This window comes from Canis lupus, chromosome 35 (genome assembly GCF_011100685.1).
Source record: "Canis lupus familiaris isolate Mischka breed German Shepherd chromosome 35, alternate assembly UU_Cfam_GSD_1.0, whole genome shotgun sequence".
In the NCBI taxonomy this organism is placed as follows: Eukaryota; Metazoa; Chordata; class Mammalia; order Carnivora; family Canidae; genus Canis; species Canis lupus.
In genome coordinates this window covers 8,077,917-8,149,820 of record NC_049256.1, presented here as the reverse complement: position 1 = coordinate 8,149,820, position 71,904 = coordinate 8,077,917, and the positions used below count along the sequence as shown (strand labels likewise).

Here is a 71,904-nt window from a genome sequence, read left to right as displayed (position 1 = left end):
GCTGCCTTTCTGTATCCGGCGAGGGCTCCAGATTGCAATGACATGGTTCTCATTGATTCCCCATCAGTCAGCAGCAGCTTCTGGGTAGAGGATGGAAATCCAAAGAAAGGCTTCTGTGCCTGGCACCCACGTGTTCCTAATTAAGGACCCCCGCCCCCAGGGTCCCGTTCAGCCATCATCCAAGTGCCTCTTTTGCAGAATCCTGGAAAAATCTTTGAGACCTCATATCTCTGATTTACTCCCCTCACGCCAGGTTGTGTCGGGATTCCAGCAAACCCCCATCCGCATCTCGGTCATTGAGTTTGGAAGAGCTTATTCTGACTTAGCCTCAGGGTGAATATTTTGCTTTCCCAGTGCACAGCCTGTACAACACAACCTAACGGGGTCCGGACCCGGATCACAGCCCCCACTTTTAGGCTCTTGGTTTCCTTATGTGCATGGGGAGTTCATAAGCCTAATAGACAGATGAAGACTGACAACAGTGAACATTTACCGAGCACTTGCTATGCATCAGGCATTCGATTGAATGTTTTATGTTCATTTTCTTCTTTCAACTCCATGACAATCCCACTAAGAAAGCACAGCTTCTATGCCCATTATGGATGAAGAAGTCAGGCATAGCCATAAGTTCTTTGTCACCCTCACACAACTGAGAATTTATCAGATTAAGACCCAAAACATCATTTAAAAAATTATTTATTTGAAAGAGAGAGAGAGAGAGAGAGAGAGAGAAACACAAGTAGGTAGAGGGTCAGAGGCAGAAGGAAAAGCAGACTCCCCGTTGAGCAAGGAGCCGGATGAGGGGCTCAATCCCAGGATCTCAAGATCATGAACTGAGCCGATGGTAGACAACCAACTGACTCAGCTATCCAGCTGCACCCAAAACATAAAATTGTTTTTGGATTCTCTGTAATAACCTCACTATTCTATCCTTAGAATTGACCTAAGGTCTGTCTATCTATCTATCTATCTATCTATCTATCTATCATCTATCTTTTTTTTTTTTTTTTTTTTTTGAGAAGGATCCACTTTCTACTTCTTTGAAGCCTTGAGGTCACCTGGGACTGAAGATACAGGGGTTACTTCCAGAGCCAGTAGGGCAGAGGGGTTGTGGGCAGCCTGGGTCCTCTTCTTGCCAGAAATCCCTACATAACTTAATCTGGGGTGAGGTTATCTCTTTCCTGATCTACCAGTTAAGACCCTAAGTCTTAAGGACCCTAAGTCCTACCAATACAGTCATATCTACCCAGCGGGGCACCTGACATACTTTGCTCATGGGCCTCCCCCCATCCTCTAGTCTTTACACCAGCTCTCCCTGCATCCCACCACCACCACCTGAGTGCTCTCCCTGTCTCCAACCCTTCTCTGGTCTCACCTGACCTCACCTGGGGCCACATCTGGATGATCTCTCCCAAGGTCTTCCATCAGCACAGAGAGCAGAGTTCTCTGATGGTACCTCCTTGTCAACCTGCATGCGCGCGCGCGCGCGCGTGTATGTGTCTGAGAGTTTGTCAGAGTGTAGAGTGTATGTGTGTGTATGTGTGTGAAATAGCTTTACTGAGATGATTAACATGCCACAGAATTCACCTATTTAAAGTCTACAAATCAATAGTTTTTAGTATATTTGGAGTTGTTCAACCATTATTACAATCCATTTTAGAACATTTTTATGATTTAAGAAGAAAATCATTCAATTATTATTCTCTTTAGCTGTCCCCTTCCTGTCCCTGGGCATCAATGGGCAACTGCTAATCTACTTTCTCTTTTTCATTCTGTTTTAATTTACCAAGCAGACAAGGAGAGGAGCTAATTGAAGGCCTCCTCTCTTGCAGTTAAAAGTATGATCATTTTCATGCGATCGTGAACTGCCAATAGTATAAGAGTCAGAATCACTCCCCAAAGATTGGACTCGACAAGACAGGAGGTCAGAGCTCATGTGGCCATTCTCCACCCACGGCTAAATCTCCTGCTCCCTTCCTCTGCCCATTGTACTGAAGGATCTGGGAGCTACCTTTTCCCCAAACAACCCACCCCCACTCCATTAATAATGTGAAGGGCTGGTGCCAGAAAGCTGATTATAGTGCAGACACAGGGGCCTCCAGGCAGAATTAGAACTTAAATTGTGCAATGTGAAAGCTGGAAGGAAACTTAGAACTCCTTAGTGCCCATTTAGGGCCAGTTTATGGATCTGGGAACTGAGGCTCAGTCCTTAAGGCAGGACTGGCATGCAAGTCCCTGGAAATCCTGGGCTTCACGTTCTTGCAGCATCAATTAAAGTGCACAGCAGGTCAAATGGGGCTGGAAACATTCAAAGGGAATCTGCAGGAGGTGTGGACTGAGCATGGTGAAAAGGTACGAGTATCTTGTGATTGGACAGCAAAGCATTCTCTGGGAGGATCTCTGTACAAAGCTCTATCAGCTACAGACTGAAAGTGGGGGCAGATTTTGGGTGGGAGAAACCTGGTGGCTCACCCTACCAGAGGACCAAGAGGGACAATACCCCAAGTAGGATGTAGAGGCCCAGGGTGTCCCAGAGGTGCTGCTCCAGGACAGCCGGCATCACTCCTGAGGTTGGCCAAGAAGAAAGATTGGTCTGGCTCCACTGGGAGTCAACCACGGAAGGAAAGGTCATGCTCTTAAGATTGTTGAGGACAGAGGAGGCAAGGAAAAGCTGTGGGGCTTCCGTACTGATGACGACTAAATATAAGGCATGATCCTAGATTGGGCTTTGAACCAGAAAGGAAAAGGTGACATGGTTGGAGCCCATGGTGAAATTGGGATGGGGTTTCTCGTCTGGGTGGTGGTGCTGTACCAGAGTCCATTTCTGGCTGGAGATGATCGTACTGTGGTTATATAGGAGACTGTCTTTGTTTTTGGGAAATACACAGCAGTATGTAGGAGTGTGATGGGGCATCGGGTTTACAGCTTGCTTCCAAATAGTTCAGAAGGGGAACTAATGGAGATGGGGGAGGAGAGAGGGAGGAAGATAGAGAAAGAGGGAGCAAATGGAGAAATCTGGGTGAAGGGCATAGAGTAGTTCTTTGTACTATTCTCGCAACTTTTCTGTAAATGTGGAATTATTTCAAAATTTAAAAAAAAAAAAACCAGAGTCCCCTCCCAATACCCTAATCCAAACCAAGCCAAGAAAAGAAAAGAAAAAAAAAAAAGAAAAGAAAAGAAAAGAAAAGAAAAAGAAATTCTCAGGAAGTCATTTAGAAAATTTTCCAGAGAGATTTTTTTAAAAGTTCTTTTTATTTCCTTTTTTGTTTTTAAAGATTTATTTATTTATTTGAGAGAGAGCATGCGTGCAAGTAGGGGTAGGGGTGAGGAGGAGGGGGGAGAGAATCGCAAGCAGACTCCCTGCAGAGCTCAGAGCCCATCGGTGGTCGTGGGGATCAGTGTCACAGCCCTGAGATCATGACCTGAGCTGAAATCAGGAGTCGAAATGCTGAACCAGCTGAGCCTCTCAGGTGCAAAGTTCTTATTATTTCTTATTTTCAAAGTATATTTCTTATTCATATTACTTAAAAGTTCTCAGTATTTAAAAATGTATCATGGGGCACCTAGGTGGCTCAGTTGATTGAGTGTCTGTCTTCAGCTCTGGTCGTGGTCTCGGGGTCCTGGGATCGAGTCCCGCATTGGGCTCCCTGCTCAGTGGGGAGCCTGCTTCTCCCTCTCCCTCTGCCCCTCCCCCTGCTCGTGCCTTCTCTCTCTCTCAAATAAATAAATAAAATCTTTTAAAAAATGTATCTTAATGTAAAGTCTCCGGAGAAGAAATTTCTCTTGAATAATGCCAGGATCAAAAGTGTTTTGGGAATTTTATTCCCTTGAGCACACCATAATTCAGTTTGTTTTTAATATTGAAAATCCTCTGAGAACTGGGAGTGATGAATTGCGTATTTACTCCATGTGAGCGTAGGGAGGCCTCATGCTTGCTCCACCACGAGCTGTCGAAAGGCCTCGGAGGGACCAGCCTGCCCATGGGAGTTGTGCTAATGAGTGGTGATCACTAGACTGAGGCAACACATCTCTCCCTGGGTGGTTAGGATGCTATTATTTAGCCCAACGACATAACTGAAGCAGTTGTTTTGAGACATGTCTAGACTGAACAGGGAGCGTGTTAATTTAATAATAATCCCTTGCTTCTCAGACACAGGTGTGTGTGCTCACCTTTACCTATACCTGCATACACATTTCACACACACATTTACATCGGTTGTATAGAACCTGGATATCCCCACACTGCAGGTGTGCCCTGGACCTATCCCACCTCTCTCTGTCCCCACACTTTCGTGCTCTCTTCTGTAGTGGAAGGAACTAGAAGTGTGCCAACTACATGGTCCAGACTCCCTTTTCTTTTCAGTGTCTGTTGGTGTCTTCCAATGGCAGGCATTGTCTGGCGATTGGAGGGAGGCATGTCTTTTTGTCATATTTCCTTTGAAGGTGGCAGTGGCTGCAAATTTGGAGGGGGGGGGGGGTGGTCCTTGTACTGACAGTGCTCTTTCAATAATGTGCAGCCTCAGGAAGAGAGCATGGGGTCCCGGCTCCCCCTGCATCAGCTGAATGTGGGGTCCTGGCCTGCTGCAGGGTGGCGGCAGTGAGGGGCAGGTGCTCCAGCAGCCCTAGAGGATGCCCTTGTGGGCTCAAGGTGATTCTATTTTTTGTTCTTTGACTTCAGCCTTAGACTTCGTAGCAGATTCCTCATGTTATTTATCTCTGGATAACTTTATCTTTCCCCCGCATGGTCCCAGCCCTTCCAGTATTTTGTAATCTATTCCCTATACTAAATTCCTTCTGTTTGAAACTTCTGGGGTCATTTCTGATCCTGCCGGTTTTGAGGAATAGATGGAAAATTCTTGTCTTGCCACCAAATGGTTTGTAGCTATGGAGCAAGATGGCTTGGTTGAGGACTGTCCTGTTTTTGTGCTTATTTCTGACAGTTAGGATTTAATGGGGTTGGAGAGAAGGTCTGCAGTATTTATCTCTGGTTTTTGCTTGTCATTGTGACAGCTGATGCAATTAAGCGCTTTTTATTTCCATTGTTACCCAAGTACCTATTTCCAGCCGGTCTCACAGCAGCATTTTCTACCTTCTTATATGTGAGCAGAGCCTCCATCACACTTCAAAGCCTCCTTTCGGTGGCACCTGAGTGGCCCAGTCAGTTGCACATCTGACTCTTGATTTTGGCTCAGGGTTGTGAGATCGAGCCCGGAATTGGTCTCCATGCTGATCGTGGGGCCTGCTTAAGATTCTTTCCCTCTGCCTCTCTGCAACGGTTGGCACACATGAGCTCTCTCTCAAAAAAAAAAAAAAAAAGGCTCCTTTTGGTTTATAATTTGAGTTTCAATCCTTTATTTCATTTTAACTTTGTTCATCCACTGTACTCATCCTTACATATTTAACCATCTCATTAAAAAAAAAAGTTATTACTATAAACAGACGCTACCATGAGCATCTACTATACCCAGTATGAATCCGGAAACACAGGGAGCTGTCTGGACACACTTGCCATCCTCATGAGCCTACTTTTGGATGTGTTTCACTGGCCAGTAGACAGGCAATTAGTAGGTGGTGTGAGGGGTCCTTCAGAGGGGGCACACTAAGTCTTCATCTATCTTTTCCTTGAAAGGCATGTGCTTGATATTCCCCCACTAAATGCACGTGAGTTTCCATGATCCACTGTACCTCACCCACAAAGAACCACCGATTTGGCTTGACACAGAACATAATTAAAAAAAAAAAGATTAATATAGTTAAAATAAAAATAAATAAAATCTGGATGCAGTAGTTTTCCAAACAGGGTATGAAGGTCTGAGACTAACAGGCAACCCAAGAGTGGAAGAGCTCTTGGCGGCCTTTCAGCAGCCATGATGGTCTGTAGACCAGGGTGCCCACCCTCCTGCCCCCAAACTGAGGGGACAGGAAGTTTGCATGTCCCGTTTTCCTCTAGTGCCCAGAATTCCTGGCACTGTGTAAGTCACGTCCATCTCTTTTTATGGCCAAACCCAGTTAGACAACTCAACTGTGCATTGACATAAATCCACGGAATACATTTGATGATAATTCTTTTTCCCTTTTTCCTGTTTTTTGTATTGTGGTGTCTCATGACACATGTTTTTAACTTGCTGAAAATTAACTTTACTTGTGAGCCTTCGGCTCTTCATCCCTCCAATATTCCTTTTCCTCAAAGAAGGAGGCAAGGATGAAAGTGGGGCAGGGCGCAGGCAACTGGATGTGTACGCCGGGTGAATGTGGGCTATGAGCTGTGTAGGGAGGAATGTAGGTGAGGAAGCAGGCCGCCCTGGTGCAGCGTGCTAACCTGTGAAGAGGGGTCTGTCTTGGAGGCTCAAGGGAGGCAGCTGATTTCTAAATGGAGACAGAGTGGAAGAGAAGAGAGCCTGAGAATTGCATTCCAGGCTGAGGAAAGTAGGAAGTATAAGGACTCCAGGTCAGAGAGCCCAGGGCATCTTCCAAAGTGCTGTAATAAGTCTTGGCCTACGGAGAGGGGAAGGTGGGAGATGGGGTTGGAGCAGGTGATGAGGGTCTCATAGACCACACTAAGGAGTTTGATAGCATTGAAAGATTTTAAGGAAGGGCCTTAGTCACTGAGATTTGTATTATAGAACAGATACTGCAGCAGCTAGCTCTCCTCAGTAGGAAACAGGGGTAGCCCTGTCAGGCAGGTCACAAACCAAGGATCTCTCACAATAACCCAGTTGAGAGATGACAGACAATAGTGGCTCAGGACAGAAGCAGTGGAACTCTGTGTGGGATTTTCTTTCAGAGATTTTCTAAATTTTGGTCAGCTTTGATGCTTTTAGCCTTGGAAAGATCTTTCCATTTTTAATCAGACATTCAGATGAGCTTGCAAAAAACAGCCTCATTGTCAAAGGCTCAGATGCATATGGGTCATTTCCCCAAAAGAAATGGGTTTAGGATTTAAAAAAAAAAATTTTTTTTTTTTTTTGAGAACTGGTGTTTGGCAGAGAAAAATACCCCGAAAAAAAAAATTCTGCAAAGAGTAGGTTGTCAGTGCTTTGACCCTTTAACATTTATTCTAAAAGGTTATGAATAGAAAGCAGCCTTGGGTTCAGCCTCCATGGGAAACGAAGCAGAACGAGTACCTGTTGAATGACTATTATGCCTCCAGCAAAATCTTTGTGGGGAAGAGAGCATGGAAATAAGAGAAAACGAGGCTTGATTCCTGCCCTGCATGATTAACAATGAGGTTGGACAATGGCATGACACATGTGGGACTATTAGTTATATAATTGAGTGTTAAGAGATTTTGTGGCCAGGAGAGAGCTAAGTGACTGGGAGCTGCATGCAAGAGGTGGGCTTGCGCAGTCCTGAGGGGCTGCAGAGATAGATAGGAGGGGGTGTGCAGACCATGAGAAAGTGGCACACAGAGGCTGGACATGAGGACGTCCACCTGGGGACTCTAGGCTGGTCTGGGGTTAGCTCCAAATAGAGCTGTGGTCACAAAGCTTTCACAAAGATCACAAACTCAAAAGAAGCAACCATCTTCTTGTTTGGATGATGATGAGTCCATGTCCTTTCACTGTGTTTTAATTCTCCTGGGCCAAAGGTTTGGACAGAAAATGCAATCATGGTCTTGTCAAGGCTTCACCAAGAAGGGGCAGGCTTTGTTGGGGTTGTCTTGCCCCTCTCCCCCCATGGAGGCAAATTCCTTCTTCTCATCCTGAGATACGTCCATGGGCACTGGAAAGGGAATCAGTGGATCTTTTTCCTGGGAGCTGTGCTGGTTCCAGACAGGAGGAACAGAGTTATTTCCCTCTTTACCATCTCTCTCCACCAAGGGGCAGAATGGCCAGGGAGCTGATGGGGTTCAGTGGAGAGGGGTTTCTTTACAGAGTTGGAGGAGAATTATGGAGCCGTGCTTATTGCCCTTGCTGTTCTTGTCTCTTCTCAAGAATAAAACTATAAAGTCCTTGCATGATACAAAAATATTTGTTAAAAAACCAATTTGGGTGGGTCAGAAGGTTTCATCTGACTGTCAGTTATGTCAGGGGAGCAGTTGCGTTTGATGGCAGGAGCCTGGAAACCACTCTGTTTGGCCCGGGCCTGTGCTGAAATGGAAGCACATCCTTGGCTTTCATCTCCAGGGTTTTCCAGAACTCTTGCTGTGAATGCTTCAACTAACAGACACACCCTTCCTGAGGATCTCAGGGTTGTTGGAATTTGAGAAGATCTTTGATATTTTAATAGTACTGGCTTTGATTTGTCCCCTCTAAAAACAAATCAAAATAAGCTCGAATCTCTGGACGGGACCTGCCCCTTTCGTGCATGTATTAGGTCGGGCTGGGTTACGGTGCAGTAAACAAGCACCCTCAAATCTCAGTGGCTTAAAACTCAAAAGGTTTGCTTCTCTTTCTCATTACATGGCCATTAGGAGGAGGCTGGGGCCCTTCTCCGTACCTGGGGGTGGTCAGGGCAAGGGCCATCCCCGGCTCTACTGGTCCCCAGGCCAGTTGTAAGAAAATGCCCAGTGGTCCCCACTGCTTCCTAGAGCTTCTGTCTGCAGCGCGCCACCTCTGTATGAATTGCTTTGGCCTCAGGCAGACACGAGGCCACTTCTAACTTCAAGGGAGGCAGGAAAGGTGGTCCATGGTGTGCCTGCAAGGAGAACCGGAAATCTGCTGACTCCCTAACTGTGTGACCTCTGAAGGGTGGGGATGAAATGATGGTGCAGTCTGGTTTAATGGCCTGGAAGCCAGAGGCCAGGGATTTTCTCTTACTGGTTCTTGCCCTCAGGCAAACCATATATTTCCAAGAGATCTCACTTCCTTTTCATTTTAGGAGGGAGTTGGGTGGGAACCGTGGTGAATAGAGAGGAATAATTACACCTGTTCGGCCTGCCTTATAGGAGTGTTGTATGGCTCAGAATAAGTCAATGCCAGTGACACTGAAATATGAAGAGAAAGGGATACAAATATTTTAATGATGGGCTGGGCAGCGCAGAAGTGGTTCTCCTGAGCAGCTGCATGTATTAGGGCAAGGTTGCAAGTGACAAAAAAAAAAAAAAAAAAAAAGCCAAAATAGTTGTAGCTTAAATGTGATAGACATTTGTTTCTCAGATTAAAAAAAAACAAACAAAGAGCATGCAGCCAGGAAGGGGGTGAGGAAGTCCCCTGGGCTTGGGCTCCCTCTGCACGGCTTCTGTGCCCTCCCCCAAGTGTCTCCCTATTTCAGCCCAGGAGCCCCAGAAACCAGAGCGTGATGCAAAAGCAAATGCATCTTTATTGGAGAGCACAACCCCAGAAAACAAGGCGGGGGGGGCGGGAGGAAAGCAAGCCAGGCAAAGGAGAGAGGGTGTAATGCAAAGGGTTGTGTCATGAAGCTGCTCACAGCTTTTAGCAAATGCAGCCAGTGTTCAGTCTCGTGGGATGTTTCCAGAAAGGCCTGTGGGCCTTGTGGGAAGGATTTGCCCGTCAGTCAGTTACATCTCCCATTGGTCAAAGTTGACTTCACAGGACATCAGGATCCCTGCGCTTCCAGGCGGCGCTGTCCGGCCTCTCCTGCAAGGAGAGTCAGGTCTCAAAGAGCAGCAGAACCAGGGCACACGGAGCCGCCTGGTGAGTGTGTGAGTCAGCGCGGCTCTCCACCTCCCAGCTCATCCACAGCCCCACGGGCCTGGCCTGGAGGACAGTGTACCTGTTCGGGTGAGCAGGTCCCCCAGTGTCTTGCTCCTCGGCATCCCTGGGGAAGCCCTAAGGCAGGAGGTGAAAGGGATGTGATGGGAGGCATGAAGCAATGTGCTATTGGGTTGGACCTGCAAGCAACGTGAGCAATCAGGAACACCTACCACAATGGGCCCAGCCTGGCCAACCAGGTGAAATGTCATGGCACCCTAACAAGATGGCATGGAACTCAGTCAGCCTCCCTTTAGAAAATCCAAACCCTCCGCTGGCTGACGAGACTAAGGTTGGTGTCAGGTGGTCCTCTCAGAGAGGAGATTATTAGTGGCCTTGACAGAGAAAGCTGTTTGAACAAATCCTGGGAGGTGTATAAACTGCCTGTGGTATATTCCATAGGGCAAATGGCTGCATGAGCTCCAGCCATCCTGTCCATATACCTCCCAACAAGGAAGATGGAAAGGAAAGTTAGCACATGGCAGACTTGCTGCTGACCTCACTTTGGCCAGAAGTTAGTCCTAGCGTCACACTTAGATATAAAATGTGGTCTTTATTCTTGGTGGTCTTATGCCCAGTTAAAAATTGGCTGAAAGAACAGAATACTGGCAATTTGTGCAACAGCAGGCAAAGTTGCAGGGCCCTGAGTTAGCATAGCAGAGTGTCCCCGACACGTGTCCTCATTTTAAGTAGGCATGAGCAGGGAGGGCAGGCAAAGGTGGGTGTTCCAGCGGAAGACAGAGATGTGGAGGAAAGGAAGGAGGGAGCAGGGAGATGAGAGAGATGAGGGGACGAATGCAGAAAGAGAAAGAGGGGCAAGAGGATCCCCAACCTTCAGACCGGGCTCTTTTAGTTTCTATGGATGCCACAGGCTCTTCAATGGCAGCAGATGAAGATGAGCAAGAAGGGGGAGGGGTTCTTGTTGGCATCAGCCCTTCTATCCAGCCAGGGCCACGCAGACCTCATGCTGACCTTGACCTGTAGCTCATCATCCCTTGCTCTTTGCCCTAAAAACCTGGCCAGCTAGATACCCCCGCCCCATTCTGCTTCCTTCCTCTCACACATTCTTAGATAAGTCAATTGTTAGATTAAGAATTCCTTCTAGGATTGCCCGCTCCAGATTCACCCCATCACTCTGGCATCGAACTCGGGACCTTCTGTGGCTCCCCTCCAGCCTGAAATGGCCCCTCTTGTGTCTGAGATGCTTCTGGGGAAATAAAAATAGGATCCAGTCTGCAGGATATTAAAGGCCAAACAAACCAAGAATCTGCCCTCCCCCTGGGGCATTTTGGTCTCTCCCACAGGGGCAGACCCTTTAGAGACATGTGGTCAGGATGGGCTGGTCTGGCCTCCTCCACGTGCCTCATAGCTGAGCCAAACCATGGAGAGAGGCTCCCTCCCCACCTCACTAGTCCTGAACTGAAACTAGTCGGTGCCTCCCCAAACCTGTGTGAACTGAAACCACCAGGTTTCCTCAGACAGCCCAGCCATGTGCGTCATCTTGCTGCATCTGCCTTCTGCCCCGAAGGAGGAGCCTGGTTCCACCGTGTGTCTTGGCACCGTGAGACACTCGGGTCTCGCCTTAGCCTCGGTGCTGTCACAACAGAAGCATCCACTCGGCCCCGGGATGTGTCCTGGGTGTGTCCTGGGTGTGTGCAGCACCAGGGCAGGATTCTGTGCTCTCTGGGTTTCCCTCGCCCAAGGCAGGGTGAGACCACAGCAGGGGCTCTACGTGGAAGGTGGCTTCGGCCTTCCTTCCCACCTTCTTCCCATAATTATGGCAGGGCTGCCTGCTGAGCTCCCTGGAGGGCGGCACGGGCAATGCCAAGAGACGAGGTTCAAATCCCAGCTCCCCCGGGCTACTGTGCAAAGTTGGCCTGTGACAGCTGCTCAGAGCCTCAGCTTTCTCATCTGTAAAATGAGGGTATGACACAGACCTGCCTGGGGACCAGTGAAAGGCCTTGGCATGTCCTGAGTCAGTGTTTGGTTCTTCCCACCCCCCTCGGCCCCAGCTCCTGGGGGGCACAGAGAGCAGCTCACCTCGCCTCCTGTATGAAGACTGGCACCTGTGGGCACCTGCATCGTTATTTAACACCTGCAAGGCCCAGTGCTTGCTTCCTCCGTGAGCTCCAGTCCAGCGCCGTGCTTGTGCATCCCGGCAGGCCCGAGGTGGTGGCAGCGGGAGGGGCAGCCTGCAGTTTCCTTTCTTCCTGCCAGTGTTTGCCAGTGGTAACATCTGGCAGTGTGGAGAAGATGTGCTGGGGAGGGGGGCACCAAAGGCCCCAGCTCCAGGGAGGAAAGAGAAGAGGGCTCGAGAAAGAACTAGAAAGAAGCGCCACCAGGAATCAGGGACCCACAGGGCAAGGGAGAGTTGGATCTGGGTGTGAACGAAGGACCAAGCAGGTGCTTACAGCGCCCTGGCTTCCTTCCTCTCCTTTCCACTCGGAGGGGCTCCAGCCTCAGTTTCTCCATGTGAAAACTGCCAAGGCTGCAGCCCAGAGGGTGGGAAGGCTGAGGAAGCTGAGGGAGGGGACCCTCTCAGGTGGGCAGCCTCACTTGCACCGAAAGAGCTGCTGCTGCGGAGCCCAGGCCCGCCTGGCAAAGGCCTCCTGGCCACGTCAGCCCTCTGCCCCTCCTTCTCCCAGCCGGCCGGCTCTTCTCGTGCAGACTGACTCACTGCAGCCTAATCCTCCAACTCCCACCTGACATGCTTCTCCCAAGACATACCTGGGAGGGCGATGACCTCACTACCTCTCTTCACCAAAATCACTGCCTTCTGTAACCACGTCTGTGCTCAGACCAGCCCCCGGCGTGGGCCTGCTGTGGCTCAGCTCCGCCTGTGCGCGCAGGGGAAAACCCAGGAACCCACCACCTTTCACCTTCTTCTCCACCAGGAGTCATCCCTTCATCCGTGTGGGTGCTGGGCCCCTCAGGAGGCCACCTGTCCTGCAGAACATGCCACCCTCCTGGCAGCTCCTGCGATCAATGCAGAACCTGCACGGTTGGGGGTGGGGAGGGACTTCTCCTCGGGTTCCTCGGGGTCACCTGGAGCTTGTCACAGCCTGGGTGCTCAAGATGCCCTTTTAATACTTAGCTATGACCTGTTCTCTGTTGGGTGGAAGAAAAATCAAAAGATAGCATCCTTCAATATAATGTTTAAAGGGAAAAGGTGTGAGGGATGCCCAGGGATGCTGGCGGAGTGGGGAGGGAAGGGAGGTGGAAATGAATGAGGCCGTGGGGGCAGCTTTTAACTAAGGTGTCATTCGGAGAGGGCGGTGCGGGAGGGCCTGCTTAGAGACAGCCAGCAGGCCGGCCTGGGCACAGTGGCCTGCCTCCCATGGCATCCCCAGCACCGGGCTCCCCGTGGGAGCTGAAGCACAGGGAGCACCTTGCACAGAAGGTGAGCGTGGCGCCCACAATGCAGCCGGATGTGCGTCAGGCTTGCTGCTTTCACTCTCACGTCCAGCCGAGCACCCACCCGGCAGGATAGGACTGCTGGCAGCGGGCGCCCCGCAGGCCCCGGGGTGGGGGAGAGGCCGCCCAAGCAGGCTGCAGCAGGCCCTGGCTCTCAGGCTTAGCAAGGAGAGCAGTGCCTCCCTTCCAACCTCTTTTCTCTATTTCATTAGTTGCATCTTGAGGCCTGACAATGCCCTCAAATTTGACATCTTCAATTCTGCTTTTGGGGAGGCCACCTGATGTGACGAGCACTGGGTGTTACGCTATATGTTGGCAAATTGAATTTAAATTAAAAAAAAAAAAAGAAAAAGAAAATGGAAACCCAAACAAGAACCATGCAATGAACTACCAATCAGAGAGCAGAGCACTCCGTGGAGCCAGGGGCCTGGCCCAAGGTCTGGCCGGGCCACCAGCTTGCTGAGTGATCACAGGCAGGTCATGTCATCCCTTATGGACTCGGTTTCCACACTGGTAAATTGGCAAGGGTGGTTGATAGTTCTCCAAGGCTTCTCTGGTATATAATATATATATATATATATATATATATATTTTTTTTTTTTTTTTTGGTATATAATATATTATGGAGCTGAGTCCTCAGATCGTTACTGTGAGCAAATAATATATGGTCATAAAGAAAGTTACAAAAAGAAAAAGTATAGCTCTGATTTTTTATTACTTTATTATTTTAAAAAATTTATTGATGCATATTTTAAATATTTTATTTATTTATTCATGAGAGACACAGTGAGAGAGAGGCAGAGACATAGGCAGAGGGAGAAGCAGGCTCCATGCAGGGAGCCCCCGATGCAGGGCTCAATCCCAGGACCCCAGGATCATGCCCTGAGCAGAAGGCAGATGCTCAACCGCTGAGGCACCCAGGTGCCCAACAACTCGGATTTTTTTAATGTGTGTTGTTTTCAAAGGTAACTTGGAAAATGCAGCTGTCCCAAAGAGGAGGAATATTTTCCTGTGCCATAAAAGGGGTCAGAACTGGTGTGGCTGAAACTCAGTATTTGTATTTCAGATAGAATTGGAAACCCGCTTCTCCCATTTAAGCAGTGGAGGGAATTAGTCAGATTTCCCGGTGGAAGTGGAGGAGCGATTCTCTGCGCTGCTCAAAAGGCTCTTTCAAAAAGTCTTGAGCACTGCTCTGTGTGTGTGTGTGTGTGTGTGTGTGTGTGTGAGAGAGAGAGAGAGAGAGTGAGAGAGACAGAGACAGGGAGACAGAGTAACAGAGATGGAGAGGCAGAGAGAGGGGCACAGAGAGAGAGATTGGGGAAGAAGGTATGTGGAGGGAATGAAATGATTAAGCTACAGTCAATGACCTGAAGGGTTTGCTGTCAACAGGAGGACCTAACACAGCAGCAAATACAACAACATACACAGCATATGGGGCTATACACAAAGGGTCCTAGGCAAAGCGATGGAAAGGGTGGTTGGCTCTGGCTGGAAGGACCCATGGAAGACTTTCTGGAGGAAGTGGTATCTGCACAGAATTTTCCTTTTTTAAAAGGGTGAACTGAATGTCTGGGGGGTGAAGAAACTATTGGGGGGCATCTGAACAGAGGAACCAGAGCTGTGGAGGTAGGCCCGCTAGCAGCTCTCTCTCGCTAAGCCTTGGGGCTCCTGGCCCGGACCATCTTCACACCCATTTCTCCCCTGCGAAGGGCAGGAGGCATGGCAAGTCAGCATCCTGGTGCTCAGCTGGGCTTCCTCGTCTGTCCCGAGGTGGCACAGGGGAAGTTGCCAGCAGTCTGCAGGCAGCCATGGGAGGGCTTTCACTTCGCTTAGCAAAATCTTTTCTTAGAACCACAGTTGATTCTTGCAAAATTTTCCGGTCACATAAAGACCAAGAAGCCAGTTTTTGAAAGGGTTTACACAGCAGAAAAGGATTGCCCAAGGAAGGCTGGTGTATCATTGACGAGACTCCTTCCATCTCTCCGTCCCTGTACAGTCAAAATGGGGAGAAAGAGGTGAAGACAAGAACACAGGATGTCTGTGAGGGAAGCCTCAGCCTGGAGAGGACAAACCGTTTCACCAATGGTGAACCCTCCACCCTCCCTCCATCCCTCCATCCCTCATGGGTTCATTCAACTTCCAGGAATGATGGAAGTTCTCCAGCCACCTGCAGGGTTGAGTTTTGAAGGAGTGGATGGGGAAAGGGTGAGGATTCCAAGGATGAATAAAGCAAATTCTCTTCCCTATAAAGTTGCTAATGAACAATTAGACTACGAACGAGGCGACTACAAGATGCCTTGAGAAGTGGCTGTGTCTTGGGGAGTGGAACAGGCTCTCTTTGTGCTTGGTGTGGAGGACAAGTGGTTTACCCCTAGACACAGATGAGAAGAATGTCCGAAATAGCCAAGTAGTAGAAGCCCCAAGTCTCAGGGTGTTGCTAACACGAAGGGTCACCCCAACTGCTGGTGCTTCCAGTCAGCAGTGATGATTGTTTTTGAAGTGCTGTGTGAGCATTTTGGGGGAGAAAGAGTTCTGCATGAGAAATCTCTCAGCATCCAACCAAACATCATGTCAGCTCATTTCCCTGGAGCCTCAGCCCAGCACCCAGAGCACATTAGAAATCTAATCACTGTTTATTGTCATGGAAGCAGAGAGATGGAATCCTGGGGCACAGGTCCCACAGCTATATTTTATCAGGTAGGACAGTACACATTCTGTTACCTTGACAATAATTAGAATGGAATACTCTAAATCTATTGCTACTGTGTTTGTGAGATTTTATTTCCCTAATAAATGAAGATGTGTTCGAGACCTCTTCACCAGAATGTTTATGAGGCTTAAATGTATGGACCATGAACACATCTTTTGAAATTGGGCACAGTCACTACAATTTTAGTGGCTGTTTATTGAGGAGGGATATGGGGTTTTGCACTTTTCCCCCGAACTCTTGTCAGTTATTTTGATCTTTCTTCTCTCCCTCTCTGTGTCATCTCCAGAGGATGTCCAGGGGTGGAATGCATCAAGTGAAGCAAGCATCTACAAGAGTGTGCTTGAGGGAGGAGGAGGCTTCAGGCCCATGTACGGTGGTGAGAAGGAATGTGTGAAGCCTTGGGTTCCAAAGGAGCAGAAGTGGGGAGGCCGTGGGCCTGGTGGAGCTGGGGCCTGAGCAGGGAGGAAGCCAGGGTTCACAGAGGGGTGTGGCCTGGATACTGTGGGGAGGACTTGAGTCATGGACCAGACACCCTTGAGTTTCAGGCTAGCCTTCATCACCCGCCTCCTCCCAAAAGTGAGCCCAAAAGGGAAGATTGTGTGGACCTTTCCAGGCCAGATTGGTCCCCAAATAATGGCACCTGGAGGGACCTTCCTTCTGTTACCGGTGGTAAAGTAGGTGGACTCTAGAGCCTGCCTGCCTGGGAGAAAATCTCACCAGTCCATTTGATGGCTGTGTAACATTAGCAAATGATTTAACCTCTCAGCACTTTTCTTGCTTATAAATGGCTAAGTAAGGCCACCTCTCTCCTAGGGATGCTGTGAGGTGCATGGGAAGGTAGGCACTTACAGAATTTAGAGTCATGCCTAATGCAGCACCGTAGGGCTCAACACACAACAGTGAGGTCCGCTGAGGTTCCTCTCCCTAATCTTTCTGCCCACAGACATCCCGAAACACCTCTGGGCTCTCAGCCTGATTTCTGGATATGAAAGAACAGGGTAAGATGGTTTCTCGACTTTGTGTTTGCTAGGATGTCTTTAGCAGCAAGGAACAAAAAGTGACTTCTCTCACAAAGATGTTTATTTTTACTTAACAGGAAGTTCAGCAGTAGATGGTCCATCCAGATGTTTCCATATGTCCCAATCTTTTGTCTGATTTTGAGTCATTTAGGTGGTCATTAGCCAGTTTACCAAGGTTGAGCAGAGAACAGAGAGATGATCAAAAGCAAATAGGTCCATTTATGGGGTATGGCCAGTCACCAAGGAGAGCAGTCACATTTAAGAAAAAGAAAGAAAGAAAGAAAGAAAGAAAGAAAGGAAGGAAGGAAGGAAGGAAGGAAGGAAGGAAGGAAGGAAGGAAGGAAGGAAGGAAGGAAGGAAGGAAGGAAGAAAGAGAAAGAAACAGGCCAACATGTGTGTTTGCACCTGAGCATCATCCTTTGAGGTGGTCCCTTTGGGAAGTGAGGTACTTCTTCCAATGTGTTGTGTTGCTCAAATGTTTTTGAACTCTTTTACTGGACTCTTCCCCAGTAATCACCTACAAAGATTAATATTAATTTTATAGTGAGATCGCCTATTGGACCCCAGGTAAGCCTCCTTTTTTGCAGTATTCATTCATTCATGAGGTTCTTAAGTTGGACAAATATTTTATGACTGTCCACTGTATGCAAGCAAGAAAAAAAATCACTTTTTTAAAAAAAATCTGTGATTACAACCCACCACCTTTTTATGGGTGACCTCACTCACCACACGATGACTCTGAGCAGTTATCCTCTCCAGTTTAAGATGAGTGAGTGGAGGTTCATACTAGTTGAGTGACATTTTTAAAATCACACAGAACAGAGCCATACTCTGAATCCTGTGTTCTATGCCTCCACCTTCACCACCTTCACCACACTTGGTCCATAGGCATGGTAGCTGCCCCCAAGGGTTTACAATTAGTGAGGATGTATAGGAAATGCACAAATACCACACGATGACACAGACTGTAATAAGTGTTCTAAGAATGTAGAAGTATTTTAATAAAGGAATGCAGAGTCAGGAAAGATTCAGTTTAGCTGAGAGGATCAGAGGATTTCTTGGAGGTAGTTTGGAAAGCAGGGTGGTGGGAAAGGGCAGGGGTAGGAAGGATAAGAAGGAGCCTTGTCTGGAACACATGGCAGGTGTGGATGGGAGCAGTGGGAAAGGGCTGGGGATTTGGGTTGCAGTTAGTTTCTAGAGGTCAAGGACTTTCTATTTTATTTCATAATAATTGCAAAGCCCTTGAAGACTTCAACAAGGAAATAGACTTACAAAATTTTTAGAGAGATTAACTTGCTAGTGATGTCTCAGGTAGATGGGAAAGAGATCTTGAAAGCAGAGCGACCGTGTAGAAAGCTATTCAAATAATCAAGGCATAGTATAATGTTTCTTTCTTTTTTTTAAAATTTTTATTTATTTATGATAGTCACAGAGAGAGAGAGAGATACACACACACAGGCAGAGGGAGAAGCCGGCTCCATGCACCGGGAGCCCGACGTGGGATTCAATCCCGGGTCTCCAGGATCGGGCCCTGGGCCAAAGGCAGGCGCTAAACCGCTGCGCCACCCAGGGATCCCAGTATAATGTTTCTAAGACACTCCAAGACATTCATGGACCAGCCAAGTTTCCCCCCAAATTTAAGTAAATGACCGAGGCATCCCAACATTTTATTTTGCTAAATAAAGGCACAAACAGCCATGTAAGCCACTACCATTTCATAAGTGCAAAGACATGTCGACCTCCATAAGCAGAAAGGACATTATCTCTGAATAAAGGACAGTCTTTCTCAAAAAGGACATCTGAAATCTTATATAACATATGGTCCCTCCTTCTAACACACACGCACACACACACACGTACATAAACACATGCACATGCACACATACACAATTGTTATTTTTCTCATTTCATAACAGAAAGGTAAAATCTTGGTTCTGGACATGCCACTAGTTTGTAACTCAGCTTCCCGGAGCCACTATAGTAGAATTTTGTGGGGTACATTTTATTTTTTTTTTAAGATTTTTTAATTTATCTATCCGATAGAGAGAGAGAGAGAGAGAGAGAGAGAGAGAGAGAAACAGGATCCATGCAGGAAGCCTGACATGGGACTCGATCCCGGGACTCCAGAATCATGCCCTGGGCTGAAGGTGGCGCTAAACCACTGAGCCACCTGGGCTGCCCTTGTGGGGTACATTTTAAACATCCTCTTTGTCTAGGAAATAATCCTCATCAGTAGATGCTGCTGATCTGTCTTAACACCCATAATTCTACCTGGACTAATCCAGATGCTGGAATCAAAGCTGGCTTCATGGCAAATCTGGCTGTCTGCAGGCTGGCCAGTGGTCCATCAAACCTCTCTTTCCAAAATTTGGACTAAATGAAAGAGACAGTTTAGTCTAAGAGCACATGAGAGATTGGGACAATCACTTGGGGACATAAACAGTCTAGGTGGAGAAAAGCAGGACAATGAGACAAATCTACAGAAAGGGATCCAGGCAGAAGAACCAGATGGGCCAAGTGGGGAAAAGGAGCTGGAAGCAGCAGCAACCTTATCCCCAAAGCCTTCCAGATCCAACCTGTTTCCCATGAGGTCCAGCTACATTTCCAATTCTGTGTCCTGAGATGCCCTTGTGCCTTTTAATAATCTCCTTGGGTTGACCAGTCATTTCTTTCTGGAAACCAAGGAACCTTGACTAGGTTTGAGGTCAAGACATAAACAAAGCCTGTATTGTAAATGAAAGGGACATACAGAGAGAAACAGGAAAGGAGAAGTGAGTAAAAAAATGGTAAAGGATTGAATATGGGGCCAAGAGGGAATGTCAAAGATCATGCAAGGTCTTGAACCAGGGAAGGTCAGTGTATTAGAAACAGGAAACAGGAACATAGGTGAGGGGTGACTTGAGTTTTCGTGTGTGGGGTTTGGAAGTACCGGTGAGCAGATGGTTGGCGTAGAGGCAGACCAGCAGACTAGCAGAGAGACTTAGGAGTCTGCCACAGCAAGGAGATATCTGGAACTGTGGGATCAGATTGGCCACAGAGGTAAAGCATGTGGACAAGAAGGGAGAGGGAGTGGAGAAAGATGAGCATGGGGCTTGGGTTTGGGTTGGATACCTGATGAGAAGCCTATGAGGGTGTAGGATGCTCCTGAGGTGGGGCATGAGATGGTGAAGGTGAATGGAGTCAAGAGAAGCAGATGAGGGGCTGGGAGAACAGAAAGGATTGAGCCACCACTGGTTTCCTTGCCCCTGAAAAATGCTCAGTAGATGTTGCGAGCTTATCTGAGGAAGAGCACGTGTACTTCGTAGAGACTTTTGGAGGCCTACATTCTGGTATGCTAAAGTGACTCTCAGAGCGAGGTCACATTTGGAGATGGAAGTGGTGCAGGAATATGAGAGAGGGAGGAAGGCGAGGGTTGATGGACGAAATTAGGACATGAAGGAAGGAGAAGGTGGACCTCTGGGTGGTTCAGTGGTTTGGCACCTGCCTTCGGCCCAGGGCGTGATTCTGGGGTCATGTCGGGCTCCCTGCATGGAGCCTGCTGCGCCCTCTGCCTGTGTCTCTGCCCCTCTCTCTCTCTATGTCTCTCATGAATAAATAAATGCAATCTTTTAAAAAAATGAAAAACAAAATGAAGGAAGGAGAAGGGATGAGGCAAAGATCATTGCCAAAAATGGAACTTTTTGGATAATCTGTGGATTTCAATTATTTGTAATTAATTTTTCAAAGGGTCTGATGATCTCCTACTGAGTGCCACGTGGGTATATTTTGAAAGGAGATTCTAGGGCCCAGGCCCAGACTTCCAGAATCAAAACTCTAGAGTGGAGGGCTACTAGAATCAGTATTTTATTTTTAAAATTTTTTAATTTTTAAATTAAATTAAATTAAAAAAATTTTATTTTATACTTTTATTAAGTTTTTAATTTTAATTCCAGTATAGTTAACATACAGTGTTATATTAGTTTCAGGTGTACAATGTAGAGATTTTATTTATTTATTTATTTATTTATTTGGGGGAGAGAGAGAGAGAGAGAGTGCATGTGAGCAAATGAGAGGAGGAACAGAGGGGGAGGGAGGAGAGGAGGGAGGGGGAGATAACCTCAAGCAGACTCTGCTCTAAACAAGGGGTGAGATGCAGCACTGGATTCCAGGACTCCAAGATCATGACCTGAGTGGAAACCAAGAATTGGATGCTTAACTGACTGAGCCACTCAGGCACCCCAGTGGTTCAACACTTCTGAACATCACCCAGCGCTTATCACAACATGTGCACACCTTAATCCCCATCACCTGTTTCACCCACCCCCCCTACCCCACCTTGCTGGGAACCATCAGTTTGTTCTCTATCATTAAGACTCTGTTTCTTGGTTTCTCTCTCTCTCTTTTCCCCCCTTTGTTTGTACGTTTCGTTTCTTAAATTCCATATATGAGTAAAATCATATGCATTTGTCTTTCTCTGACTGACTTATTTCATTTGGCATAATACTCTCTAACTCCATCCATGTCATTGCAAAAGGCAAGATTTTGTTCTTTTGGTATATACACACCGCATCTTCTTTATCCATTCATCTGTCAGTGGACACTGAGGCTGCTTCCATGTCCTGGCTATTGTAGGCAATGTTGCTATAAACACAGGGGTGCGTGTGTCCCTTTGAATTAGTGTTTTTGTATTCTTTGGGCAAATATCTAGTAGTGTGATTACTGGATTGTAGGGTAGTTCTATTTTTAACTTTTTGAGGAATTTCCATACTGTTTGCCATGGTGGCTGCACCAATTTGCATTTGCACCTATAGTGCTTGTGGGTTCCATTTGTTCCACATCCTCACTGACACTTGTTTCTTGTGTTGCTGATTTAGTCATTCTGACAGGTGTGAGGTGATATCTCTTTGTGGTTTTGATTTGCATTTCCCTGATGATGAGTGACGATGTTGAGCATCTTTTCATGTATCTGTTGGCCATCTGGATGTCTTTTTTGGAGAAATGTCTGTTCACGTCTTCTGTCCATTTTTAACTTGGTTTATTTGTTTTTGGGGTGTCAATTTGTATAAGTTCTTTTTATATTTTGGACACTAATTTTTTTTCAGATATGTCATTTGCAAATATTTTCTCCCATTCCACAGACTTTTAATTTTGTTGGTTGTTTCCTTTGCTGCACAGAAGTTTTTTATTTTGATGTAGTCCCAGTAGTTTATTTTTGCTTTTGTTTCCCTTTCCTTGAGAGACATATCTAGAAAGATGTTGCTGCAGCTGATGCCAGAGAAATTACTGCCAGTGCTCTCTCTTCTAGGATTTTTATGGTTTCATGTCTCACATTTAGATCTTTAATTTATTTGAGTTTTTTTTTTGTGTGTGTGTGTATGATAGAATGCTTTATACTAGAGCAATGAATAAATAAATAAATAAATAAATATTCATTCAGCATTCATGCTGTGAAATATACAGCTATTGAAAAGGGTGAATTAATGCTGTACTAATTGTGAAAAAAGTTAAGTTCAATAAGCAAGATATATATATATATATATGTATATATATATATAAATAACATGGTCACATCTTTTTATTTTTAATTTCTTAAAAAGATTTATTTATTTGAGCATATGAGTGGTGGGAAGGGCACAAGGAAACAGTGAGGGAGAGAAGCAGACTCCCCACTGAGCGTGGAGCTTGACACAGGGCTCGATCTCATGACCCTGAGATCACAACCTGAACTGAAACTAAGAGTCCACCACTTAACCAAGGAGGCCATCCAGGTGCCCATGGTCACATTTTTATGTAAAAATAATGGCAAAAATAATTTTGTATATCTTCCAGTGTTTTCATGTGGGATTCTATCAATAAGTGAAAAGAATGGAAGGTCATATACCAGAATATTAACATTGATTTTCTGGGGAAGGAAAGGCAAAATGAACACAGAAAAAATTTTTTAAAAAGGCATCTTGGATAATAGCCACTTCTGCCAACTTTTTGTAAACTAACATTGGGTGCGTATAAATGCATGGAAAACAGATGGAGGGACAAGCACCAACATTATAATGGTGAATTCTCTCAGAGTAGGGGCATTTCAGGTTTTTAATTGTCTTTCTTTTTCTTTTTAGCACATTTACATTTTGAATGTTAATAATGTGATCAACCTTATTTTCTTCATTGTGAGGGAGAAAAGTGGTGTGTGGGGGTTCAGAATCAGCATTTTGAACACACTCTCTGAGTCACTTTTGTGCCCATTGACATTTGAGAACTTGTCTCCATTATCGTTAGAGGATAGGCTGTGTTGTTTCACATTATCTCCTCTTCTGGAAGACATAGGTGTGTTCTATTACCCACCTATTATGAAGAAAAGCAACAATTCCAAAGCATGCTGCAAATCTTCTAGAGCCTCCCAGGGCACCACTCATGCTTCCTTACAAAGATGGAATCCAGACAGTATCTCTCTATAAACACGGGCCAAGATGGCATCTGGGAGGGTTTCTGCTTTTCTCCAAAAGAGGCCCATCAGTAGGATCTGCGGTGTGTGTGCTGTGTTGGCATTGTGGCAGGTAAGAGACCTATCTCTCTTTTTCCAGACAGCTTCAGAAAGCCTCTCTAGAAGACTTTTCCCAGTGTCATAAGAAGCAATGTGACTCACAATTGTACAACTTTGTGTAGTATTGCGTCCGTTGGCCCTAGAAGGAAGGTAAGTGGCACTGATCCTGTGGTCTATCAAAATTGGCAGTATCTGGACTGTGAATGAGAAGTATGACCATGTCAGTTCTTTCTTGATGGTAAAAGATTTTGATACCACTCATAGACATCATAGTTGTCATTGCAAGAAAGTCCCAAGTACCAGTGTAGAGTCGTTTTTTTTTTTTTAAGATTTTATTTATTCATGAGAGACACAGAGAGAGGCAGAGACACAGGCAGAGGGAGAAGCAGGCTCCCTGCAGGGAGGCTGATGGGGAACTCGATTCCAGGACCCCAGGATCATGACCTGAGTTGAAGGCAGACGCTGAACCACTGAGCCACCCAGGTGCCCCTGGAGTTGAGTTTCGAACAAAAGGACACCCATGTCCTCTTAGACAATATGAAACAGACAAAACTGACTCTCATATTGCTATTAATGGCATTCACATTGCATCATTTAGGATTGTTTTGACTCCAAGCTGCAGAAAATCCAATAATACCTTACTTAGACCATTAAGGTGGGCCGAGGAATGGTTATGTGACTCAGTGATGTCTGAGGGTCTGACCCTTTTGCTCTTGCTCCTTTACATCGTCAGTGGGTCAGCAACACCTCACTTTCTAATCAGAGATGACTGTATCAGCTGGAGGATCGATTGTCCCACACACCTTGGAATCCAGGCAGGAAGCAAGGAGGGCCTTGACAAAGGGCCTCCTCCTGCACCTCTCTCATGAGGGAAAGAGATCTTTTTTGGAGGCAGGCCCTGAACACATGTACGTCCCTGGGCCCATGACTATAAAGAGGAGACGGCTATTGACAAGGAGCAGTCGCTTCCATATTAAGGGCTTTGTTAGCAGTGAGAAAGGGCTGCTCACTGAAAGGCCATAAAAAAATGTGTCCTACATGGTGAACAAAAATTTTTTAAGATTTATTTATTTATTGGAGAGAGGGAGTGAAAGAGGAGGGTGGAGGGGCAGAGGCAGAGAGAGGGAATCTCAAGCAGACTCCCCACTGAGCCTGAACTGGCATGACCCCAGAAGTATGACCTAAGCTGAAATCAAGAACCGGACACTTAACTGACTGACCCAGGTTTCCCTAAACAAATATTAACACATACTAATTTCAAAGGATTTAGTTTTCTCTAACCAGAACGTTGCATCTTACGGAGAAGCCAGAGAACAGGACGAAGGTGGAATTAGAACCTTTCTTTGGAGCATTTCCCCAAGTGTGAACAGATGAAGCCAGGACTGCCTGACACTGAGAGAGCTACAAGAGCCTCTTTTCCACATCATTTGTGGAGCTTCAATCCTTCCATAACTGTGTTAGAGAGCACCCCTGGGCCTCAGTTCCCTGCTGTGAAGCCACTGATAGAGCATCCTCCGCGATGTCAGTCTAATGGACCTTCCTGCACTCAAGGGTTAGTTGCTTCACAATCTTCACAGAAGAGACTCCAGAGTACAGAGTGCAGAGAACTTGGTGTTTAGGCTGGAGAGAGGCTTCAGGGATGGAGTATGTGTTTGAGAAGCTTCACATACAAAATAGGATTAAGATGGCAGAGGAGCCTAGCTGTAGAGGGTTAGATAAGGGCTGTAAGGAGATGTGGGGGTTGCAGAGAGGTAGGCTTGTGGCTATAGAAGGGTAGGTAGCGGTTGTAGGGAGATGGGTGGGGGCTGCAGGAGTGTAGGTGCGGGCTGCAGGGGGCTAGGCTGGGGGCCTACAGGGGGTGGCTGGGGGCTGCAGAGAAGTAGTCTGGAAAGATCAGAGAAATGAGACTGACTGCAAGGTCAAAGTCAAGGCGAAACCTACAGAATCAGATCACAAGGCCCTTGAATTTGTCCCATTACATCAAATCAAGGAGAGGGGCAGAAAGTGCACTGGCAGTGCTGTGATGGAACACTTCCACTCTTTCAACCAACAAATTTTTACTGAGCATTTGACATTAGCCAGACTCTTTTAGATACTGAGGTTTCAAGAGAAGCTGTAAAAGAAGTCAATCAATTATAAAGGCATTGTCTTTTAGTGACTTTAAGATTTTTGCTCCCTTTCTTTAGAGCTCTGTGAAGCCCTTTCTCATTAGCTAAGGGCTTATCCTGTGTCAAATGTTTTATATATATGATGTCATTCAAATTTCTCCACCACTCTCTGAGATAGGGGCTATTATTTTTGCATTATAAGTGAGAAAATTGAGGCCCAGGGAGGTGACAGGATTACCAGAGCTAGATTCAAAAGACAAAATTGGTACAATTTTCTTCCCCTTATGTCTACTTTCTCCTCTCCTCTCTTTCTCTCCCCTCCTCTCCTCTCCTCTCCCCTCTTCTCTTCTCTCTCTCTCTCTCTCTGTTTTTTTTTTACCATTTTTCACCAAATGGTGAAAAAAATTAAACATTTTAAAATTTTAAAAATTAAACATTTAAAAAAAATTAAACATTTTATTAATTTTTATTTCGAATCAAGTGATTTAAGCAAATATTTAAAAACTCTAATAGTTCTAAGCTTTACCATGAAAAACAGTGTTTTCTTGCATACCTTCTCTCAACTCTTTCTACTTTCCAGAGGCAACTACTTTTGAGGGTTGGCCAGTTCAATTCTAAATAACAGGTTAGTGGTATTATTTTTTGACGTGTTAATTTTTGACATTATTCTTTTGTGGTCGTGAAGTTTTAGCTCTCTGCTGGTCATTGTCTACCTCTTCCAGGTGTATTCGTTTATCCAGCCTATCCCCAGGGAGGCTGCCCTTTGTGGATAAAGTGCACAGGCTCCCGAATCCTTAGGCTTTGGGTTGCATCTGGTTAATGGAGGCATCAGCAGGAGATTGGATTGGAGGGGGCATGAAGGATAAGACTCCTTCTCCTCTTCTGGCAGCCAGCCTTATCTATACAGTTGCTCTCTGAGGTTCTGATAACTGTCCCTCCCCTTGCGCTTGAACATTCAGGCCTAGAAATGGCAATGACCTCCTGCTATTGTTAGCTCAGGGTACTTCCCTATCTTTGTTTTCCTAAGACCTGTCCACACTTTGAAAATAGTTTTTGTATTACAGGTTGATGCCATGTACCCCTACCCCACCCTCCCATGGTATGTTGTTTACTTCATTAGTACAATGTTTACATTTTTAAACTATGTAAATATTGCTTTCTACACAGCCAAGTAGTGAGTTATAAATTAGGATTACATTTCTTTACTGAACAAATTTTTGTTTTTACTGTACTTAAGCATACTCTTAAAAAATGCCTTAGCTTTTGTATATCTGGCTTTAATTCTTTCCACATCTTCATTGGGTCTGTTAAATGTCCTTAAGTGTTGTTTTCCAAAGGCTCAAACATGATCAGTTTTTAATGTTTTTCTTGGGGGGAAGGGTATATCGAGTAAACCGGCCTTCATAATAAACAGAACTTGATCCATGCATTCTGAAATCAAGATTGCTACTAACCTACTGACAAAGTGATGAATGCAATTCAGGATTGTTTCATTGATCTTAAAAGTTTTACTCTCCTTGTCAAGTATTGTGATCACTTACAGGTAGTAAATATTTTACTGAACAAATAACTGAGACCTCTTTCAGGTGTGTCTTATCATCACCCTTTTTGAATAGTGCATTTCAAGTTTGCTAACCTTTAGTTATAAGATGTGTCCTCTCCTCATCTGCTGAGGACCATTGGGTTTCATCTCTGCTGCCCAATCATCTCAAGACCTAGCTGAGCACAAAGCGATTTTCAAATGTACTTTTCCATAAACGAAAGTTAGGAGATTTTATCTGTTCAAGAATTGTTGTGCAACAGGCTCCAGCTGCTGGCTGATGAAAATCTTCTTATAATTCTTTTAAACTTAAGATCTCTATTTAAAATTCTGAAACCATGATTTTATTTGTCACAACCTTTTCATAGAGACCCTTCCCTGGAGCCCTCTGTTAGCTGGCCAACATGCTGGGAATTTAACATCATCTGGTATTTCCCTTTTGCCCTCCTGTGCTGGATTTCCTGTTTCCTGGAGTGTCTACTTTCCTATTTCTTGACCTACTCCCTTGTTTTGCTGGAACACATCCTTTAGTAGCTTCATAAGAAAGAATACATGGAAGGTAAATTTTCTTGTGTTCTTACATGTCTAAAAATGAGTCCTACTCTTTACTTGATTTCTAGTTAGACAAGCATAAGATTTTAGGCTAAAAATGATTTTCCCTCAGGTTTAAGATGGTGTCATGGGAAGATCCTGGATCTACTTCCTTCCATGGACATGACAAATCTGCAGCTACATATGGAAAAATTCCCTCCAGAAAAGACATTAAAGCCAGCTGAAGAGCTCTTCCACAACAATAGATAAAATGACTATGGGTGGGAGAGGCAGAGACGTGATCCTGCAAAAACCCTACTTCTAGTGCCACAACCCACGACTGAAATGGATCTCACAAATAAGAAGCTTCTCCTTCATTAGTTATCAGTTTGCACTCCATGTCGGCCACCTCAACCTTTGGAATCTGCACTGGAGATCCCACAAGGCCCTAAAATGTCTGGCTTTGAAAACCAACAAAGCTTATGTTCAGGAGATTCATAGAAAACATGGGTTCCATTCATTAAGGGCTTATGCACAAACTCACTTGCTCTAGGACACAGCTCATAACAACAGTTTGAAAAATGCCTACACCATATGTGAAGGAGATTTATTTGCTAGTCTTAAAGTATATAGAGGGGCAGGAGCCTGTTGGGACTTTTTCTGAGGACAGAGGTGTTGACAAGCACCATTTATGCACTATCCCTCTACCTTCCTAGTGCTGGTATTGATGGGTGCCATTTTTGTACTCTCCCTCTAATATGCTTGTGCTGGTGGACATGCACACCCCCTGTACTGCTTCTTTGATCTCACCAAAGCCACTGGGTGAGTGCCCCCTCCTGTGCTACTCCCACAGCCCTGCCAAAGCCACCAGGCAAGCATCTTGCCTCTGCACCACTCCCGTAATACTGTCGAAGCTAGTGAGCATGTGCAGCCCACACAGGGGATGCCATGGTGTCCTATGGTGGCCAGGCGGGATTGTGTTTCTGGGCCCCATGTGTGTGAAATAATCAGAGAGACAGTTCTTGGCAGACTACCACACCCAGAGCACCACACATAGTAGAATGAGACACACCCCGAGGCTTCATGTGGAAAAGGCCTATTTTCTTGTCCTAGACTCCAGCCTGAGCAGCAGGCTTCAGATTTGTCACACATCTAGGGCTTATGGAGATGGTCTCAGTGAATGTATACACTGCCCGCAAGGCACTCACTTTAGATGTTAAGGATTTATTCCAGAGATGTGATAGATCATATTAACAAAAGAAAGGGAAAAAAAAATCATATGATCACCTCAATAGATGCAGAAAAAGCATTTGACAATATTTAACATCCACCTATGATAACTCTCAAAAAAGTGGGTATAAACAGAACATACCTCAGGATAGTAAGGTCCCTTTATGACAAGCCTATAGTTAACATCAAGCTCAATGGTGAAGAGCTTTTCTTCTAAGATCAAGAACAAAACAAGGGAGTGCCTACTCTCACCATGTTTATTCAACATAGCATTGGAAGTCCTACTCAGAGCAATTAGACAGCAAAAAGAAATAAAAGGTATCCGAATTGGAAAGTAAAAGGCAAAACCATCACTATTTGCAGGCAACGTGATTTTATATATAAAAAATCCTGAAGGCCCCACCAGAAAGTGTTAGAACCAGTAAACAAATTTGGTAAAGCTGTGGGGTGCAAAATCAGTATACAAAAATCTGTTGCATTTTTATGCACTAATAATGAATTATCAGAAGAGAAATTAAGAAAACAATCCCATTTAAAATTACATTAAAAAGAATAAAATATCTAGGAATAAAATTTTTTTTAAAGAATATTTTATTTATTGGGATTCCTGGGTGGCTCAGTGGTTGAGCACCTGCCTTTGGCTCAGATAGTGATCCTGGGTTCCTGGCGTTGAGTCCTATATCAGGCTCCCTTCAGGGAGCCTGCTTCTCCCTCTGCCTGTGTCTCTGTCTGCCTCTCTCTCTGTGTCTCTCATGAATAAATAAAATCTTTTAAAAAATAGATACATAAAAAATAAAAATAAAGATCTTACTTATTTGTTTGGCAGAGAGACAGAGATAGAGCCCACAAGCAGGCAGAGGGAGAGGGAGAGGCAGGCTCCCTGCTGAACAGAAAGCCCTATGAGGGTCTCAATCCCAGGACCCTGAGATCATGACCTGAGCCAGAGGCAGATGCTTGAATGGCTGAGCCACCCAGGCACCCCACCTAGGAATAAATTTAATCAAAGAAGTGAAAGACTTGTACACTGAAAACTATAAGATGAAAGAAATTGAAGATGACACAAAAAGTAGAAAGATATTCCATGGTCATGGACTGGAAGCCTTAATAGGAAAAATATCCATACTCCCCAAAGCACTTACAGATTCAATGCAATCCCAGGCATAATTTCAATGATCTTTTCTTCACAAAAATAGAAAAGAAATTCTAAAAAAAAGAAAAGAAATTCTAAAATTTTTTTGGAACCACGAAAGATCTACAACAGTGAAAGCAATCTTGAGAAAGAAGAACAAAGCTGGAAGTATCACGCTGCCGATTTCAAACTATTTTACAAAGCTATAGTAATCAAAACAATATGGTATTGGCATAAAAACAGACACAAAGGTCAGTGGAATAGAGAGCCCAGAAATAAACCTACATATGTATGGTCAATTCATGGCAAAGGAGGCAGGAATATACAATGGGTAAAGGAGGCAGTCTTCAGCAAATGGTGTTGGGAAGACTGGAAAGCCACAGACACATGGAAACGAATGACACTGGACCACTTTCTTACACCATACACACAAATTAACTCCAAATGGATTAAAGATTTGGGTAAGACCCCAATCTCTCATTTTCATTTATCCATACCTCATGTCCCCAAATTCTGGAGAATCCCAGGTTAATTTTCTCCAGAGCACCATCTCCCATTCTTGACTGAAGCGTGGGTGAGAATGCAGTAGTGTGTATGGGGTAGGGGCAGTTGTTGGCAGAAAGGGGCAGGAAAGGGCACATGGAGCCCACAAGGAGCCCGTCTTCAGGGTTTTGACCTGCTCTCCTGTCCAGACCTGGGACTCACACCTGTCTTTCTGGGTGTCCAGTGCCTCAAAGGCTTACAGCACTGTGGGTTCTTTTTTTTTTTTTTTTCAAGATTTTATTTATTTATTCGAGAGAGAGAGAGGGAGGCAGAGGGAGAAGCAGGCTCCCTGCAGGGAGCCCAACGTGGGACTCGATCCCGGGACTCCAGGAACATGCCCTGGGCTGAAGGCAGGCGCTAAACCCCTGGGCCACCCAGGGATCCCCGCACTGCGGGTTCTGCAAGAGGACTGGCCACCTCTCGTGCCCTTGTACCCTGGCTTGCAGCTAATTACTAAATCTTTACCATTTTTCTGTTTCCCAGAAAGTCTTTTATTTGCTGAAGTCTCCTCTTCTGATCCTTAATTCCTTTCCTGTCATTTTAGGGAAGCCTCTGGATGTCGGAGGTTTGGGTAAAAGTCCCACGGGCCATGCTTTGAGCTGTTGGTAGTTCTGCCTGCTGGGAGATCATCTCAGTGTCTGTTTTGAGGGTTTCTTTTCCATTAGTAATAAAAAAAAATGTCCATCTTTCTGTTGACTACCGATAGTCAACAGATGAAAAGGACTCTCTCCTTAGTCAGGTTCCTCTGAGCTCTCTTCAGGGCTTTGACCTTGGATCCCATGCTGTCCTTAGCTTCCGTGGCCAGCTCTGAGCAAGAATTCTGTTAGGTCAGGTTACAGGAATCCCCTCCTCTTCATGCTCCTCATGCTGGTTTTCCATCCACTGATCCCCTCACTCCGTTCCTTGGCTATAAATCCCCACTCATTCTTTTGTACTTGGGGTTGAGTTCCATCTCTCTGCTCTACTCAACAGTCTTCAATAAAGTCTTCCTTACCATTTTGACAAATGCCATAAGAAGTTTTTTCTCGAACCCTGGCGATGGAGAAGCAGTGTTCAATCAGGGACTGAAATGGGAACTGAAACATTGGTCTTTGTCTCATGAGCACTTTTCTTGACCTGTGTGGCACAGGAGGTGATTTTCTAGGGCTTGGTTTTTCAAACTGTGAACTGCAACCCATTAGCATAGTGAAATCAGTTACTAAGTCACCACCAACATTTCAAAAATGAAATCAAGCAGAGTTGGCCAACACCACTGAGTGCTGCCTGCAGTTGGGGGAGGTGTTGACTCATGAAACCTTTGTTTCAGTTCGCGTGCCTGGGTACTGGGTCAAGGTGGAAATATATTTCTTACTGTAGAAACTGGTAAACTCTGCAAGCCATTGGTTCTAGGAACTGGATTTGAGCTGTTTGCTTTGTTTTTCTAAGAACAGCACTGCCAGTCAGACCTACACTAACTATCACCTCTATCTTAGTAGGGATGGAGTTGGTAAGGTAAATTCTCAGCCACCGAGTGCTACTGTATTGACTTCTTGGTCTTTTACTGTAACTTTTTTTTAGCATTCTCTTTTGGTGAAAGCATTGTCTTAACTTTGTTTTGCTTAAGGAAGCCAGGATACATAAGAAGAACTTCCCTCTGAAAGTGATGAGTAGATGGCCAGAAAAGCACACCGAATCAGTATCAAACAGATTAAAAGCAACACCCAAACTGACCCTCACATTTCTGTTTGGAGTAAAACTAAGCCTTTGTGAATAATCTGTATTTTCAATTATCAGCTCTTGGGAACCTAAGGAAGGAGTATCTGATTCAACTTTCTGTTACCTCTTGGTGGGTGGTAGGAATTGTGCAGTAAGGGATTAGTGGCAAGATTTAATGCTTAGAATCACAATATAAGTAAAACCAATTCTACAGGTGATCCTACAGGAGAGTGATAGACCACTGGAGGCTCTGTGGCTAGCATTTCTGCTCATTTCTGCTGTGCCTTTGGTAGTTGGGACTTGAACTCGTCCACACCCCAGACCCTTTAGTTTTGTTGTGTAGGGAGAGACTGCAACTACAGGATACCTAGAGCTGTGGGAGGACATAAACATGACAAGTAGGTCACCCAAAGTTCAGGTGAGCCCTATCTGGAAAGTTAGCAGCTCTTAGGGAAATTTTGGGAACCCTGAGACAAAGCTTTATGACTGGTGAAGAAATGAGGATTCACAATTAGCTTGGCTCTCTACCAAGAGTTAAAAGTAGTCGATTTTGCTACTGAATAGGAGTTATTTGGGGGGATTTGTATTAACCTCATCCTTTTGTTTGATGCCAACTAGTCTTTTGGTGAACTTATACAGATAAAAAGATTCAGGGCTGCCTGGGTGGCTGCGTTGATTGAGCGTCTGACTCTTGATTAAGGTTCAGGTCATGATCTCATGGTCCTGGGATGGAGCCTTGTGCTGGGAGGACAGCATCCTCCTCCATGCTCAGACGGGAGACTGCCTGAGGGTTGTCTCTCCCTCTCCCTTTGCCCCTCCCCCTGCTCACACACATTCTCTCTCTCTCTCTCTCTCTCAGAATAAATAAATAAATAATCTTTGAAAAAGGATCAAATCTTGAAGTCGACTTGCTTCATCTATGGAGAAAAAGCATATCAAGCCCACCACTATAACTTGGAACACTACCTAAGAAAACAAACACCTGAAAAAACAAATAAATACAAACAATCTAGTACATGGAACAGGCAAATTGAAGTAAGAATTGGCTCAGTGCATTTATTTTTAATATATGAATGCTCCCTGCTTTCTGAGTAGCCATCAAGTCCCTTCGTTCTTTCCTTCGTTCCCTTCCTTCAACTGAGTTAAATTTGGATACTAAGGAAACCATGTGATAACTTTATTTTTGCATTCTTCTGTTTGGTTAAAATGGTGGGAAAAACTCTTAAAAATCTAGCTGCCAGGGGAAACATTCATCCATTAGAAGAAGCCAGTCTTGCTCTGTGGTTGCCCATTGTGTAAATGTCTACATTCCTTTTTTAATTGTTATTTAATTATTTATTATCCAGTATTTGTTTTGCAGCCAAAGTTCCCTGGAAGAGGAAATGCCTTTCCTACAGAGCTCTCCAGGAGAAGCAGAGAAAGATCTCAGTGCTCACAGATTAGCTGGGATCGCTGGGGAGGGATGTGGTGATGATCATAATAGCAGCAGTAATGACACACTGTTGATTTGCTCTCAGGCACTGTGCCAAACACTTGACCCGGATTGTTTCACTTCATCTACACAACAACCTTGAGATAGATGTTTTAGTTGTCTCCATTTTATAGATGAGCAAACTGAGGTAGAGTGACATTACACCACTTGTCAGGGTCAACACCAGCATCGAATCCTGGCGGCTCCAGCTGCGGTCTTGGTTCTCTCCAACTTTGTGATGTTGCCTCCTCCTGAAAGTTCTTACTGATCAGTTGTAAGCAGCTTTGGGGTTTCTTTGTGGCAAAGGTATAAACAAAAGAACATGCAGATAGTCCTTTTTCTCTTAACCTTCAAAAAAAAGTAGGCAAGTTAGAGGCAGAAGCAGAAGTAAAAAAAAAAAAAAGATTTAGATCAAGCAGTAATTATTCAATAACTCAAGTTTAGAAAGATATTAGATTGTATGTTTTTGTATTTCTTTCTATCTTCCTTTAAAAGACTTGTAAATTCTCTCCTCTAGTAATTAGACTTTAAGCATTCACATCATTTATGCTAATATTTATAATTTTTAAAAAGATCTTATTTATTTATTTGTTTATTCATGAGAGACACGTACACACACACACAGAGAGAGAGAGAGAGAGAGAGGCAGAGACACAGGCAGAGGGAGAAGCAGGCTCCTTGTGGGGAGCTTGATGTCGGACTTGATCCCAGGACCCCGGGATCAAGACCTGAGCCGAAGGCAGATGCTCAACAACTGAGCCACCCAAGTTTCCCTAATATTTATAATTCTTATAGTGGTTGCACGGTGTTTGGTTGCACTTGCCCTCTCTTTTGTCAGAATATCTTACAAGGCCAACCTGCACAACATCACACCTGTCCATGCTTCTTCTAATGACAAGGATGGGACTAGGGTAGAACTAACAGAGAGCCATCAGATGAAGGCCAACATCGCTGCCTTGCTGTTTGGTTGTCTTCAATCTGGCCCCTCTCTTGGGCCATTCTCTTCCTAATTGCTTTTTTAAAAACATTTTACTTATTTATTCATGAGAGACACAGAGACATAGGCAGAGGGAGAAGCAGGCTCCCTGCAGGGAGCCCGAAGTGGGACTCCATCCCCAGACCCCGAGATCACAACCTGAGCTAAAGGCAGACGCTCAAACACTGAGCCACCCAGGCGTCCCAGGTATAGACCTTCAAGCAGAATTTTCCATCCCTAAGATAAAGGAAGTTTTTCTAGGCCTAAACTTTTTAAACAAGAGAATGATGTTGTCTTCTTTCAATAGCAGAAACAGTATTATTAGGTATGTGCTAGAAAAAAAAAATCACACACACAATTTTACCATGTTTCAGGATCATGGGGGTGACATCTTTCTCCCTGCATTTTATTTTTAAAGTCAGAATTTGCTTCCAATATCTAAAGTCTCCACTGCTGATATGGATAATGAGATTGTATAATTGGCAGTAAATTTCTCACATTATGAGTTTCTTGTCAGCTCCTTTTGGAGTAGTTGGAATGTTTTGTTTAGTGGAGTTTTTCTGAGCCCGGTAAAGTCAGAGTCTGGCAAATTTGCAGTTACTTCTGAAGGAGAGAGATGTAAGGCTTGTGTGAAATTAGTTTGCTGGTGATGGGTAGTGTACAGAACATGACACAAAAGATGGTTAGGGACCCGGGAAGCTGGAAGGCAGGGGTGGGGTGAAATCACTGACAAGAGACACTAAAGTCCTTTATTAAAAAAAAAAAAAAAAAAAGCATCTGAAGAATTTGTCTATTCATCATTTATCTAGCATCTGCTGTCTGGAGCAGTGATTCCAAATTCCCGACCCATTAGGAGCTGGAGCACCCTGTTGCTGTTTGCTTGAAAACATAATTCCTTCCTCTCCCTCTTTTTAAAAATCATGCATACATTAAATTAAACTAAAGTGAATCTGAATTTTTGTCCTTTTCAAATACATTAAAAAAAAAAAAACAAAACAAACTATAAGGCCTAAAAAAAAATTTCTCCTTGAAATAATTATAGTGCTCTCCAGGGAGTCATGAAACCATAACTTGTCTAGAGCAGCATACGTTCAGACTTTCATAATTACCTGGTGAGTCAGCACTGGCTGACGTCCCGGGAGTCTGTTCCTACTGTGGGGAATAATTTTCCATTCCTGGGGGAGCCCCCAGGGAGACACCTTCTCTGATTCCTCAACTCAGAGAAGTGATGTGCACGGCTGTCTTCCTCACAGCCTTTTACCCATTTCTGACTGCATCTCACGCTCTCTTGTGGGCTGTAGAATTTCTGTAGGACTTACCTCTCTTATGGGATTTTACGCTCTTTGCCAGAGGGTCTACGCTTGCTCCTTATGTTTATTGAAGTAAACTTTAAGTTCCTTTTGGGGGGTTTGGTTCTTGCTTGTCATAACTAGAATCTGAGGGCCTCAGAACGGGAACAAAGTTTTCAGTATTGGGTGTCTTTAAAAAGACGTGTGCTTTGAGATCGCGTGAAGTGATTTAAAGATATGAGTCGATGTGAAATATTCTTTGATGTGGGCATTCAGTAAACCCTTTATGGGGACAGACTTAATTTCCTAAACTCTGAAAGAGAGCAATTTACCTAAGACAATGCATGTATTCATTGTCAACAAAGTGACCACTTGTTTCTTTCAAAGAAACCTGTTTTTGGACAGTGTGGCTAGTACTATTTGGAAAGAAGTAAAGATTTGGAACTGAGAGTTCTGGATAAATGGCTATTGTTGAGTGTGTTCTGTAGACCAGCCCTGTAGGAAGAGATCCAGATTGCCTGGCCTGGCGCTACCTCCTCCTGGTCATATAGGAAATCCACAGTCCAAATACCCGGTTTGTGGCATGGTGTCACACCTCCCCCTGACTTGTTAGCTCTTTCTGGGCTACAGCTGGGGATGAAGGTCAGAACAAAATGTCGATGCCTAGACTCGCTGAAATGCATTCACTTCTTCCTAAAGTGACAGAGTCGAGCTTCTGGCTTTCCTTGCTCATTGCTTCAGGCCAGCATTTCCTTAAAGGACCCATGACTCTGAAAACAGTTATATGTATATTGAAGTGGGTCTTGGCAAAGACTTTGCACTCGTTCGCTACATTTGTCTTGTTCTCTGTTTCTTCCCTCAATACTCATTTTTCTCCTTCCCATTCATCCATTAGACATTTAATAATTGATGGGTTGTTAAAGAAATAATTGTTATCAGCAAGGATCATTGATAGATGCTAAAGCATTGGGTGGAGGGCTGTTGGGAGACAAGATAGTCACACATACCAACAGAGCTTTCCAGAGTCACCTGCTAATTGCACGGAGGAAAGCTGCCTTTTACAACAAAGAGATCTGATGGTCACCACTTTACTCAGGAGACCTCACCCTCCTGGTGAGGCGATCTCCTGAAAGGATGGGCCATGAACTACACAAAATCATCAATGAGGTGTTCTTGCCAAAAATGTTTGACCCAAACCTAATCAAGCTTCTAGACCTATGCTTCAACTCACAGGAAATAGAGGGGCTTGACTTGATATAGGTTAAACAAGCAGCCAGACCAGAAAATAGGAAATGTCACAAAACTGTCCGGGACTCTTGAAGAAAACAAAAACAGAAACAAAATAACAAAACACCAATATTATGGGTAAAAAGTGGGAGAACTGCCCTAAAGTAAAGGATTAAAAGACTCTAAAGAGACTTAACAATCAAATGTGGTGTGTTTACCCTGATCAGATCCTAGCTCAAAACGATACCCAAAACAAAACAAAACAAAAAAAAGAACCTGATGATGAAGAGCAGAAAAGGCATGGCTATTCTAAGAGGCATTTTGGGAACAACTGGAGAAATTTGAATATGGCCTGGGTATTGGATGATAGGAGGTAATTACTGTGAATTTTCTTAGATGCAGTGTTTCCATCATGGCTCTTTGGAAGGACACTTCTATTTTTAGAAAGACACAGAAGCATTTAGGGATGAAGCATCACAATGCCTGACCCCTACCTTCCATTCAAAGGGTTCTTCAAGAGACTGAGGACGTGATAGAGTAGCAACCATTGTTGAGTCTCGGTAGCTAGTGGGAATATTTTTGGAACTATTCTTCTAACTTCTCTCCTTAATTTTTTTTTGAAAGTCGGGGAAAAATAAAAATGAAACCATAGGCTGCTTGGTGAGGCTGAGGGAGGAGATGTTTTTCTAATCTGTGTAAATTGAAGCCAACACTGAAGAAAGAATTGGGTCAATTACTTTTAGAACCAGGGTTTGGGGAGGAGTGGGAAGGGATTTTCCTCACTGTCTACTTTCTGCTTCCCAAGTTAGTTGTTGTTTTCCTTATCTGATGCTTGCTGGCATTTTCCATTCCTTTCTCCTCACTCAGAACATCTTCCTGAACTAGCCATGAGGCGTTTGACTAGTCAACTTCCTCCATACTCTTTTTTTTAGCTAGGTTAACTTGGTCCCTTGTAACCTTAAAACATCACATCCTCCCAAGATTCTTTTCATTTTTGGCCCAACTTAAACCATTTTCTTCATTTGACTTGTGAGCCACAGTCCTTCATGCACGCTTCTCTTTCTTCTCAGGAACCCCTTCTTACTCATCCTGGAAGTACTTTCAGGGGAATGTGCTTTTTGATTAACCCTACCTGAGGGGATTTTCTGTCTTCAAGAGAAGAGGTGCTAAGTGGGTTATGAACAATTGTGGATATATGTGTTTGGGGATGATGGTGACAGTGATGGAGGGCATCCATTTATCACCTTGTGCACTTTGTATCAAAGGGTCTTTGTATCTAAAGTCAATGTTTGTTGAGGAAATGAATCTCTGGTAAGTGTTAGGTATTGACTGCTCCATCTTGCAGTCAGGGTTCATACACCATGTGTGTAAGCCTGGATGCCTCGTACTATTGCACAGCAGGACTGTAATTTAAGATTAAGATCAAGTTTGTTCAGATCTTGGGATCAAGGTAATGTAGTCTGATCCAGTAATCCATTGTATGTCAACTAGGGAGGCAGCATTATCCTTCAGTTCCCTGATGTAACAAACACAAAACTGGCAACTTCAGCAGGTAAGAGACAGAGTCCCTCCAGCATACCTGATTGTCTACCCACACCAGTGAGGATGACCTGCAGGCAGTTGGGCAGATACTAAGGAATCTTGTGAAACAGGTCAAGGGGCTGCCTCTGTCTTCTCTGAAGGAGCATGAAAGAGCAAGGGGAAAGTCAGTCCAAAGCATCGTGTCGTGAGACTTTGGTGACTGGCTCATTCCACCGCCCCCATTCTTTGTTGTGATAGTGTGGTATTCACCTCATTTGAGTGTGTCCTGCTCTTCTGTTTTTGGTCCAGAGGCCTTTGTCATGCTTAACGTGTGCAGCTTCCAACTTGCTGTGTTCCGGGAGCGGGGGTGGGGGGGGGGAGGGGGGAATGCATGACTGGAACTTCAAGGTTAAAATGGCAGAGTGAACCCACACATTTATAATATATTCCCCACATTTACTAGATGAAAATAAAACATTGTTCTATGAGAACCAGAGAGAAAGAGAGAGAGAGAGAGAGAGAGAGAGAGAGAGAAAAGAGGTGAAATAAAACAAAAAAAAATAGTTAGAAAAGACTTTTCGATAGTTCTGTTAGAAGATAGAGGACAATGAAGCAATGTCTTTAAATATCTGAAAGAAAACGAATTCCAGTCTAAAATTCTATGCTCAAAGTCTTAATTAAATGTGTGGGAGAATAATAAAGATATTTTCTAGACATGTAAGACTTAAAACATTGACCTCTTATGCTACTGAAGAAGCTACTGGAGGATTTGTGTCTCCAGAACAAGGAAGTAAAACAAAAATGAAGAAGACCTAGATTGCTGGAAAAGGAGGAACAAGTGCATGAAAAAGATGGAGTTTTCATGATAATGTGAAAGAGGTCATGAGAAGATAGCTGCGCCCTAGGCATAGAATGCCAGCAGTCTTGACCTGTTATCAGAAGCCTCCAGAAGAGTTCAAGAGGAGGTTAATATAATACCTGATAGTCTGAAAGTATGCAGAGTTTTAATTGGTTGAGAGTTTGAGGTATTAGGGTCTCCATTAGTGTTCTATTCCTTCTTAAGATGGATGTTACACAATCAACTAGAGACAATATGGCAAAGTGGCAATCTGCGCACTGAGAAAGAACCAGCTACAAATCCAGATTCTATCAAGTTCTGTGACCTTGGGCAAGCCTCTTCTCTGTATGTCAGTCTCCTGGGTAGCAAAATGGATTATAGGATTCTTACAGAAGTTAAACATGATAGTTCATGTGAAACTGAATGCCCGCTACATTATTAAAAGCGATAATCCTTAAAGTAGTTTTATGTTTAATAGAATATCTATAAGCAGATAATAGATATTTCCATTTCTTTTCACCTGCATGAAACAAAGTAAGATTCTAATCATCTGTCTTTGGCATATTGCTGCCCAAGGCTGTGATTAGGTATAGTCTAATTGTTTTATTTATTTAATTTTTTAAAGAGAGATTAAGAGTGAAGTGGGGGAGGGGCAGATGGAGAGGGAGAGGGAGAGAATCTTCAGCAGGCTCCTTGCCCAGGACAGGACCCCATGCGGATTTGATCCCTGGACCCCGAGATCATGTCCTGAGCCAAAATCAAGACTGGGACACTTAACAAACTTAGCTATTCAGGTACCCTTGTAGTCTCATTGTTTTAATTATTAATTTATTGGGGAAAATAAAATGATGAAGGATGAGATTTCAAAACTAGAAGTACATGGACTCTAGTTATTTTCCACAAACATTTACTGAGAACCTGCTGTATTTCAGATGCTTTGATGGGCTCCAGTAAGATAACTTTTGTTTTTTTTCAAGGGAACTCACAGCTTAATGAAAAATGATTCTTTATAAAGAAACACACAGCTAAATTGTGGGAGGGAGAGTTTTAAAAAGAAGAAGATTTTTCAGCAGTGTGTTTCTATAAGTTCTAGAATGTGCTCCTGGACATTGTCAGAACTTGCTTCCTAAAGTTCTTCCAAAGAAAGGATCTACAGTTCTCTATTCACAAAGGATTAGAAGAATGTGATATGTGGTGCTATATGTTCTTCACAGAATTCTAGAATTGGAATTTTAAGAATTATAATAGGGAAAGTGCCAGGCAAACAGCAGGTGCTCAACAAATTCTTAGAATAAGTAAACAGGAAGAGGAATTGGAATTCACTTCATTTCCAAGTAAGGAGGGGGAGCCCCCGGGAAACCAGGTGACTAGTTGAAGGTCATGCTGGGAATGGACAGAAACCACTGGTATGTAATAAGAAGTAGAAAAAAAGCCCTCAGGTTTACCCTGGAAGGGGAGAGACAAAAATCTCCCATTCCCTTCCCTAGAGTGATGGCTGGTAAGAAGAAAGACCCTGAGACTTATCTGAGCATTTAACTTGAGACATGTGAATCCTTTCATTTACTAACAAATACTTATGGAGTGCCTACTCTGTGCCACACACTGTTCCTGGGGTGTGTGCTACCTTCCCGGCAAAGCAGATGAAGAATCCTGCTCTCATGTAGCCTGGGTCTAGCAGGGGTGGTGGCAGAGGGAGCTAGGTCAATCAGTAATCAACAGATGTGGTAATAAGTATGTTGCAGCACATCATGGAGCATAAGAGGAGGTGATGGGTGCCAGGGGAAAAAGAAAAAGTAGAACAGGCATGGTGGGTGCTCAGCCCCATCCCTCCTCAGAGCCAAGGTACACCCATCCCCCAGCCACTGGGAGTATCAGCTGCCAAGGGTCAGAGTTGATTCTCTTCCCCAGAACTGTTCTCAGCCTCTGGGGATTTCCTCACTCAAGATTATGCTTCTCCCAAGGTGCAGCTCAGGAGAAAAGTCTGGCTGACCCGGGGCAGGCTACGAAGGCCCATCCCCTTCCTCACTTTGGGATGCTCTGAGGGCCATCCCAACTTGGGAGCTCCCTAGAGGGCTGGCTGAGGCCTCCGTGGCGTCCGTGTTGGACGCCAGCATCCATCTCGGCCCGACCCTGCCATCCCATTTCCTTATAGCTCTGTGTTCCATGAGCACTCTCCAAGAACCCAGTCTCAGAGACTTGCTCCAGGAAACTCAGTCTAAGATAGTAGGGTAAGAAGATCAGGACTGGGAGAACAATGGGCTGTAGTGATGAGCGGCACAGCCAAACCTCATTGGGAAGGTGCCAGATGAGCAAAACTTCAAGTCACAAGAGCATTTTCCGATGAATGGAAATACAACAGTAGAATAAGAATTCTGTGTTTTGCCCCTGGCAGCCCTAGGGATACAGGCTTAAGGCCCCCAGGGAGAGAAGGCATAGGACAATGGTACCTGACGGAGAAGACTCCAGCAGCCTGAAGGAGTCCAGGACCTTGGAACAGGAAATTGGCAATGATTAATAGGACAAAGCGGTCTGATATCCACTGTCAGGTTTCTTCTTGTGTGCTCACGCATGAAGCACAAATCCTCCCAGGATCCTAAATTGGGAGGGTGCTGTCTATGCAGTTTGCACAAGATGCTGGCTTGAGTGTATTTATTTGAAAGAGAAACACCACAGGCTGAAAGCCTGGGAATATTTGGGCTACAAAAGAAGCAGATGAATTTAGGAGTGTCATATATTGAGAGAGATGATACATTTCTAGTAATTATAGAGAGTAAAAGAAAAATATTTTCAAAGTAATGACAACGAATAAGACCTTTAAGTGGAATTTAAATGGTACGTGGAGAAATACCGTGAAAACTTTCAACTTTTCATTTCAACATTCAAACTCATTCTGATGAAAGCTCTTTATTAATGACAATTTTAGGGCATGTGAGTCGGATTTTACTCTATATATCTCAAACAAAACTCCTTTCATTACACCTGCCAGTTGGGCAATATCCTCCACGGGGGAGGAGGAAGCTCCAGCCTGAGTCCTGCCAAAGACATCAGCACAGGTCTGGGGTGGAGATCTGATCACCCTGTGCCTGTAATGAAATGGAGAGGAGTTTGAGGAAGAGAAATATTGAGTTTAAGGAACGAAATGAACTGATCCTCTTCAGATTCTAAGTCAACCATGGTTTTACTTGGCTGGTATTCTATGCCCAGAGAAGAAAGCAAGAGGTCCTGTGCCTTCCTGAATGATCTCTTCCTATGTGAGCTCTATTTTTAAAAGTAAACGTAAAAGAAAATTTCATATCATACAAATATAGATGGGTAGATGGAAAAGGTTTTGCAGGGCAACCTCCCTAATGCTTCCACACCAGGGCAGCTTTTTAAAGAAATTGGGTTAAAATATACACAACATAAAATTTACCTTCTTAACCATTTTAAGTGTCCAACACTGGGGCATTAGTTACCTTCATATTGTTGTGTGAACTTTCACCACCATCCATCCACAGAAATTTTTTAGTAGGCTCTATTCTGGGTGTGGGGCTTGAACTCACAACCCTGAGATCAAGACCTGAGCTGGGATCAAGGGTCAGACTTAACTGACTGAGCCAGCCAGGTGCCCCCACAGAAATTTGTAATCATCCCAAACAGAAACCATTAAGCTCTAACTCCCCATTCCACCTCCCCCCAGCCCCAGACAACCACCATTTGACATTCAGTCTCTATGGATTTGACTATTCTGGGTACCTCGTGTAAGTAAAATCATACAACATTTCTCCTTTTGTGCCAGAATTTCCCTCCTGTTTAAGGTCGAATGATATTCCATTGTATGTGTACGCCGCATTTGGTTTATCCATTCATCTGTCGGTGGACAGTTGGGTGGCTTCCACCTTGGGGCAATTGTGAACACTATGCTATGAACGTGGGTGTGCGAGTCCCTAGTGTGGTTTTGCTTTTACTTTCCCAGGCAAACCTGGGAAATTGCAAATTGATAAATTGCAAATTGCAAATTGATAGAATTTGTGCATGGGCTTACTTTCCTTCTTTAGACTAGATAGATTTAAGTTTATATATACACATGTATATGCAACAAATAAACTTGGCCTTTTCTTTGGCTAAATATCATACAAAGCAATTTTGTTTCTGGCGCACGCTACATTACTTCTCCGAATAAATAGCTTTACGTCTTTGAGACTTTTCATGGATGTGAGAAATGAATAGGTACTGAGAGGATAAGTCATGAGAAGAGGATGGCATGGCCATGGTGACACATGTTTGGGCTGTCATGTACTGAAAACAAGAAATCAAATAAAGATAAGCTAGTATTGCAAAAGCAAACCCAAGTAAGGAACTATCTGAAAGTCAGAAAAGACCAAAATTCCAGCTGCATTTTCTCGACTACCTCAGGGCTCAGACTTTTTATTTATTTTTAATTGAAGAGTAATTGGCGTACAACATCACGTTAGTTTCCAGTGTACAGCATAGTGATGCATCATCTATATATGTTACATAGTAATATCCGCCATAAATCTAGCTATTATTGCCACTGGACAAAGTTGGCTCAACGTCATTAACCGTATTTCCTATGCTGTGTGTTGCATCCTGTGTCTTATTTATTTTATAATTGGAAGTTTGTACTTTTAAATCCTCTTGCTCTATTTTATCCATCCCCTCTGGCAACTACTAGGTTATTCTCTGTATCTAGGAGTCTGTTTCTGTTGTGTTTTGTTTGTTTTTTAGATTCTACATATAAGCGAAATCATATGGTATTTGTATATTTGTCTTTGTCCGTTTGATTTATCTCACTTAGCAAAATACCCTCTAGGTATGTTGTTGCAAGTGGCAAAATTTCATGGCTGAATAATAGTTCACTGTCTATTGAGGGACATTTAGGTCGCTTCCGTATCTTGGCTCTTGTAAATAATGCTGCAGTAAACATAGAGGTGCAGATATCCTTTCAAATTAGTGTTTTCACTCTCTTCGTACAAATATCCAGAAGTGGGATTGCTGGATTGTATGGCAGTTCTATTTTTAATTTTTTGAGGAGACTCCATGCTGTTTTCCATAGCAGCTGCACCACTTTGCATTCCTACCAACGGTACATGAGGGTTTCCTTTTATCCACATCCTCACCAACACTTGTAATTTCTTGTCTTTTTGATAATAGCCATTCTGACAAGTGTGAAGTGGTATCTCCCTGTGGTCTTGATTTGCATTCCCCTGATGATGAGTGAGGTTGGGCACCTTTTTTATGTGTCTGGTGGCCGTTTGGTTGTCTTCTTTGGAGAAATTCCTGTTCAGATCCTCTGCCCATTTTTTAGTTGCATTATTTGTTTATTTGATACTGAATTCTGTGACTTCTTTATATATTTTGGATATTAACCCCTCGGTTATATCATTTGCAAACATCTCCTATTCAATAGGTTCTGTTTTTGTTCCTTGATGGTTTCCTTTGCTGTGCAGAATGTTTTAGTTTGACATAATCCCATATGTTTATTTCTTCTTTTGTTGTCCTTGCCTGAGGAGACAGATCCCAAAAAATATTCCTAAGACCAATGTCTAAGAGTTCATTGTCTATGTTTTCTTCTAGGAATTTCATGGTTTCTGGCCTTAGCGTTAAGCCTGTACTACATGCTGAGTTTATTTTTGAATACAGTGCAAGAAAGTTGTTCAATTTCATTCATTCTTTTACATGTTGTTGTCCAGTTTTCCCAACAGCATTTATTGAAGTGATTGTCTTTTATTGGGGCTGAGACTCTTAATTCCTGATAAGACAATATGAATTAACTGAGGATAAGTATCTGAAGGGTTAACTTTGGCCGTGCACATCCATCTTATTACACAATAATATATCTCAGATGGTTCATGGCAAGGCTTCATATGGGCCAGATGATGTGTCAGAGAATACACCATTTCACAGCTCAGACTGTCTCATTGACCAAACCAGCAGTGTCAAAGATGAATGTCCCTGGCCAAAAAGGAGAGGACATTTAGAGATTGTGAACGCTTAGGGCTCTAGAGAGCTCAGGAACCAATTCCAGGACCTGAACTAACTCTGACCCTGGGCCGGGTTAGGAGCTACATGGCTCCTCATCTTTTCCTTGACACATCTGCTCTCATTTCTCTTTCCACCTGCTTCCTTTGTTTGCTCTTTGTGGATGTGGTGCAATAATTTCACCAACTTTGACTTTCTAGCATCACCTCTCTAAGCCATAGAGTTCATCATTATCTGTTCATTGTTTCTGCATCTCTCAATTGAGAATTTTGAGGAAGACTCTGTTTGACAAGCTTTTGAGTCACTGCCTAATCCATGGTGTCCAGTACCCTGGGTGGTGATGGGGGATAAGCTAGGAAAGGTGGGGATGCTGGTGGTGGAAATATTATGTTTCTAAGGCTACTCTTTTTAGACGCCATAGTAGACAGCCAATAGAACAGGCCTAGAGCACTGATTGAAAGGAAATTGGATGAAAGAACAAATAGGTTGGAAATGAAGAGAGACATCTTTCCCCACAGCTCATCACCCTTGCCCTGTTTACCTTCCATCCCTCATTGTGCAATATGTGGTCCTCTAGACATGACTCATTCATTGGAGAGACTGTAAAATCTCTACCGAAGTCAACCGTTGTGATTTTGCTCTTCTTTTACAGAAAGTCATTGGTTATGTTAATTAATTAGCCAGTTCATTGACTCATCACCCTTCAGATATTTACTGAATGCTGTCTATGTGCCAAGCACTCTGTTTTGTCTCTTCACTCAATATACAGAGGGTCTGAGAGTCTGGGCTACATTTAGCTTAAGGATAAGGCAAGAGTCCCAACATTTGGGAAGAATTTTCTAATCTCCTGGACACTGTCCAGGAACTTTTCATATATTATCTCATTTAATCCCCATGCAACCTGAGGTATTAGGGATTATAATTTCCCTGATGTAGGGATGAAACCAAGGCTCAAGAAGGTAAATAATTGGGCCAAATCATCCAAGTAGTAAGTGGAGTGACCGAGAATGACATCTCACATGGTCTTTTTCAAAGTTTGTGCTTTTAGCATTACTTTAAACTGTTTCATATAGAAGCATAAATTTCTTCTGGTCTTAATTTCTACACCAATCAGGACTCCACAGTTCTTGGCAAAGCCAGGAATACAGGTAGGCATGCAGGGAATACTTGATTGAGATACACATTCTTTGTAGGTAGATCTCTAACTCCCAGAAAGAAGTATAATTTTAAAATGAATTAAAGGGATGCCTGGATGGTTCAGCGGTTGAGCGTCTGCCTTTGGCTCAGGGCATGATCCCAGAGTAGCAGGATCGAGTCCCACATTGTGCTTCCTACATGGAGCCTGCTTCTCCTCTCCCTCTGCCTATGTCTCTGCCTCTCTCTCTGTGTGAGTTTCTCATGAATAAATAAATAAAATCTTTAAAAAATAAAAAATAAAATGAATTAAAAAATACTGTACCATTCTAATTATTAAGACATCTTTGAAACATCCAATTTTATTTATGACTCATTAGTGGCTAGAAAAAAAAATACAGCATGGAAATGAACCTGGAAAAAAACCACACAAACCATATTCTATTTCCAGAAAAAACTAGCATTTACAATGGTTTTAAAAATCAAATCATTTATTTTAAACATTCTTTTAAAATTCTTCAAACTGGCCATAGATGGACATTATGGTTAATTTCTTTTGGTTTTATAATTAAATATATCATCATTACTAGCTCCTTTATTCTTTTAATTTTTTTTAAAGATTTTATTTATATATTTGAGAGAGAGAGAGAGCAAGAGCATGAGCAGGAGGGACACAGGGAGAGGGGGAGAGAGAGACTCTCAAGTAGACTCCTGGCTGAGTGAGGAGCCTGCCTCCAGCTCCACCCAGGACTAGAGATCATCACCTGAGCTAAAACCAAGAGTGAGCCACTTAACTGACTCAGCCACCTAGATGCCCCATCAGTTCCTTTTCTCTTTTCTTTGTTTTCTTTTTCTTTCTTTCTTTCTTTCTTTCTTTCTTTCTTTCTTTCTTTCTTTCTTTCTTTCTTTCTTTCTTTCTTTCTTTTTTTTTCTTTTTTTAAGATTTTACTTACTTATTTGACACAGCGAGAGAGAGCACAAGCAGGGAGTGGCAGGCAGAGGGAGAGGAAGAAGCAGACTCCCCTCTGAGCAGGGAGCCTAATGTGGGCTCCATCCCAGGACCCCGAGATCATGACCTGAGCCAAAGGCAAATGCTTAACCCACTGAGCCATCCAGACACCCCTGCTCCTTTATTTATAAAGTAAATTACATTCTCCATGATTACTCTTTCTGAACTTTTTCCTAGTTCTAAGTTCCATCTACTTGTTTAAATCCATTTTCTTTCTTTTTTTTCTTTAAGAAGAAACTCTTTTATTAGTTCTCTTATTACAAGTGTGTACCTATATTCATTTACTTATTTTTCAAGTGATACTTTCTACAGCTTTTTTTTTTTCTTTCTTTCTACAGCTTTTTAAAAAATCCAAGTTCATATCCTCTCTCACACAGGACTTAAAAATAATTTAAGTTGTTATTTCTTAATTTAAGGGTAAATTAGAATATTCAAAAATTATTATTGCTTCACCATTTTCACTTAAAGAAAACATATAGACCCATAATGTTACTTAACCCCAAATAGTTATAAAATACCTATCTTGAAATTTCAATATGGTGACTGGAATGGACTGGAATGGACTTTGCAACCTGAAGGAATTTAAGCTCTAAAACTTTCTCCCCAAATGGCCTTCTCTTGACTTGGCAGCGCGACTTGGGCTCTGCCCCATTGCTCTGCCCCCTTCCTAAGAAAACTCACATGTGTGGTCCCACTGTACCCACTGCCTCACCCCATTCTCACCACTCCACTGCACTTGATCTTGGCAGGGTCACCTTGTTGCCGAAACAGAGCTGACTTTGCTCTACTAATTCCAAGCTTTCAGCAACATTGGATGTAGCTGATGATTCCCTGTTTCCTAAAACAGTTTTCTTTTCCCTTGGTTTTGGTACACCATACTCCCCTAGCTTTCCTCCCCACTCACTAGTCATCCCTTTTCTGGCTCTTTCTCTTGAGCCCAATCTTTAGCTCTCAGCCTTTGCACGTCTTCCCTCTCTACATGATCTCTCTACCTTACTCCATCCTGACTATTGCTTTAAATACCATCAACATTCCGGTAACTCCTACACGGCTATCCCTGCCCTGACTCCTCCCTGAGAGCTAGCTGACTACTTACCTGACATCACTTTGGGAGAGCTAATAGGCATTTCAACCGTAAAATGACCAAAACCCAACTCTCCATGTTATACCACGAGCCTGTTCCTCACTAGCTTTTCTCAACTTAGACAATGGTCCTACTATTGATTCAGCTGTGAACGCCAAAATTCTCAGATTCTTCTTTTTATTCAGTATCCCTGGACCCCCATTCCCAAACTGTTTTATCAGCAATACATGCCAGGTCTACCTTCAAAATATTTCCTGACCCAATCTAGCTCCACAGTTGTCACCCCCTAATCCACGTCTTCACTTCTTATCTCTTGGCCCCCACAGTAACTGCTTACTGGTCTCTCTCAGTTCCCACCCATGCGCCTTCTGCGCAGCAGGCCCCTGCTCCTGCCTGTCTCTACAAACTCACCTTCTATCACCTTGATCTTTGCCTACTACCCTCTGACCTGCCGCCTGTTCCTTGACGCTGCCAACCTCATGCCAGTCCTGGCACTTTCACTGGGACTTCTCACTGTCTCTGGTGTCTTCTCCTCCACAGCTCAAATTAAAGCAGACCGTCTGATCCCTCAACCCCATAACTCTTTGTAGATCTTCTTAGGACATCACTCTATAAATACATTTTGGGTATTGTTTGTTTTTAACTGATATTTTATCTTTCTGGAAGTTCAGTGAAAATAGGAACTTATGTATCTTAAGCCCTAGAGTTGTCCTTGTTCTTAGTCCTCTAGAGAACGATTGATTTTAGTTCCAAGACTATCACATATTCTTTGTCTTTTTCTGTGCAAAATTCCCTCCCCCCCATATTTGTAATTATATAACAGCTTTGCCTACTCCTCTTTTCAGTTGACATAAATAAGTAGGCATTTTTAACATGTTATTTGATTATGTTCATAAGCATCCTTTTAATAATTGTGTAATACTGTATTCCATGGTTGTTTACTTTGGTTTATTTTTTAAATTTTTGAAATTTTTAAGAGATTTTTAAAATTATTTGAGGGAGAAAGAGAGAGTCAGAGCAGGAGCAGGGGGAGGGGCAGAGGGAGAGGGAGAACAGACTCTCTGCTGAGCAGGGAGCCCTAAGGGGGGGGGGGGTTCTCCATCCCAGGACCCTGAGATCATGACCTGAGCTGAAGGGACAATTGAGTCACCCAGGTGTCCCTACTTTGGTTGATTTTAATGTTTCACTGTTTTCAACATACTCATTCATGTGCACGTGCGTGTGTGTGCGTGCATGCACATGCATGCGTGCGTCTGTACTGCTCTGTTTCATCTGTGCCTTTGGAGGTAAATTGATGGAGGTCCTTGATTACCGTATGTAGCACCCTTTCAGAGGGCTGGGTGCCTGGTCTGGCTTGACTGGAAGAATAAGCCAGGGTCTAGAGTGCAATTAGCATTTGAATTAATGACCTGAGGATAAACAGGTGATTATCCCATTTAACAGCTGTTGAATGGTGTTAAAGAGACACTGTCTGACAGCTTGAGCTGCAAATGTAGGATTTATTAACAATGATTAAGGAAAAAAAAAGTAAAGAACTATTGTTTTTTTTTAAATAAATGAAAATAGGATTTCAAAAATTAAGTCCTTTCACAGTGCTTTAAACAAAACTAAACTCGATTGATTCCAACTCCTAAATCAAGTTCCTTGTTTAAAAATGAATAGTGCAAATAATCACATTTCATAACTTCCTGCCTTCCGTCTGAATAGCTCAGAGTGATTTATAGATATTCTCACAATACCCCTTCAGTTAGGCAAGGAGCACTTAATAATGATCCAGTATCTGCATTTTGCCTGTGGGGAAACTGAGTCATAGACAGCCCACAGACTTTCACAGGGTCATGTTCAGAAGTAGAAGAGACAAGATTAGAACTCAAGCTCCAGACTTGAAGCATCAGCTTCTAAAATAACACTTTTTTTTCCCTTAGCGAAAACCGTATTGAGAATTTTAGAGTTAGCAACAGGTGAGAACATTTTTATTGTACACGATGCTTATCTTGACAGTTTTCCTTTAATTACGTGTTTTGGATTAGAGTTGTGGGAACCCTTGTAATCTGAGTTGGCTGGGGCCTTATGGAACATATTAATTGCTTTGATTTGCTTTGTTTCCACGCAAGCTTATGTTTCATGATTTATTTGCCTTAAATTTTAGGTTTGTGAATTTCGGGTCAAAACAGATGTAAAGGTACCACAGGTTACAGCTTTATAACTAGTGGTCTAGGTTTTCCAGAAGTTCTATAAAACTCAGCACAACTTTCATTGAGCCAGCCTTCCCTCGGTGATGTAGCGACACAACCTTCTCAGCAAAAGCCATGCTGGGAAGAGTGTGAGTTTGATAAATGCAAATGTCATTCTCTCCCCCGTGGACGTATATATAGGGCACCAAGACCAATCAAGACCACGAATAGCCAAACGGAGGGTAACAATATATCATCTCTATTGGGCTTTTATCCACTCAAACTTTCCAATAGAATACTCAGAAACAAATGTTATTTACTCCTGGAAAAAAAAAAAAAAAAAGCATGTCTTTCCTGTCCAGGAAACAAAAATCATTATTCTTTAGAAAGCTGACTTTGACTATTAGTAAAAAAAGTAAAAGTAGATCCCCAGTACTGAATTCTTTTCTACTTAGCCGTTAGGTCATTTATGCTGGTGTGTGGCTCTGAGGGATGATAGTAAATTCATCTACTTGCTGTTGGTAGATGGACTTGCCTCTGGTTTACTATTTGCATATATGTAAATAATTTCTTTCTTCCTTCCTTTCTTTTTTTTTTTCTTTTCTTTCTTCCTCTTACTTTTCTTTCAATGATCAGCAAGATAATCCAAGGGTGGGATCAACCTAAATGGCAACCTGGCACTTGATTTGCTTTTGCGAGAACTCCTCTATTGTGCTTTTGTTGGAGGCCAGTGGTAGTGAGGAGGAGGGTAAGGATAGGGTTGGGTTAAGTTAGATTTACTATATATATGTCCCAAATATTGTGTGGAATAGACTTATACAAAAATCTATTCATTCTTTATTTGAAAATCAAATTTAATTGGGCATCCTGCATTTCTTATTTGCTAAATCGGTTTAACTAGTCAGGTGTGAGCTGGAAAGTTTTCCCAGCCCGCTCCTTATGGGTGGAAGGGCTCCATTTTGTTTGGCTTGGACCTTGAGATAGGTGTTCTGTTCCAGTGTGCTGCCTCCCTCCCCATGGGAAAGAGGGGAGTAATAACAGTTTCTAAAGATCTTTCTGATTCCCAGTCAACGCAGTATAGTAATGAAACTTACTGCTTTAAATGAACCCTGGTAGTCGGTCGCCCTTGCCTATCCTAACCACCACTAGGACTTGCCTACGGGCTATGAAGGCAAGGCGAAGGGGTGAGAGGAAGGCGGAGAGGAAAATCTGGAGATGCAGTGATACCTTCCCTCTCCTATCCGCTGTTCTAGAACAGCTCGTTCAGCAGGAAAGCATTGCCTAGTGAAGTTTTACGCTCTGAATGATGCTGCTGCTCATAGGAAACTTTTCAATGTGTTTCCTCCATGGGTGTCTGGGTCTTTTGTTTTCAGCTGTGCTTTGCACAGGAGCTGGAAAGCTAACTCCCCAAAAGTGAACTTCCTCTCCTTCTATAAACTGACCCCTGGTGGTTGCTATAGCAACTGCAAAACGCGCATAATGAGCTGTGTAAACAAGCCGGCTTCCCAGTGCTGGGGCAGGGCAGGCCCACAGGAGAGAGAAGGGGAAGGAATTTGATGAGCCTGAAAAGTGGTTCTCGGGGAGAGTTGGAGGCACTGCAAAACCTCCCCGCTCCGCCCCACCCCATCCACCCCTCCCCTCCTCTCCTCTCCTCTCACCTCTTGACTTCCCACCAGGCCAGGAGAGGAGACAAAGGATGTAGGAGGGTAGCATGCAGGGGCCTGCCTTTGATGCTGTGGAGTCCAACACCATGCGACTGAAAAATGAAATCTAAACATTTACCCAGAGCCCTGGGCTAGAAATGTGCCAACCTGACCCTGAAAAACAAGCCACCTGTGTCACTGCCACACCTGCTTCAGGCCAAGCTGCCACTGTGCAGGAGGAGTGGGTTCTATATGCAGCAGCGACCCTTCGGTTTAGTAACTTGAGCAGAACTGGAGACAGAAGCTGGAAGATTTCTGAGCCCCGCGCTGCTTATGTTGATGCTTTGCCTTTTTTGGAAGGAGGGAAGGATGAAGGCACACAGTACCTAAGAGTTTTATGATTATGACGCTAAACACACACCCGCGCGCACACACACACACACACACACACACACACACTTCTTTCTTCTCCAGGAACTTGGCTGCTACTTGCAGGAAACTTTGTGCATATAATAGCAGAGGTCACGGCATTATTTTCGGTTCTCTTGGTTAACTCTCTCCCACCCTCATCCAGCTAGCTGCAAAGGAAAGGTTTTCTACATTAAATGTGAATTTTATGAAGCATATGACACCACGATGTCCCTATAAGCTTCCTAAAAAGATGATGCACATTGGTGGACTTGGGTAAGAAATACTGTACTTTGTGTCTTTAACGTGGTCAGTATAGGTTTTCTTCTTTCTATGAAAATCCATGTTTTCTCAGTCCCCCTGATAAGAAGTCTGGTATAAGGAACTGTATTTACTTTTACAATAATCCTTTTTATGGTGCTCTTGATGTTTTAGAGTATTCCCATGTCTATTATTTCATTAGATCCTTACACCGACCCCCAGAATCACATAGGGGTGATTATATCTCTAATGAATGCTTCAGATGAGGGCATGAGCATAAGAGAGATCATGTGATATTGAAGATGATATTGGGGCTTAAAACTAGGCATAAAAGGAGTTATCAAGGTATGCGTTGCTATTATGACCAAGGTATCAAATCTCCCTATATTTATGAGTCTAGATATTAAAGAAAATTTATGCAAGCCTCATATTGTACATAAACTATAAGACCTTAGATTCATACAGCATTTTCCTCCAATACATTCAAATAACTCTACCTAACATTATTCTTTACATTATCTTCTTATAATGGGTGACCAGCTCCTCCTGTTTTAATTTGGTTCTTCATTCTTTCCTGGTTTTCATTTTGTCAACTGCCATTAAAGTTTTGCCATCATTTTCCTTTATTTTATGTATTTATTTTTAATATTTTATTTATTTATTCGTGAGAGACACAGAGAGAGGCAGAGACATAGGCAGAGGGAGAAGCAGGCTCCATGTTCCCTGCTGCAGGGAGCCTGATGCAGGACTCGATCCCAGAACCCCAGGATTAAAACCTGAGCCAAAGGCAGATGCTCAACCACTGAGTCATCCAGGTGCCCACCATCATTTTCCTTTCAAACCATATTAACAACAACTACTGTCCAAGGCTGCGAGGTGTTACGCTTATTCCTCTTAGTTAGAAGGAAACAAATAACAGGCCTCCCCACCATTCTTGCTTTTTCCACAGAATTTCTTCTTCTTTTTCTCCTTTTGAGTCATAAGCCACAGTGTTCGTGGGAATACTCTTCCCTGGTGGGTGGGCCATGCTTTTGTGAAATCTGAGGGGAGATAAAGGGAAGGACCTCTGGGCTGGCCATGCTGTTTCCTCAGGGAAAAAAGGGGAATTTATGAAAAGTAGTGGTATGTGGAGACCACCCTTTCCTTATTACTGTTCGATGGTGGAAAGAAATGACTGTCTTCTACTAGATATAATCTATGATTCCCAGAGACAAGTCAGGGGCAGCCTCTGTGGGTGGGATGGCTAGAGAATCAAAGAGTACATTCATTCCTTTAAGACCCGGGGACTAGATTCTGATGGCATCCTGTCCCTCCCTTGGAACAAGATTAGTGCCTTTGTCATTGGAAGGTATCAGTAGCTTCGAGGTTTCCAAGGAGACCACATTTGCTATCCCCAGCTCTAGGCATTATTCCCTCTGATGGTGCAAAGTATTACCAGCAGAATTTTCAGACATGGATGTCTCCTCCCCTACGTTCAAAACATCAGTAAGCTCTGGAGCCAAGGCCCCCCCAGTCACAGGAACCAGCTCATTCTACAGACAAAAAGGATTCCCTGAAATTTTGGGTCTTCCAGGTCACATGTAGGGGCCTTCCTCACCCTGGGGTGAGGGGTGTAATCCTGGTACCTCCCTTGACAACAAAGCTCTAGTTTAAGTTCTTAAAGCAGAGTGAAAAAGCATAAAGTGCTATGGCTGAGAAAAACTTAAGAGATCTTTAATTGGAACTAGGTTTTCCGCATTTTAAATGTCAGGGTTCCTTTCATTGTCGAAACATTCCTGTGTGATAGTAGTTGTGCCTCTATTCATTCTGGACTAAAGCTGTCTAGAAGAAAACTTGTGGGAATCGAAAGCAGGATCTTGAAGAGATATTTGTTCACCCATGTTCATAGCGCCATTATTCACAATAGTCAAAAATTGGAAGAAACCCAAGTGCCCAACGACAGATGAATGAGCAAACAAAACATAGTCTATACATACAATGGAATATGACTCAGCCTTAGAAAGGAAGGAGCTTCTGACACAGGCTACAGCGTGGATGAACGTTGAGGACATTGTGCTCTGTGACATAAGCTGGTCACAAAAGGACAACTACTGGATGATTCCGCTTCTATGAGGTCCCTAGAGTAGGCAAGTTCATAGAGATAGAAAGTAGGAGGATGGCTGCCGGAGTGGCCGGGAGGGAGGGAGGAATGGAGAGTTCGTGTTGAATGGGGATAGAGTTTCAGCTTGGGATGTTGAAAAATTCTGGAGATGGACGATGGTGGTGGTTGCACAACAGTGTGACTGAACTTAATGCCACTGACCTGCACTTAAAAAGGGTTGAGATGGTAAATTTTCTGTTATGTGTGTCTTATAACAATAAGAACAGCTGAGACTAATTCTAATAATATATTTTACCCAACAGAACCAGAATATTATGAGTTCACATGTAGTCAATATTAAACAATTATTAAGGTAGTTTTTATTCTTTTTTTTTAAAAAAAGATTTTTATTTATTTATTCATGAGAGGCACAGAGAGAGAGGCAGAGACACAGGCAGAGGGAGAGGCAGGCTTCCTGCAGGGAGCCCGATGTGGGACTCGATCCCAGGACCCTGGGATCAAGACCTGAGCCGAAGGCAGATGTTCAACTGCTGAGCCACCCAGGCACCCCTATCTTTTTTTTTATGAAGTCTTTGAAAATGATTTTATATTTGACACTTGTAGCATATCACAATGGCCACATGTCAAATGCTCAATAGCCATGTGTGACTAACGGCTATCACTCTGGATGTATTGCCTTAGACAGTATTTGATGGGAATATGGCCGGAAGGACCCCTCCTCATTGCTCCCAGACCCCCAGGGTCCCTGAAACTAATGGGCTGGGACCTTGATGACAGTCACATACTAGGTGTCTTTCTCCTCCAAAAAAGAAGGAGGCTGAGAGAAACATCGTAACCCCGAGTTGGCGATAGCCAGGTGCTCAGCTTGGACTGAGCTGGCTCCTGAGCAGTCGTCCTCAGATATGGTTTAGTGACTGGAGGTTATGGACAGCTGAGCAGAAACAAACAAACATATAAATAAATTCCTTAAGAATTGGCAATATAGAAAGCAAAAGTTTTGATTTGGGGATAATTAAGGCTTGATGGGAAAAGTCTCGTGCAATCTGGTATCCTTATCACTGTTAAAAGAAGTTCTAATAGGATACTTCTTGGATAGTTTAATGAGTCAGTTTCTTTCTTTTTTTTTCCCCCTTCCATCCCTCTTTCCCTCTCTCCGTCCTTCCTTCCCTCCTTTGCTTCTGAGTGTTCTTGTCTGGGCCTGACAGGTGTCTGTTTCTCTGGAAGTCTGAGAAGAGCTGCCCCCCTTGCCTTCCCCCAGCCCCTTCCCTTTTGTTTCTCAGGCTGGGTAGGCAGAGAACATGGCACGTCACTGCAGCAAACCAAAGCAGAGGGCCCCGGTCCTCCTCACAGCAGCAGGGTGGCTGTGCGGAAGCTGGCGGGTTTCTGGAAGAGTGCTCATTGAGAATGCTAAGCCTCCTCCCAGACCTTCTGGCTTCTCTGCTGGGGATGCAGACGGTCTGCACAGCGGCCTAATCCATTACTGTAATTCCTGTGCTTCCAGAAACCACTCCCTCACCTGCGAGAGACTCCAACTTGCCAGCTGCCCAGGGAGGACAAAATGGAGCATTGCCACGTGGCCCAGGAAGGGAGGCTCCTGTTAGGCGTGCCTGCCAATTCTTGGGATGTTAAGCACCACTTTGGATTAAAAGTGGGTTTTCTCAAACATACCCTTGCCCACCAGCCAGCCAGACTGCAGAGGAGCACCTTGCGTGCCGAACGAAGAGGATGAGCGGGCCTTTGTCCGACCATCCTCTCCTGGGCCAGTGACCCCGCGGAGTGTGTATCTGTGCACGCTTGTAAACGAGCAGGGTGTGAGGCACAGGCAGAGATGGGCCAGTTTCAGTTCCTATCATGGTTTTATAACCTCAGAGTTAATTTCCTCCTCCGGAAAGTCAAGGGAACAGCTGTCACCAGCCATGCACGCCCTGCCGCCCCTGAGTGGTGGCTGGTGAAGGCCACTCAGTAAGCACAGATGCAAGGCTTGGATTTCTCAAGCTTGAGAAGGAACCAATTGCTAGGAGGGGAAGGGGTGTGGCGGGGTGCACGAGGGCCACCCCTCTACCCTCCTCCCTGGAATTGCAAAAGGCATCATTGTTGGTAAGGCCTTGGGCTCCTTGGTCCGTCTGCACTCACCCCCTGGCAGGAGGAGAGATGCTGGCCGGTGTTATTCTCATTTTCCACAACACAGGTTTGTTCGGCTGCACGGGCTCCAAAGGGAACCCTGGGATGTTTTGACGCCAGAATTCAGGAAAATCAGTGACCTGGTGATTCGGAAAAATAGCTGAAGGAGCGCGGTGGCTCCAGCTCTGTGCAGATCACAGTGCGCCCTCCCAGGCCCAGCTCTGGGGACCAGGCTTTGTGCGGCGTCCTGACGCTGGGCGGAGGTTTGGAATCAGAGGTAACGTGCTTCCAGGCCTTCCTCCCCCTCTGACGGCCGGGGATGACTCTGCTCTGCCCTCCAGTCCCAGGCCTCATTCAGGCAGGTTTTCAACACCCAGGCTGCAGTGAGTGTTGACAGCAGACAATCCAAGGCAAATAAGGATAATGGCATCTACGCTGCTTTGATTCCCCTTGGGATTAATGTCACATGAATACACAGTCCACAAAGCCTATATTCATAGAAACACTTAGAACGTAGAACTGGAGCCAAACGGTGCCTGTGGACAGCCTGGGATGGGGGGACGTGGGGGACTGCGAGGGGCTCAGAAGGGGCGGACACCAGGGGCCTGCCTGCGGGCTCAAGGATTTGGAAGTGGCTGCATTTGCAAAGTGGCAAGTCAGCCTGGCCAGGCAGGCAGGCAGGACGTGAGACCAAGCAGGGAACTCATGCCCCCACGTCCGTCCGTCACAAGAGCTGAGCCCGGACTAGGTTACTAGCAGCTCACAGCACAGGGACCAGGACAGATAAACAGTGCTCATTAACTGAGCTGTCCTGCGGGAACGTGCTGGGCTCATTTCCGGTTGCATTTGCTCTAGCACTTGCAGCCCTTAAAATCCCTTCGGGGAGCTGCCTTGTGCTAGGTTGAATGACTCCAGTTTTTTTTTTTTTTTCTTTTTTTTTAAAGAAAAAGTCTGAAGCAAATATGGCAAAATGTGAAAGCTAATTACTTGGTAGATACCTGGGGCCCAAGCTGTATTATCTTCATATCTTTCTATATATTTTAATTATTTTGTAACCAAGAAAAAATATATTTTAAATGAAAGAACTGAGCATTCTTTATTTTATAGAGAAGAAAGTGTTCTGGGATGTGATGGCCTCTCCTTTCTTACCTCTTTTGTTAAGGATTCTAGGCAGGGCCGGGAATGCTGGACTCTTTGGCACCCTCCTCCCCCAGACCTCCCGCCCCCGCAACAGCACCCCAGCAGGGCAGCAGCTCCATCCTGCGGGTGGCACACCGGGAGATCCTGGGCCTGGCATCACCACATCCTTACAGTTCAGCGGATCCCAAGGCATGCAGCGGAGGGAGGCACCATGAGGCTTTGTTGGCCTCTGGGGCTGGCTGGGAACATCTCTGATGATGATTCACCGGGAAGTCAGTAGTCATCTCCTCTGTTTCGCAAAGAGGGGGGACTGGCAACACCGCAGGGTGACCTGCCTGAAGCCACAGAAGGAAGAGGAATAACTGGGAGGAAAAAACTGAGGTTGAAGGCCTGAGGCTCGTGAGCTGTTCTGGGAAGGGCTCGGCTCTCCCAGCGAAGGGCCTGTGTGACGTGACCATGGTACTCAGTGGAGCCCTGAGCATCCAGGAGCTTCTCCAGGCCCTGTGGTCTCCCTCTGGCCAGGCCTGCAGACTTGCCCTTAGGCACAAATCCCTGCCAGTAGTTCCCTTGCAGGCCAGCTCCTAGGAGAGGGGCCCACAGCCCAGACACTTTGCCCAGGTGGCTGGCAGCTCAGGAACTGGTAAGACTGGTTTCCAGTGCTGGCTCCGGGTGGGCAGAAGGCAGAGCTGCTGCTACCAATTTAAAGGAGACTATAAAAGCTTCTGGAATCTACAACGCAGTCTACTGGCCACCTCCCCTGGACATTCAACCCCTAGGATATGATCCTGTAAGACGGTGACCTCTTTGTTAAACCATCTGGGAATAAATTGTGTAGGAATTTATCCGACATCCCCTTAGAGAATTACCAGGGGTCTGATTTTACTCCAAACCACTTGCTTTCGTCTCCGAAAAAGTTAAGACCGCGAAGTATTTTTAAACGGTGAGTGTGGTTTGAATTAAAAGTGTTCCTTTTATAGTGCCGGGGCTGGCTCAGTCGGTGGAGCTTGCGACTCTTGATCTCGGGGTCATGAGTTCAAGCCCCACATCGGGCATGGAGCTCACTTAAAAAAAAAAAGGTTCCAAAAACAAAACAAAACAAACAAACAAACAAAAAGGTTCCTTTTATAGAGGAATTTGACTTTTGCTGTCGAGTTATTTATTTTTTAAGTCCACACTTGCATTATAGTTACTATAGCATCTTACATAAGACGTCTTCTTCGAGCATAGTTGTTTCAGCCCCTTGGAAACCATTGTCATCATTTAGGGCGTCACAACTTGAACAGTTGGGTCTTCCGTTCTATCAGGGCATTTGAGGAGTTAGTTCTGTTTGCTAGTCCAGAATAACAGCCCTCCCATATTTTTTAGGAGAGGCAAAGCTTTATTAGCCTGGACTATTTATCAGTGGTTTTCAAAGACAGGGAAATGTTTATTTTATGAGAACATTTGTCTCACCTTAATTTGCAAGGGATTAAAAAAAAAGTCACTGCCATGAAACATAATAGGAAACTATTTGGTTCTTGTGAAACCCATTAATGTTTGTGATAGAATTTCTTCTACCTAAAAACACCTTAGAAATCTTTTTCCAATCGTCCCGTCTTCCGTGTTGTCTCTGTATCGGGTCTTTCCAAAGCCCACAGAGGGGAGATGTTGCAGGCTTGGAGGGACCGACCCCACAGTCCACTTCTCTTGCCTTGCAGAGCTCAAATGATCCTCTGCCTCATTGCGTTGTTCTCTGCTTCCTTACCCAGAGGAAAGTCCCCATGGCCCATTTTCTGTGCAGTGCTTTTCCACTCTTTCATAATCTATTATTGTGACCTTGAGATGCAGCGAGGAGGCTTTGGCAGGGTGCGCTTCACGTGGAGGCAGCACTGTTGGCATCCGTGCCCTGGTCCCACATGCCTGTGGCTGTGGCTGCCCCATGCTCCCCAGAGGACATGGCTGTGCCTGTCCTCCTGCATCCTGGCACCCAAGTCAGGGGCTGCAGGACCCTGGAGCCTGAAAGGACTCCTGTCAGTTTCCCTGAGAAGAACTGTGTTCTTGTGGGGCTGGGTCAGCAAAGAGCATGGGAGAAGGGCGTGTGTGTATGTGTTTTAGAGGAAGGCACAGAGAGACACAGAGACAAGACAGAGACAGGACTAAGACAGGGATCAAAAAAAAAAAAAAATCTACTTTCAGGAGTCCCTGAGTGGCTCAATTGGTTAAGTGTCCACCTTGGGCTCAAGTCATGATCCCAGAGCCCGGGGATCCAGTCCTGGGATCAAGTCCTGCGTTGGGTTCCCCGCTCAAGCAGGGACTCTGCTTCTCCCTCTGATCCTCCCCCTTCTTGTACTCTCTCTCTCTCTCTCTTTCTCAAATAAATAAATAGAATCTTTAAAAAAATTACTTTAAAAGTTGATTTCAAGGTTTATTTTTTTTTTTCTTCTAGGATTTTCCCTGTTGGATTTGATGCTTATAAGAATCAGTTATAAAAACCCTACACTCTATGTGAGACAGTTTATTCTTCAGTGAAGACATGGAAGCTCTAAGAAGAACACTGGGCCGCGAGAGGAAGGCTGGGACGCCAGAGCGCAGGAAGCATGGGAAGGAAGCACAGCGTGGAGGGGGAGTGCTGGGGACCCCAGCTGCCCGCAGCGTGGGGTTGGCTGGGTCCCTCACCCTCTGCCCACTGCACCGCCAAGCCTCATCCTTCTCTCCCTCTTCACCCTGGTCTGTGCTGGCAGATGCTCCTGCCAAAGCTTACTTCATCGGATGAAATGAAGGGGAAATCTGATTTGCCACTAATTGGACTTACTGTAGGCAATTAAGGTTAAACTGACATGAAGGGACTATCAGACACTGGGATTTTCAGTGTTTTTCTTCACATTCCTGGGAACTTTTTCCAGAATCTAAGTGATTATAAATTGGGATACTGAATGCGGTATCAGGGTTTGAAATCACTTTAAGTCAGGACCCTGGAAGTAGTGTTTGCGTTCTCATTGTGTAAGTTGACATACACTGTACGGATACATGGTCTGTATAAGGTTTACGGGGTGTGTGTGCATAAGAATATATGCAGTATATATATATATAGTACATGGGGTGTATCTATGTGGGGTGAGCTGGATTTCTCTCTCTCTCTAGGTAACCAAGAGTGTTTAATAATAATAAGTGCACAGGGTGGCTTCCTTTTATTTTCTAAATTAAGCCTATTTTCTATTTTAGAGTTAACAGATTTAATTCTATTAACTCTAACTCTATTTTCTAATAACTCTTTAATTCCTGTTGGGATCAGTCATTCACAGATAAAGAGAGCTGGAACGTTGTTCCTGGGCATTCTAATTCCTTCCTTGAAGTGCTTTCACCATCTGCATTGACCTCCCCAATGTTTTCAACCATCATCTCCCTAAAAACCGCTGGTGAAATTTCCGCCGTGCCACTGGTCGAGTCTTACACCTCGTTCTCAAAAGCCGACGTGTCTGCTCCACTGACTGATCCAGTCACTCAATCCTTCGTTAAATGAATTAAATTGTCATTCAACAAAAAATTATTGGTGGCCCACTCTTGGGAGGGCCCTGTGAACACTGCCAACGCGGTGTGCGTGTGCGTGTGTGAGAAAGAAAGACCCTCAGAGCTTTTGCTGCTCACGAGGTGACACACAGGCACACACGCACATTCCACTTACACGCTGATTTGGACTCCGCGTTTCTTGGGCCACATAAGTAATTGTTCAAGCCACTTCCCCCTCCAGGTCAGAGCCAGCCACCTGCTTTCATTACACCAACTGTTATTTATGTTTCCGTTTCGGGTGCCTAGTGACCCCCCGAAGAGAGCTGCGAGGAGAAACGGATGCAGACACATCGTCCTCATCTGCTGGCAACACTGTGCAGAACTGAAGAGGGGGGTCTCCAGGGGAGGAGTGATGGGGATGGGAAAGCTGCTAGGTCACAGTACTCACTGCCCACCCCCAGCCTCCACGCCACCACCACTTCTCCTGACAAATATTCTCTCCTCTGCTCTCTGTGATTCCCTCTGGACATTTCCAGGAGAACTCGCATCTTGTATGGCAAAACACTTGTGTGCGTTAGCCTGTTCCCACACTGGCCAGTGTCTGAGACCCGCCATTCTGCACACTAGGGGCTGCATCTTGTTTTGAGCTGAGGTCAGATTTTTTTTTTTCCCCCTGAGGTCAGATCTTTGCTCCCATCATCACTCCCAGGCTGATACACAGAGCCTGCTCAAGCAGGGCATGTGGGATTGGAGCAATCATGGGGAACATGTGTGATAGACAGAGACTGGGACCTGGAGGCTTGGGTCCCCACTCACGGTCACTTCAGCTCTCTGGGTCACAGTTTCTTCCCCTGACTCAAAGGTTTGGACTAGAGCAGCCCCGGGCCTCCAACTCTGACCTATATTGTTCAGCAGAGCATGGTGGCCTTCCTTCTAGGCCCCAGGCAAGCACGTGGGTTGGTCTTGTGTGGTCCAAGCTGGACAAAGGCCTTGTCTGCCCAGATAATCTGTGCTGGAATGTCCTCAGTTCTCAGGGCCAGTGTTTATAAGTGTTGAGGAGGATTGTAATGAAGAAATGCCCTTCGTGGAAAAACCAGAAATGCTCCCTGAGCCCCTGCCGGAGACAGGGCACACTGTGGGAACACAGAGGAACAGGAGGGCAGGCCTGGCCCTTGAGGACCTACAGCCTCTGTAGCAGCTTCTTGTCTACCGCTTCCTTGCTCTAGTCCAAGGGAGCAGATGTGCAGAATTTGTCTACACCGATGTTGCTGGTACCAGGGGAAGCCAGGAGGCAGATAGGGGCTCTCATTAGCTTTCCAGCCATTAGCTTCTCTGTGCTAGACTTCTTGTATTTTGTCCTGTCATAGCGCACTGCTGTGGGCCAACGACATCCTTCCTTCCCCTCCTCATGGCTCTTTCATTCTGGTCTTCCAGGCTCGCCGTCAAAGTGGTCTTACTTGGTCTTTCTGTTTTCCACTTGTGTTAGAGCCCTGCCTACACCTTGCTTTTATTAAGAGCTAACTTTCTGCTGCCTGCCTCCCTCCTGGGGTCACTCATCCACCACGCCCAAGTTTATGGTATTGCATAACATCACTACTCCTTTGTACCAGTAAAAAAATTTCTTTTTTGCCCAGTGGTAGCCAACCCTACCAGGGATAGGAAACAGAACGTATATGCATGGAAAGAAAAGGATCACAGATTCTAAGCCTTCATGTAAGTACATCTGTCCCATCTCTCCCTCTCTCTCTCTCTCTCTCTCTCTCTCTGTCTCTCATCTATCTTCACATAACACACTGCTCAGTTGTTTCCAGTTGCTCATGGCAATTTCTTCCCCTATGGATGGATATGATACGAGAGAAAAGATACTGCTGGAAAAAAAAAAAAAAAAAAAGAGAAAAGATACTGCTTAGAGGAATGGAACAATACAGACCATGTTTATAAAGGTCACTAAACAGCTGAATAAGACTCCCCATAGATGTTATTATCTTAGAGATAGCTAAGCCAGGGGCCACTCCATTATTCCTTCCTTTTTTCTGGACTCTGCCTGTCTACACTCCTTTTCGAGATTCTCACTGTATCCACTGTCAGTGTCCTTTCCCTCCTCATCTATTTTATTTAAATATCTATGTCCAACTACTATATTCCACTGATTCTATGATATGTTTTGCTTCTTATTTTAACATTTCTGAGACTGGAATACATTTAAAATCAGGGGTGTATCATAACTTGTTACGATTCCTTCTTTTTTTCCCTCTTCCTCCCCCTCTCCCCTCCCCTCCCCTCCCCTCCTTCCTTCCTTCCTTCCTTCCTTCCTTCCTTCCTTCCTTCTTCCTTCCTTCCTTCCTTCCTTCCTTCCTTCCTTCCTTCCTTCCTTCCTTCCTTCCTTCCTTCCTTCCTTCTCTTCTTCCTTCCTTCCTGGCATACCAATTAATGGAACTACTGACAGTATTTTAGATTTGTTGGAATATTGCATGTGGGAGCCTTGAGAGATCCTGAATCAGTTATAATAGTTTTAATAACTCTCATCTCAGAAAGGTGGAGGTTGCAGGCATCCTATAAAAAATAAAATAAAATAAAGGCTTCTCTGCTCTCACTTTAGGAATCTTCCAAGTGCTGGCTTCTACTTTACACCGAACTTACTTGACTGTCTTGGCAGCTGTGGCCTGTGTCCTTCTCCTCTTCCTGATGCCTGCTCCCTGCCTGGGTTTCCACTTAACTCTGCGAGGTCTGTCTGTCCAACTGAATGTTCATCCTCTGTCCTCTGCTGGCTCTGGGCTCCACGCTCTGCACCCAGCAGACACTCATGCCCATGGGCACCCAGATGGGTCTCCCAGACCCTGGTTGAGCAGGGATGGAGGCTGCTGCTAGCTGGGGAGGAGTTCTGAAGGAGTGCTCCGACTGTGCTTTTTACTTTTCTATCTCAGACCTCCGCACAGGTACTGGTGCATAGTAAGTGCTCAATAAATATTTACCCACTTCAACAAGATTCAATGTTTTTATCTACACATGACCTATAGGTACAGAGCATCTACTTCTTGCACACGTTTCCCTTTTTCCCATGATAAGGAGGAATGTTACAGAGAGCCGCTCCCAGCATGTGTGGGGCATCTAGTTTTAAGGACCATTTACTGACATTCTCACTTAGATGGGGTGGTTTTGTCTTTTTTTCTGCCCCTTTGGCTGGGATGGGGTATGGTTAGCTTTGTCGTGGTGGGGTGAGGAAGGGAATACGTATCTTATCTTTCTGCATAACCTCATGCCTGGCGTAGCCTTGAAATTTCCAGTTTATCTGGGGCAGGTCCAAGTTGAGGCCGGAGCCAGTGCCAGATAAGGCTACCCAGGCCTCTGCCTTCCAGCTCAGTCTAGATGAGCTGGAAGATGCATGGGATGCAGTCCTGGTGCCTTATGGGGGTCACCTCTGGCTTTGACCTAACTCTTTGGTAAAGATGTGGTTCTTCACCTGATTAATTTGCTTACCAAAGGCAGCTATCCATCTATTAGAGTGATTGACCTTCCCTGTGAATTGAGCTCCTTCTGACAACACTGGGAGGACAAAGAATATTAAAAAGGAGAGAAACTTTCCCCAACCCCCCAGCTCAGCAACATGCTGAGAAGCAGGCCAGGCCATGTAATGTACTTCTCCTATAACGAACTGGTTTCTTCATGGCTCTCTTTTTCACAAATATTCACCTTATCCAGATTTTGGTATACTATTTCAGGTTTCTTCTAGAAAACGGGTCTGCCAGTGTTTATTTTCTTTACTCAGGGGCTGTAGCAGGAGCTCAGATTGTAACATCCCTGAGATGGGCACCATGGGGAGGCATTTGGCAGTGGTGTGCCGCATGGATTCCTGTGAGCGGAGTTTTAATTATTCAGAAATGTTTTTAGATGGTCATCTGGGGCAGAAGTATTTTTACCAGAGGAATTGGGCAAATGCTACACCAGGGCTTTCTCTCCCTTCCCTTGTAGAACTAGTTAACTAGCACCCCACTCCAGCTGACTCTGGATGGAGCATCCTGGCAAGTGTTATGGCTTCATCTCACTTTTTTTAGTTCTTTGTTCTTTAGCTATGAATTTTATCAAGGCACAAGTAATTGTAGTACAAGGAGAGGAGAGGCGTACAATGAATGTAGGAATAGTAAGGTACATAGTAAGGTATAAGCTGTGAAAGCTGCATCAGCCTCATGATGGGAGATCGCTACCAGGCACTACAGGAGATGGTCTTGGGGCACCCAGCTGAAATTCTCCCTCCAAGTGCACCCATCCCCGGCTGTTATGAGCTATGAGCTAAAAACTTTCTCCTATGATCTTCTTCAGATATTTTCCCTTGACTGAAGTGGGCCTGCCTGGCCACCTCTCCTCCGGTTCCCATGTAGGGCACAAGAGTCACCCCTCACCCCCAGGTGAGGGAGCTGCATAAGAGCTATTAGCTGCCAGTGCTGAAGACATTAGCCTCTTTTGATTTTCCTCAATTAAAGACAATCAGGAAAATACTTGAGGATAAAAGAAACCATTAATAGTGAAACCAGACATTTTGGATGTTTATCCTTCTGTTTCTTACTGGGGCGAACCCAGAGAGCACTCATTGCAGAAAAGGAGCTGAAAGCAAAGAAGAGGCATCTCCCCATCTCTGCTGCTAATGCCCAGAGGACAAGTCTTGGTATGAGGAAATGAGAGTTCTTCAGGCTTTCTTAGCTATTATTATCAGCAATCCTTTACCCAACTCGAATTCCGTGCTTCTGCCCAACTTGCATCAAATGAGGGGCTCCCCGGGAAAGGTGATGCAGGGAGTAAGTTCTTGGGGAAGTTATTGACTTTGGACTGACGGCTGGGAAGAAGTTTCCCCAGTTCACAGGAGGCATGGAAGGAAGCCCTGGTGACAGCCCCAGGTGATGGGATGGGGGCCAATGGGTGACTGTCAGAGGAGGCCAGAGACATCTAGGCCCCCCTCCCCGCCTGGAGGACCCTTGCCTGCCAGGGTGAGCAGTTTAGGCTTTTTCTGAGTATAAAAACCCTCAGGTCCTTCCTCTTGATGGGCAACCACCAATCTAAGGACCTCTAGGCATCCTGACTCACAAGTATTTTTCTTCATGTGAGCAACCAAAACTGGTATTTCCTAACATGTATGAAAAATGGATCTCTCGGATGAACAGTTCAAAATGCCACCTGCTTTTTTCCCTCCCCTACAACCTGCTCACGCATCTAAATGATCTCAGAGTCATGCACATTGTAACATTCCAGCAAATCATTGTGGTTGAAGTGAATGTGGCAGGGCTGCCTCTCTCAGACCCACCCATCCTTGCCTCTCAAAGGCACATCCCTGAAACTGACCCCGAACCTGAAATCTTAGTGTTCCAAGTTCACCATCAGTTTCATATGGTGTCCAGATGTCAGGTCTACCTGAAGGGACATGGCAAGGAGCAAGGAGCATCACCCTGTCAAGCTGGGCTGTTCTCCCCAGCTGGCCAAAGGGGAGATGCAAAACAGAGTTTGTTTCCAAGGGTCCCAGCTCCCAGAAATGGGAGTGTCCTCCGAGACGTTGGTTTTATCTAGATGAGTTGATTAAGAATAACTGATGGAATTGTACTCTCTGATTCACTCAGTGGTTGCTATTAAAGTCCGGCAATTTTAGATAATTTTTTCTATTCGTTTTATCCTCTCTTCCATCAAAATTACTTATCAAATGCCTCTCTGACGCAGTACCGTTCTGTGCTGGGGAGACAGATGCAAAAGAATCTTTCCTGGGCCAGAACGGGCAATGGACTGGTAAACGTTTATTTGCATGTTGATTAAGGCTTGTACAACTCTCAGCAGTGTTATCTAACACTTCAAGGAGTGTTTCTCACAGCGGGGCATCCGATATGAAATCATTCTGGTGTGCCAGAGCAATGAGGCCTTATGTGAGCTCTTGAGAACTGAGGCCAAGAGGCCCAGGTCCTGAAGAATCTTGGACACTGTTTTCAGGAGTTTCACTGTTAGTCTGGAGGTTTCTGAGACCCAGAAACGAATTTTAAGTAAAAGAATGACATAACACACATTTTGAAAATATGGCTCTGGTTGTGATCAAGAGGAAATGGGATGAGGGGTTTAGTTATCATTGCTGTACTATGAATTACTTCAGTGGCTTAAGACAACAGCCCGTTTCCTTTGGGTCAGGATTTCTGGAAGCGCGTAGCAGAGACGTTCTGGCTCAGGGTCTTCCATGAGGTAGCTGTTGTGGTGCTGGCTGAGGGTATAGGTACCGGAGGTCGAGGTGGCTAACTTTCATGGCTGCCAAGTGGGTGCTTGTCATTGGCAAATTGTTATTTCCTCCTCATGTCAAGTTTGCCACAGACCGTGTGAGTGTCCTTGGGACATGGTTGTGGTCTTACCCCAGAATGGGTGATCCAGGGGAGTGGGGCCAAAGTGGTGGTTATGAACTACATATTTGTGTTCCCCTCAAGTTTATGTGTTGAAACCCCAACTCCCGGTGTTACGGTACTTGGAGATGGGATTGGAAGGTCATTAAAGTTAAGTGAAATCATGAATGTGAGGCCCTAACCTGATAGGGCTGGTTCTTTGATAAGAAGAGACCAGAGTCCATGTGAGGACACGGGGAGAAGGCAGCCATTATATAAGCCAGGAAGAGAGCTCTCACTAAACGCCAAATCTACTGGTACCTTGATCTTGGACTTCGTAGCCTCTGGAACCGTGAGAAATAAAGGTTTATTACTTAAGCCACCAGTGTATGGTATTTTGTTATAGCATCCTGAGCCAGCGAAGATGGTGCAATGCCTTCCATGACCTGACTTCAACCATCACTTCAGCCACATTCCATTTTCTAGGAGAAAGTCACTAAGTATAGCCTACATTCAAGAGTAAAGGAGTTAGACACCACCTTTTAAAGGAAGGCATGTCAAAGAACATGTGGATGTACTCTTGATATCCCTTTATGAAGGTTTTAACATAAGAGGTTATTTTGTGACCCAGATGAGAAAGAAAAGTGGGTCATAATCAAGCTCTAAAGCAGAGAGAGTAGGGCACAGATTGAGAGACAATAAGTTAGGAGAACTAACAGATTTGGAAATGTATTGCAATTAGGCTGAGCTGGTACAATGAAGACATGTGTGATGTGGAGGAGGAAGAGCAGACTCAGGATATGCTAAATGTGAGATGCCTTTGGGATGGTGAGATGGGCATTTCAAACAGGCAGTTGCACATGTGGGTCTGTGGCATTAATCTGGTGGTTGTAAGCATAAAAACCGTGGCTATCGATGAGATCACTTTGGCAAAGGGCATAAAATCAGAGGACCAAGGGGCCCAGGCAAAGCTCTAGGAAATTCCTGCATGTGGGGTTTGTATAGAGGACAGTCTGGCAAAGGGGATGGAGAATGGTGTGACCAGAGAGTGGGGAGAAAAACCTAGAAACTGTGGCCTCAGGGAGCCAAGAGGAGATAGTGCGTTCCTGCATTGAATACAGCTAACAGGTCAGGTGGATTGCTGAAATCATGATATGCGAGCTGTTGGTCAGTGACCTTGGCCTACATACCTTAGTGAAGTAAGAGGAGTCAGACTGGATTGGGTTGAGGAATGAATGTTTGGAAGAAGAAAAAGTAGACCAATCATGTTGACACCTTTCGAGAAGGTTGGCTTAGTATAAGAGGGTGGTATGTGGTGGTTACACAAACTGCTTATGAATACCTCTGGGAGGGCTACACCGGACCCAGAGGGGATGAAGAAGAGGGAGAGTTAAGTCCTTGAGAAGTTAACTGCCTTTGAACTTTGAGGGGACACTTTCTTCTTCCTCACAGGAAGATGGGATTGGGTTTCCACGACCAGGACTTAGAAGGTTGGGGTTTCCCTTGAGTAAGACATCCAATTAATGCTGTTTTTTTGTTTTGTTTTGTTTTGCTTTTTTTCTGATGACATAGAAGTCTAGGTTAGGGGTACTAGGTTATATTAACATAACCTGGGGGGAGTTGCTAAGTCTCCTTCGTGCCCAGGCTCACCTCTCAGACCCATGATATGAGAACCTCAGGGTTGGAGACCAGCTTTAGTAGTTTTTAAAGCCCATGTGAGAACAGAGTTCAGCCTTCGGGGAGGAAGGTCACTGCTGAAGGTGAACCTGGGGGTGGGGGGTGGTGGTGAGCAGTCATGAGATTCACCTGTGCAACTGGTTTAGAAGGCAACTCATCAGTCCTGCCAGGCAATGTGAGTGAGGCCCCTTTGAGGTAGGAGACCATGCATCCCCCACGGTGACTGTCCACCCAGCTATGTGGTTACCTCCAGCACAGCTACTTTCTTGATTTCAGGTTTGCTGACCCTAGGCGAGACCTTAACTTTTGTACCTCTGCTACATCATCTGAGAAATGGGCATGAGAGTACTTACCTACTTTCTGGGATTGATGTAGGATTAATGGAGATAATGAGAACTCATAGCACCTAGTAAGTGCTCCATAAAAGGTCACTATCAGCATTAGCCGAGAATACTCTTGGTTAGAATTTTGCATGTGAGTGGGAGAGTAGTAAGAGCTATTAAAAAAGCAAATTTATAGAGAAGAGCTTGTTTGTTTAATAGGCCATGCGGACTTCACAAGGGTTTTGAGCTGGGATGACCTGTCATCTGTCTCAGGAATCCTGGAGAGAGTGGCTTGGAGCCCTGTGGGCGGATGTTGCTGCTTTGGTGCTCCACACAGTGTGGTGTCCCGCTAAGACGTCTGCCCGGGCCCACTTGGGCCAGTGTATTTTGGGGAGTGGATGATGATTACTGCTGCCATCACTGGGTCTGATCAAGCTGAGCCATATGTACTGATTAGAGACTAGGAGACCCAAGGCTCTGGTCACCAGGAGGCTTTTCTTCAAGGGGGCTTATTTTTGGTTGCTCTGATCATCTCTGCTGGCATATTACCTTGACTGCTACTGACTGCATAGGCAAAGAGGGGCACATTTTTTTTTTAACTGGATCCAGTATGGCATTCTCCATCAGATGAAAAGAAAGTCCATTGTCATGAGGTGGGGGGCTGCTCAAGCCATGTTGAATATGAGATAAATCATGCCCAGAAAGATGCACCCAATCAGAGTGGCTTCTTGTCTTTGGTTTGCATTCTCCCAATGTGACCTTTGAGCCACCATGGTAATCATTACTTGGGTAGGCCCTGTCCCTGATTATAGTGATAGGTGGTGAAAAGTAGCCCTGGAACTTGCACCATGGCCTGTCATCACCCTCACTGACTGCTGTCTTGCCCTCAGAGACTACAAGTCCCAGCATTCATTGCACACGAGTCCTGGCCACATGTGGTTCCCTTTCATAGAGAGGCCCTGGAGGCTCTCTCGCCTCTCCCAGAAATGTCCCTCTTCATCTTCCTGCAAGTTGGCAGGTTGCCACCCGGCCTTGATTCCAGCAAATGCTGTCTTTCAATGCAGTGGTGATGATCTTTTCATTCTTTATACCATGTTGAGATAGGAGAAGCAAGATGTCTAGCAGAATGCCACCTCACTGCTCATTCATTCAGCCACTGACCAGAACCCTGGCAAGATTCAGGGTTTTGTCAGATTGAAACTGTGGTAGTGAATAAAAAAAGTGAAACCAGATGTTCTTTCCCTCCAGTTGCTTCATATCCATGCAAGGCCTTGGAGGAGGAGGAGGTTGTAAAAATGTCACAGTCCTTGATTCCTGAGGCCCAGATTTACGCACCGTGTAACCTTGCACCATAAATCCACTGCCCTCGCCGGAGCATCAGCTTCCGAAGGGGCAGAGCCCAGCTGTGGCGTTGACCAGAGGCAGCCAATGGTGTGGGAGGGACACGGGTGGGGAGCACCAGGCCAGGGAGCCTGGCTGGGGACCAGGGATTGCTTTTCAAGAATTTTAAAGAAGTCAAAAGATTTTTACAAGATTGGCTTGGAGTTTGGCCTTCTTAGGAGATAAGCCAAACTCTATTTTGCATTTTAGTCTGAAAGGGAGCTTGATTTCT

The 71,904-nt window shown here is 44.7% G+C and overlaps 1 long non-coding RNA gene across 3 annotated transcripts; it reads left to right on the top strand.

The window, feature by feature from the left end:
- Positions 1-15,806: 15,806 nt before the first annotated feature.
- On the top strand, positions 15,807-61,770 carry LOC102155538. Of its 3 annotated transcripts, XR_005384272.1 has the most exons (5): positions 15,807-15,910; positions 16,064-16,145; positions 16,721-16,775; positions 23,354-23,463; positions 60,894-61,770. It is a non-coding gene; the product is annotated as an uncharacterized LOC102155538 (long non-coding RNA). The 3 variants fall into 3 exon arrangements; XR_005384273.1 differs by lacking the exons at positions 15,807-15,910; positions 16,064-16,145; positions 16,721-16,775; positions 23,354-23,463 and adding exons at positions 56,065-57,605; positions 58,491-59,408; XR_005384274.1 differs by lacking the exons at positions 15,807-15,910; positions 16,064-16,145; positions 16,721-16,775; positions 23,354-23,463 and adding exons at positions 56,066-57,395; positions 58,491-59,408.
- The last annotated feature ends 10,134 nt before the right edge of the window (positions 61,771-71,904 follow it).